This window comes from Salvia hispanica, chromosome 3, assembly GCF_029641045.1.
Source record: "Salvia hispanica isolate PSC_SH4W2 chromosome 3, Shi_PSC_v1, whole genome shotgun sequence".
Lineage (NCBI taxonomy): Eukaryota > Viridiplantae > Streptophyta > Magnoliopsida > Lamiales > Lamiaceae > Salvia > Salvia hispanica.
In genome coordinates this window covers 23,818,281-23,890,369 of record NC_142694.1, presented here as the reverse complement: position 1 = coordinate 23,890,369, position 72,089 = coordinate 23,818,281, and the positions used below count along the sequence as shown (strand labels likewise).

Below are 72,089 nucleotides of genomic sequence, written 5' to 3'. Positions count from 1 at the left end.
TGTCGAATTTTAGATATGATGATTGTGAAAAAAATGTAGAAATGACATCTCCACTTTGAGAATTATACAGTATTTTAGTATTTTGCATGCTAATACTGTGATATTCTTCATGATCCAAATTTTATGGTATTTTTTCATGATCACAATTTGATCATTGTTATAAAAATAACTAAATCATACTGCATAGCCAAATAATGAAATATGGAGTTAGTTTTTAAATACCAATTGAGTTTTTTTCAAATTGATTTGTTCATAACACGGAAGTTATATTTAGATCGTTTTAGTTATATCCTTCGTGTAAACTAAAAACATTTTCTAAATGACTTCACGTGGACTAAAACAATTAACGTTTCTACTCACATTCTTATATTATTTTATTATTTTTGAAAACTCGAACTGTATTAAATTAAATCAATTATTTGCGGACGAAAAAAAATACTAATACACGATGTTTTTAATTTTGCTTGCTCCGTTTGGACTTTGGACTACACATCCTCGACCTTTACAAATGTGGCGTTTGGTTGAAAATATTTATATATTTCTTCATTATGAAATTATGATCTATCTACTCAAATAAATTTGACACTAAACTAACAAAAATCATTTACTATACAATTTTAAAAGTACGCAGCTCCGATATCTGCCCAGGACTTTATAAGATTAATATATGAAGTATTAGTGTACACTAATTGTTTTCTAACCAAAATTATCTTTTGGGGCGAACAAATTGATAAATTTTAAACTTTCTGAAATTTGGCTCGAATATAAATTCTGACCACATTTAATCTTATGCCAGATTGTAAGTATGGCCGAAATTTAAACTTATGCCAGATAAAGAAAAAAGAATAGATGTATAAGTTTGCATATTTTTAGTCCAAAAATAATTTAATTAAAAATGAAAATTGTTATAAACTTACATATAGTTAAACCTTATAAATAAGACGCTGTACAAACAAGTACTTAATTATATGTCATATCAGCTACATTAATTTACGTTGCATTCCATTTATCAATTATATATACCAAAAGTTGCGACATCGAAATATCACCGATCGCATAAGTTCATATAATCAAACCAATGAATAAATGCTCTCATATCTGTATATTTTAATATCCATTTTTATCAATCAAAGCTAATTAATTAGTTATCTTTATTATCATCACTTCAATTTTATATAGGTGATCAATTATCACAGTTAGATTTCTGAATTTCCGATGAGTCACTAATTTTCGTCATTAATCTGCGTTTTTTTTTGTAGTGCATCTAGATCTCAAATTTTATCACTTTTACAGATTTAAATGAATACTATATAAAACATACAGATAAAATTACTAAAAAAACTCTAATAAAATGAAACACACAAAACTACTGAATTGAAGAGATCGATTCCAAATTTATCATAAAGCGATATTTGATCTCCCCATTGCTTGAAGAAGATGACAAGAATTTACACTTTTTAACTTTTGTTGTTTTTCTACCAGTGAAAGCTTGTCACACACACAGAGAATAATTAGTTAGATAAATATATTAATATAATTAATGAGAAAGGGTTGTTGATCTATCTATTTCGTTTGTTGATTTTGAAGCCTAATTAAAAGCTGATCAATTCTTCTTTACAAACGCACTTAAAAATTCTAACTCACAAACTCCAATGCTTCCCCACAATAGTATATTTAATCTCTATATATCTAATAGTACTCGAAATTAAACATTTATATAAATTAAGATGTTTAGAAAATTTGCATGCTATAAACTCCCTTGATATTTTTGCAGTCAAATTCTATTTGAATTAAAATTCTCCTTTTCTATTAAATCAACGAATGCATGCATTGGTAAATTAAAACATTATTGTTGTAAGTGATTGCAACATAGGTTATTATATAATTGGTTAGATGCACAACATGTAGACTAAAATTAAGTTGGTTAGCAATTATCTGTATATAGGTTTCAACAACGTATATGGTTATTCAATTATTTGACTGGATATTACAAATTTAACACCTTTCACTTAATGAGAACATCTATAGCAAACAAATTTAATGAGAACATCTATAACAAATTTTGAGGATGACTAACCATCTTTTCGTTGGCCATTAAGACTCCTGGCTATCATTCAATTTTGATATTGCACAAAAGAAAATGCTTACTTGTTGAAAATTATTATATATAGTGGGCTCTCTCGATATATAGAAAAATGCGATGACATTCTCCAAAATTAGATTCTCAATTGAGAATTTAGTAATGGAACACTTGTTTTAATATAAAATTAATTTAATAATAACGATATAAATAGGAAAAATGATTATAGTATTATTAGTAGAGAGAATCTTATACAAAAAGGTGATAAATTTTTGTGGACAATTCAAAATATCACCATCGTCCATTAACAATAGTCATGTTTTTTAATTTGAAACATTTACAAAAATTAATCACCTTTTATCTTGCAGTAAATTCATCTTTCTAATGAAATGGATCACATTATTCACTTACAATATTCACCATAATTTTCTTGCAAACATTCCTTCTACTTTAACAATTTTATATTAAAACTCACCACGTCTACTCTCAATACTAATAGTAGTGCATGAAGATACTAGAAAATTAAGACCATTAATTATGAGCAAATATTTGTTAATTACTTTCTCTATTCCATAAAAATATATATTTTTAAAATTACATAAGTTTTATATACACCATTGATAAAGTAGGATAGCGGAAATATGATTAGAATATTATTAATGAAGAATAAGTAAAAGTAATTTGCTAAAAATAAAAGTAGACTATTTATGTGGGACGATGGAAAGGGTGTTAATTTTTATGTGACATGGAGTATAAATTTAATCCCATCATAAAGTTAAATATCAATTTATGCTTTAGAATAAATTATTGAGTCCTTTGATGTGTAAAACAAATACTAGTATCTTTGAGTTTGATGGATTATATATTTTCCTCCAAAAAGAAAAATATTCTAACATCTATTTTTAATACCGATATTAGCTATTTACAGCTACCAAATTCACCAAACACCAAAATACTCAAGTTTATGTTAGCAATATTTTAATCAATTATGGATTAAACTTAATATTTAATCACTTTGTTCAACAAACAACTACCCCCACTATTGAATTCGGAGTTGTACTTTTTCAACGATATAAAAATGACATGAGCCTAACTAATGAACCATCATTTTTATCTAGGAAAAACTATTTCAACGACGTCGGCCCAGTTATAATAGTAATAATTTGGTGGCAATTTTATTTTGTCGCTTCGAAATTAAGGGAAAAAATAAAAAGAAATAAAATAAGAGCTGTGAGATTAGAATGTTACAAATGGCTGTAGCGGTTGTTTGTTGTTAAATAAAAAAATGGTCCGAATTAAGCCGGACATTTATTTGTCTAATTTGATAGATATGATAGATTGTTAATTGAATCTTATGAGCAAAGTCGGCCAATTGCTGTAAAGGCATGCAATATTTATTCACCAAGTATCATAGTTTTCAATATAGATCATAGTAAAAAAAAAAAATATGTAAAATTGAGGATTTTGGATAAATGTGAAATTTCAAACATAGAAGATATAATAGGTGTGTATTCATGAATCATTAGTTATATTAGGGTAACTATGGATAGGAAATTTATAGGATTTCATCCTAAAACTAACGGGTAATAAAAGGGATAACTCGTGAGATCTATATAGTGATTTCAATTCTTTTTTTTTTTTTTATCAGTGCAAGATATTGTTATATTTATCATAATTTTATTTGCCAACATCATCCCTCAAAAATCCTTCAGAGTGAACTTCAGAGGGATTGGAAAATTTTTTATTGGATTGAACCAACCTCTATCAAAGTGGCCAAGAGTTAAAGGCTCATATATAATGATGAGTCAATTACTTTTTAGTTTTAGTTCATATATATTGTTAGAGGGAAGTATTTAAATGCAAACTGTAAATATTGTACAAACTCCAAACTATAACATGAATAGTTAGAAAATGTTAACTGATGACAAAATAGTAGCAATAAAAAATGTGAATATAGTGTTAACGGTTGATACTATATTGACATTGAGTTGACATTTTTTATTATTGTTATTTGTCATCTGTTGATATTTTCTATGATCCATATTATATTTTGAAATTTGTATAATATTTAGAGTTTTCATTTTATCACTATCCTATTATTACATCAGTCAAACTCAGCCAATAATTAGCAACCCACTTTGATACTACCATGATACAAATAATGTAGGTCCATCCAAAACTAATTGGTTACAGAAAAAATGACCCAATATAATATAATGATTTAGAATATCATTATAGTTATATTTATAATAGTTTCATTTATGATAAGTGTTTCATGGATATGATACTTATTAGTTATTAATTTATTAAACCCCCATCCCTTATCCTTTCGTTCATATTTAGTTGGGTAGTGGGCTATCTTCTTTTGAATGACGAAAATCCCTTTTGGGCTCCTGATTTGGACCGAGCCATAAAAGATTGATATTTATGTTTAATTTGATAATTATTTTTGCCTTGTAATTCAGCTCTAAAATATTACTACTACTAATTGAAATACTGTTCAAGTAGATTTAGATAGAGCAACTCCATTAAATTTACTGCTCCTCATTTATCACTAATACTTTTCTTGCTTACATTGTTCACTTGTACTACTTACCATAATTTCTACACGCAATTACGTGCATCTAAATAAACACAAAATCATCTCAACCACCGTCGCAGATCGATGGTCGATTACAGCGATATATCGCCGCCTCTGTATAGTTTGAATAATTAGATTGTTTGCCTATCCAACGTATTCAGCCTGGACGCTCTTGAAGCTCTAAACTTCTTAGATCCTAGCCAAAATTATTGCATCCAAATATGAAAGTCCGTAATAAAGTTTTGGTATAGGCAGGTCTTTCTTGTCCGTCGAACCGTCACACTATTGTTCTGGCGTCGGCAACCACTTTTTCGTGGCGAGAGATTTCAGAAAAATATTCTCAATTTGCTACCTTTCAAACTTCGGGATTAAATTCACTAACCGAAATCCGAATTTATTTGAATAAAGAAATTTTGTTTTTATTTTTTTATTTTTTCTATCTACTTTTTTCTTATTATTTCGCTTTTTATATTTATCAATTGACCAAAATACTGAAACAATTGAAACAACCGCCTCCACTCCCTTTCGCCTTCACCGTATCTTTCCCCTGCTCCAAATTCTGAAAGCTCTTACCTTTTTCAAATTGTATTCTCCATCAAGAAAGCTCTCAACTTTTTCTTATGAGAATAACCCCATAGTCATGTACTCCTCTGCCCTCCTTTATGTATATCAGTTTTTCATTTTGGTCAGTCTCATATTGATCGTCCCACTTCAATTTTATCACTTTTGATGGTAGACATCACATTTCACTAACTCATTTTCACTCATATTTTATTATAAAAGTATGACTCACAATCCACTAATTTTTTCAACACACTTTCTATAACATTTCTTAAAACTCGTGGAACACATATTGGGGGCGGAGGGAGTTTCATTTTCATCATTGAAGATCAGATTGAGTAGCACCTCTACGAGACAAAAGATGATTCACAGCCCTACGTTCCGTATGCAAAGAACTCCTCCATTATGTTCGGTTTCTTCCAAGGCTTCTGTTAAGAGAATTCCTCTCAACGTAGGTCGGAAAAGAGAAGAAGTCACGGGAGGCTTATTCCTGACGACCGCTTAGGGTTGAAGAAAACAGAGAAATAAGAGAAGAGAAAGTAGGCGAATTTCGATGATCTTTATTGATGAATTTAGCGCCTATTTATATTCTAAGGACCCTAGGGTTGGTTCGACTTTACGGCCCGAGAAAGAACCAACAAAGAAAACCTGGAACGAAGCTTATAATTCGCTCGACCAAATTATTCAAAAATAATAATAAAAATAACCAAAGCAAAAAATAAATTATAACTGAAATAGTAAAAAACTCCCCACGCCTTATTTGGAGACGAAGTCGCCAAATCTAACTGGTGGTCTTGTTCTCCTTCTCGGCTTCTTGTTCGTCTCTCTCGGCGAAGGCCTTCCGCGTTCCACCGTCTCACAACTCAGCTCCGGTCCCGGCAACTACTCAACCTCTGTATCTTCAATGGTCTCACGCCGCTGCTCCGCTTGGACTAAAGGGGCACTCGTATCAACCCCCCCCCCTCCGGTTAGCAAGATCCTTGTCCTCAAGGATCAGGTCCGGAAAACGTCGACGAACCGCCGCCAGTTGTTCCCACGTCGGATTCGCACCACCATCGTCTTCCCATTCAATCAAGGCCTCCTCCAAAGGCACCCCATCTCGCCGCACCGTGCGGCCAACTACCCATTTCCGCGGCCTCGAAACAGGACGACCCCGAGCAAACAGAGGGGGTAGCACCAATGCCTCCGGTGACACTACTTGCACAAACGGGTGAAGGAAACTGACATGGAACACGTTATGGACCCTACTACCCTCCGGCAACCGCATGCGATATGCCACCTGCCCAATGCGCTCCAGAACCTCAAACCGCCCGTATAACCTGCGCGCCAGTTTTGAAGACAACGGCTTGGCTACTGAGTACTGTTGATACTGCTGCAGCTTCAACAAGACCATATCCCCTACCTCAAACTCCACATGTCTGCGATGCTTGTTCGCTGCCGCCCGCATGCGCTGCTGTGCTCCAAGTTGCCGCGCAAGGCGACGACCAACTCACCTCGCTGATGAATTCTACGTCTGAGGGTGTCGAACTCGACGGCTCTACCGCCACCAATGGAGGAGGATCACGCCCATATAGCGCCTTGAATGGTGAAGTACCTTCGTGGAAGAAGAATTCAAGGATAACTCCGCCCATGGCAAAAAAATCATCCACTTGTTCGGCTTGTCTGCCACAAACGTCCGTAAGTACTGTTCCAGCCCGCGGTTTCGCACCTCTGTCTGGCCGTTAGATTGAGGATGATAAGCGGTAGTGAAATACAATTTAGTACCACTCAAACACAACATCTCTTCCCATACATCATTCAAGAAAACCAAATCTCTGTATGAGACCAATGTCTTTAGGAACCCATGATGCTTAACCACGGTCTCAATAAATAAATTCGTTACCCGCAGGGCGTTGAAATGCGGTGGCAGCGGAGCGAAGTGCGCATACTTGGTCAATCGATCGACCACAACCATAATGGTAGTGAAACCCCAGGATTGAGGAAGGCTCGTTTCAAAATCCATAGACACATCATCCCACACCTGCGAAGGAATAGACAAAGGTTGCAATAGCCCAGCCGGCTTCTGCGTCGAATACTTAGTAGTCTGGTATTCCAAGCAAGCCTCCACAAATTTCTTAACTTCCCTCCGCATATTCTTCCAATAGAACTGCTCCGCAATCCGGCGAAAAGTTCTGTCCACTCCTAGGTGGCCAGCTTGCGGCGATGAATGGTGATCATGAAGCAGCGGTAATTTTTCCGCTGACAACTCGCCCATGTAGATACGGCGACCACTATAAATCAGTCCGCCTACCAATGTCAACTCCGAGCCCGCCGTGCCATCCTCAATGTGTGCACGAATCCGCAGCAGCTCAACCAGCGATTCTGCTTCGGCGCGGAGAGTCTCCAAAATGTCCGGCACTGGATGTGCCACTAGCGCGAGCAGCGCCGACTCCATTTGCTCGCGGTCCTCCGTGCCATCATCGGGCACCATGTCCCTCCTGGACAAAGCGTCTGCCACTTTATTGGAATCCCCGGTCTTATATTCAATGTGGAACTTGTACCCCATTATCTTCCTCGCATAAAATTGTTGATCCAGAGTTTGGATAATTTGCTGCAACAGTTCCTTCAAACTTTTCTGATCACTTCGGATCACGAATTCTCGCCCTAATAAGTACTGACGCCATTTCTCTACAGTTTCCACGATCGCATACAACTCTTTATGATAAGTGGAAGACACCTTCCTCCGAGGACCTTGTTTTTTGCTAAAGTAAGCCAAGGGATGGCCATCCTGCAGGAGCACAGCTCCGACACCGAAGGCCGAAGCGTTGGCCTCGATATAAAATGTTTTTGAAAAATCCGGCAAACACAGTACCGGCGCCGACGTCATTGTGGCCTTCAGGGCCTGAAAGCTTTCCTCCGCGGCGGAAGACCAAACAAACGTTGCATAATTCGCCACAAACCGGCGATAATAGCCAGTAAGGCCCAAGAATCCCCGCAACTGCTTTACTGACGTCGGGACAAGCCATGCGACCATAGCCGCAATTTTCTCCGAATCGGCCTTCAGCTGGCCCCCCGAGATGAGATGCCCTAAATATTCAACTATCGTTCTGCAAAAAACACACTTGGACATCTTGACAAAAAACGATTAGCCTTCAGTATTGTAAGTACCTCATGCAAGTGGCGAACGTGGGACTCCAGGGTGGGGCTGTAGAACAAAATATCATAAAAAAAGACGATAACAAAGAGGCGCAGCAACCTGAAATGTAGACGGAGCATTAGTCAAGCCGGACGACATGACAAGAAACTCAAAATGGCCGTCGTGAGTCCGGAAGGCTGTTTTGAAGACGTCATCTGCGTGCATCCGAATCTGGTGGTAACCGGATCGTAAATCGAGCTTGGTGAAAAAACGTGCTGACCCTAATTCGTCAAACAATTCATCCGACGTAGGAATCGGGAAGAGAACTCAAGGGTCTTCACTTCGGCGTGAGCCATGGGTTGATTGGGGCCCAAGGATGAAAGAGAAGACAAGCCAATGGTCCAACAAAGCTAGAGGGCCTCCCGACGAGGCAATGAATAGAGACGGCTCGGATTTGAGGACAAATCCTTTCCAAGAAGGGGAGGATGATAAGATCATGGAAGCCGTGCGTCAAAGATTTCAACTACAGCTGGATTCAACCGACAACCGTCCTATCGAGATGACATCCGAAAGCTATGAAACTACCACCATTGTCTTCTTCTTGGAATCAGCTTCGCGTGGGTATCTTGCACATCCCAATCGGAGTCTTAATGAGGGAGTTATGGCGGTTATTTACATAAGTCGCGCAGAAAAGGCCGGGAGCTTCAGGTAGAACGCCCGACCGAGCGTTTTTGCCTATGGAAAACGCCCGACCCGGGCGGAATGGCGAAACCCCCCCGGATGAAGAACGCCCGGACCGGGCGTTTCGCTTGTGAAAATCACCCGGGGACAGCACAAACGCCCGGGCCGGGCATTTTGACCTGTATAAAACGCCCGGGCTGGGGGAATAAGCCGAGATTTAGATTTTGTGGGCCAATTTTCTATTTTTGGACCCTTAGTATAAATACCTTCTGGTTGTCATTTCATTTGCTAGATTTTGCTGAATTAAAGTTTCTACCCTAAGTTTCCTCTTTGAGGATTATATCCAATTCCTTCCCTGAAGGTTGCTTGTTTTCATCATTGATTGATTCAAGTAGAGGTATGCATCAATGGGGTGTATCCATTGAGTAGTGGAGCTAAGGGGTGATAGAGCTATTGAAAGTTGCCTAGGGTTGTTTCCAATTTTTTTGTCAAGGTCCTATAGTCATAACTCTTTTAGCTCATCATTATACACATGCTTTCCATTCCTAATCTTCCATCCATTCTTGTTTAGATTTAATTTTTGTGGTTGGATCTCTTTATATCTTTGTTGTTTTTGTTAAATAGAAAATCAATCTCATAAAAATACCTAGATCAAGCATCATCAATGGGTAAATCCTTGTGAAATGGATCATAAAATACATGGATCCTTCACTCTGGCTCGGCCTGATCACCCCCGACGCTAGCATCTCCTTGACCTGCTTCTCAATTTCGTTCTTCTGGAAGTAAGGGTATCTATATGGTCGCACATTGACTGGTTTGGCATTCGGGAGCAAATGAATGCGGTGATCAGATGGGCGGGGAAGCAGCACACCACTCGGAGTACTGAACACAACTTCGTACGAACGCAGAACCGCTAACACCATGGGATCTAGATTATCGGGAAAGTGAGGTGATTCGGTCGTGGCACTTTGGTCATCATCTTTAGACACCGAGACCAGTTCGTATAACTCCACCGAACCTTGCAGGGACAACAGATTTGCCACAGTCTTGAGGGAGGCTGGTCTTGCTGCCAGAGTGGACACCTTCAAACGAAATGGAGACCTGTTGCGCAAAATTCCAACGTCCCGTCCACAAAATCACTCGTCACATGTCGCAATGATTTAAGCCAAGCCAATCTGAGGATCACGTCCGGCGCATGAACAGGTAGAATGTGTAAATCAATCAGGAACACCTGAGATTGAATCACTACCCGAGTCTGCAGGCCAGCGTGGGAACATGCCAACGAAGCGCCGTTACCTACATACACCCGGAACGGCTTAACCGCCGTTAGTGGAAGCGACAGTTTCTATGCCACTGTCGGATGCAAAAAATCATGGGGGCTGCCCGTATCCACCAAAATAACCACCGGATCGGCACCAATCGTGCCCCTGAATTCCATCACCTCCGGCCGCTGACGGCCGTCCATCGCATAAATGTGCGAAAGATTAGCCGTGATGACCTCAGGCTCCTGCTGATCCGACGGCGGTTCTATCTCCTCCACTTCCTCAATGTCCTCACCACCCATATAGGGTAGAAAGGGTCGCTTGCAGGCATAACCTTGCACCCACTTCTCCTTACAATACACACACAAACCCCGGCGTGTACGGTCCGCCCGTTCTGCCGCCGTTAGGTGGATCACCGAAAGCTTAGAATAATCTGGACCTCGTGCATAAACAGGTTTGGTCGCCCCTTGGGAGCGTTGTTGCTGCTGAGGCGCCATCGCAGGTGGGCCCTTTTGGTCTCTGGGTGTCCAATTGCGGCGTTGGGAGCCCTGCTGGGCTGCTGACTTGTCCGTGCTGGCATCGAACTCAATAGCAAGTGCCATTGTCGCCGCCACTGATCTCGAATGGTGATGTTTTACCTGACTTCGGACCGGCTGCTGGACGCCTGCAATGTAAATAGGCAAAAAGGTAGATTCTGGAATGTTCGGGATTCGATTCCGCACTGACTCAAAAGTAGCGTTGTAGTCTGCCAAAGACCCTGTCTGCACCAATTTAGCTATTAGTCCCAAATAATCTTCGAAACTCTGCGGGTCAAAGCGTCGCCGCACGTCCTCCAAGAAGTCGTTCCAAAGCACCACCGGGTTGCTGGCCTGATAATTAAACACCCATTCGGCCGCTTGCTGCTCGAAAAGCATTACCGCATAGTGGAGGCGATATGCCTCGGGCATCATTATGTGATCAAAATAATACTGGACACGAGCAATCGAATTCACAGCATCTGTACCGTTGAAGGGTGGAGGTTTCATCTTGACATCCCTCGGTTGCTCCCATTGACGCTGACCCCCTGATTGTGCCACATCGGATTATCCCAAGAAGTCGGTGCACGTCCCGACGGTAACCCCATCCCCTGCGTGATTCCAGGAGGCTCCCACGACGGCAGTGCCCCCGAGCCAGAATGCGAACCCATACCAAAACTCCCCAGTATACTTGGCATAGAAGAAGGTTGCGCTGCCGAGCTGTTGGCGTGAATTCCCACGGTCATCCCAGACCCTGACCATGGTCGTTCCCACGAAGAACGGGGATGATGCGGTATACTCGTCACTACCGATTGTGTAGGGATTGAAAGTGGTGCCGTTTTCGGCAGAGAATCAGCAAACCAGTGAGACGGAAGACCTAAGCTGTGAGCCGCTTCCGATCTCGGCGGAACTAACCGTCGATCAAAGTCATCCATACACGTCTCGAACCGCGCTAACGAAGCCAGAATGTGCTCGAACATCGTTGACACAGGGTTCGGTTCCTGAGTACCCGATCCGGAAGAGACCCCCACCGTGATTGGCGTCGCCGTGGACTGAACCATCGCAAAACCAGTCGTTCGTCTGACCTTCGGAAATTTATCGTCCATGAGTTCAGTGAAAACACCAGTTTGTTAAGAGAATTCCTCTCAATGTAGGTCGGAAAAGAGATAGAAGAAGTCACGGGAGGCTTATCCCGACGACCGCTTAGGATTGAAGAAAACAGATAAATAAGAGAAGGGAAACTAGGCGAATTTCGATGATCTTTATTGATGAATATAGCGCCTATTTATATTCTAAGGACCCTAGGGTTGGTTCGACTTTAAGGCCCGGGAAAGAACCAACAAAGAAAACCCGGAACGGAGCTTATAATTCGCTCGACTCAATTGTTCAAAATTAATAATAAAAATAACCAAAGCAAAACATAAATTATAACTGAAATAATAAAAAAACTCCCCACGCCTTATTTGGAGACGAAGTTGCCAAATCTAACTGGTGGTCTTGTTCTCCTTCTCGACTTCTTGTTCGTCTCTCTCGGCGAAGGCCTTCCACGTTCCACCCTCTCACAACTCAACTCCGGTCCCGGCAACTCCTCAACCTCTGTATCTTTAATGGTCTCACGCCGCTGCTCCGCCGGGACTAAAGGGGCACTCGTATCAGCTGCCTACCACTGTCCAGATGCGATGAGCTGAATTCGTCAATGAATCAGGGTACAAAGATCATGTACTATTTTCCTAATAATATTCAAATCTAGAAAGCATATGATGGCTAATCAATGGATTAAAAAAAATGGCAGTTTACTAAAAAAAAAACAATTCAATTATACTTGCATGTGAGATACTACAATTCGAGTTGACTATCAGCGCTCCTTTTCCATTTCTTCTTGCGAAGAATGATTTACAGCTTATCATAGCTAATTTGGAAATGGTTTTGAGCTTATAGAGCTTTTAACTATTTTACTGTGTTTGTGGTGTGGTGATTTGTACATTTAATTTATAAATGTTGTGTATTGTGAAACAGATCTGTACAGTATTTGACTATCAATTCCTTATAAAATAGTACTCCCTCTGTTCCATAGTAGAGATGTTACACTTGGGAGATGACACGAGATTTTAAGAGATGTTATTTTGTGTGTTAAGTGGTGAGAGATCATATAATTTTATAATTTATGTGAGAAGGAACTTTTTCCAAAAGAGGAAATGTGACATCTTTTATGGGACAAACTAAAAAGGAAAGTGTGTCATCTGCTATGGGATGGAGGGTAATGTGAATCTTCTAGATTGAAGACTCATGAACTTGCCCCGGACTTGTTCTTGTAAATAAACCCAACGAACAAACAAGATAAACCAAGAAATGGAACAAGAAAAAATGGATAAAAGGAGAGAGGATGGATTAGTGTTATGATTTAAGTGAAGAACAAGAAAGAAATCCCAAAGACACTTTCACATACAAACACCTAATGGCTCCACAAACTAGCAACACAAGAACTAGCAAGCATACCTTTACAATCAACCTTAGCCCGGCAAAAGATCGAATGCAACCCGAAGGAATTTGATAAGTCTTCAAAAGATGAAGAAGGTGAGCTCTCAAATATGGAGAAATAGTCTCTTACAAATATTCAAAAGCTAATGACAAAAACCCTAGACATGGGTATTTATACTAGAGGTTAAAAGTGCAAAACAAAAGAGGAAAAATGAGCAAAATTCGAAAATCGCACAAAAACGCCCGGGCCGGGCGTTTTTCTTCTCCAGGCCGGGCAAATTCTCTGTGGTCGGGCGTTTTGCTTGTTGGACTGCGCGGCTTTTGTAAAACGACCATAACTTCCTCGTCCGGGCTCCGATTGAGGCGTGTAAGGTACTCACGCGAAGCTATTTTGACGATGAAGACAATGGTGGTCTTAGAAGAGAATTTGGACACCATCTTAATAGGCAAATTCTGATTTGAGTCAGACCTCCGCATCCGGCTTGGCTCCTTGCCATATCTCCACCTTCTTTTCGGACCCCAATCAACCCATGGCCCTCGATGCCGTTGCATCCTATGATTGTGAATATACGGATTCACATCATCCTCTCCTTCTTTGTGAAAGGATTTGTCCTCAAATCCGGTTCTTTGATTATTCTCTAGGACACCCGGATTCACATCATCCCCTCCTTCTTTTGAAGGATTTGTCCTCAAATCCCGATCAAGTACACCTTGGATAAGGAGCGGTGCAACTTGGCCTTGTTCACATGAGTTCATTACCGGTAAGAAGTTACTCGGTGCCTCCTCAACTCGGGGTTCACATTCCAAACCTTTCAATTTCTGCATCACAAAGTCATTAAAGATGAAAGACAAATCGAAAGAGTTAGTGAAATAAGTGTCGCTCTTCTCACCAAGGGCAAAAAGGATAGGGTGATTTAGAGCCCTCCCATGGGTGATCTTAGAATCTAACAAGCAACCTTTTTTTCTCACATGCTTGTGGTTTTTCTCTCTTAAAAGCTTTGATTCACACTCACCCCCACCACTCTCTCTTGGCTTTTGCATCTCACTTTTTAGCCTTTTTTCACACTCTATATTTTCTTCTCTCTCTTGCTCATTCCTCAAGTACTCATTTACTTTAGCAATCTCATTTGGCTTCGTTTCAATGCTCAATACTTGAAGGGCTTTTAATGGCTCACACTCGTCCTCGGCTTCCACCATGCTAGACACACCATCATTGAAAGTTGGGCGTGCATCTTCCTCATGTAAGGCCATGGACTCTTTTTCATCCTCACATTTCTCTTCATCATCATCGGCAACAAAATCCATCATATGCTTTATACGCTCTTTAACAATGTAGTTAACATTGTCACACTCACTTTGAGTCAAGCTTTTTGAATGAGGGAAATTGGATGACAACCACGACGAAACTTTCATGTGATAGCTAGGATGAGATCGGTCCACCTTCTTTGGTGGGATGCTTCTTCGGCTTATGTCATCACCATAATTTCGAGGGCTTGAGCTCTCCCTTGATTTACTTGAGACTTCATCCCCCATTAACCACTCATGCACTTTATGATGACCATGATCCCTCATCCTCCGAGAGTGAGACTCTCCATGGAACTTTGGTACTCGCTCCCTTCTACTCCCTCTATCAAGTCCATCATCGTGATACCTTGACTTGTAGTCACTCCTATCATGTCTCTCTCGGTCACTAGGTGCAATGGAATAGTTATGTCTAACTCGATCTCTTATGAGGGATATATTCTCATGGTATGCCGTAAATCCCTCTTGCATAGAATTCATGATTCCCCGCGCATCGCGCATCTCCTTCATGATTGACGAAAACATCTCTTTGAGAGTGTCATCGGATGTGGACGCGATATCGTCCCCATCCTCCATTCTAGGAGAATTGTGCTTAGAAATCCTAGTACGTGGTGGCATTTTCGGTACCTACAAAGAAGATAAAGAGGACTAGGGACACATCCCTTTTGTTAATAACACAAACAACGTACACACCCAAGAATGGAGACTTTAGTGAGGAGCTCACTTCCCAACCCACAAAGTATGTCCCCAATTCCCCAAACTCACACCCAATGTCTCTCGGAAGGTTTAGAGATTTAGTGGCTAGATACTCTCCCTCACTTGCTCTCGATGATGTAATCCCAAGGGTTGCACAAATAGCACAAACAAGATACACAACTAGGCAAGTGAAAACTAGTCCAAGAAGCCACAAGATTAGTGAAAGTAGGGAGCTAAGCCAATGGGACAAATTAACAAACACTTTGTGTGCACAATTTCACCCAACAACAATATACCCAACAATTGATGTAATTTCGGCCTACAACTTTGTAACATTCACATAAACGTACCCAACAATACATATGCAAGTTTATAGCTAATGCCCATGGATAGATTTGGAGATATCTCTTTTTTTTTTTTGACAATTTTCTAACAATTTCACTCTTTTTTTTTTTTTTTTTTTTTTTCCTTACAAGAACAAGAACCAATGGCTCTTGATACCAAATAATGTGAATCTTCTAGATTGAAGACTCATGAATTTGCCCCGGACTTGCTTTTGTAAATAAACCCAACAAATAAACAAGATAAGCCAAGAAATGGAACAAGAAAAATGGGAAAAAGGATAGAAGATGGATTAGTGTTATGATTTAGGTGAAGAACAAGAAAGAAATCCCAAAGACACTTTCACATACAAACACCTAATGGCTCCACAAACTAGCAACACAAGAACTAGCAAGCATACCTTTACAATCAACCTTAGCCCGGCAAAAGATCGAATGCAACCCGAAGGAATTTGATAAGTCTTCAAAAGATGAAGAAGGTGAGCTCTCAAATATGGAGAAATAGTCTCTTACAAATATTCAAAAGCTAATGACAAAAACCCTAGACATGGGTATTTATACTAGAGGTTAAAAGTGCAAAACAAAAGAGGAAAAATGAGCAAAATTCGAAAATCGCACAAAACGCCCGGGCCAGGCGTTTTTCTTCTCCAGGCCGGGCAAATTCTCTGTGGTCGGGCGTTTTGCTTGTTGGACTGCGCGGCTTTTGTAAAACGACCATAACTTCCTCGTCCGGGCTCCGATTGAGGCGTGTAAGGTACTCACGCGAAGCTATTTTGACGATGAAGACAATGGTGGTCTTAGAAGAGAATTTGGACACCATCTTAATAGGCAAATTCTGATTTGAGTCAGACCTCCGCATCCGGCTTGGCTCCTTGCCATATCTCCACCTTCTTTTCAGACCCCAATCAACCCATGACCCTCGATGTCGTTGCATCCTATGATTGTGAATATACGGATTCACATCAGAGGGAGTATTTCATAGTCCTATGAAAGAAATTTCACAATGATAATTTTGGTTATCTAAGAGGAAAGAATGCAGTCTGTCTATATTTTCCTTACCTTGGCTAGTTAATAATACTAGTATGGTATAGCACTAAAACGATCTAACGATTCGATAAGTCTTTGTTGTTATTTACTGAAAGACAAAGATTCAATTATGTTATTTCTATGAAGACTCCTATAAGTTACCATGCTGATTTACCTTTTAAGTAGGTAGGTCAAATAGCAGTATAAAATTCTTAAGATTCTATGCTTAACAAATTTCAGGAATATGCATTATTAGTAGCTGCTACCAAATCCACAAAAAATTACACACTAATCAACCTAGACTGCCTCAAACAAAAAGGATAATTTAGAGTCAGCTGTATATACTACTCCATAAATAGCACCCTTGGATTAATTAAGTAAATACTCCATTAAGATGGCAAAAACAGAAACAGATTATTTGTGCAGAATATGGGGAAAAAAAGAGGAACATAGATGTGTTAACACTTAACACTAACAGTGAGTTGAAAATGCAATGGCGGAGCGACGACGCTGCTGCAGAAAAAGAAGGAGAAGCAAGGCAACGATCCCGAAAGAAAAGACGATATCCAAAGCTCTTGAGTAGAATCCAATTCCAATGTGTGGATTAGCATAATCAACTGTTTCTGTTTGTGTAAAGGTTGGATAATTTTGTGGGGGGTAGCTGTATAGATGAGGTGCCACCCTAACTGCACTCATCCCCACATAGAATGGCCAAATCAGTGCCTTGTCTGCACCACCCTTCCATGCATTGAGCACAACTTGTGGAACAAGGAATCCATCAACAATCAAACCACCATAACTCTCTAAACCTCTCCACACACTATGCTTGCTGAAATACTTGCTGCTGCTTCCTCTCCCATTCATCACAAAAGCAAGCAATCCACCAATAACATACAACGACAGCAATGCACAACCTGGCTTCCTCTCCCTATTCCCATTCGCTTCTCTCTCCCAAACTAACTGGACGAGGCGCAGTTGCACCAATAGCGCCATCAATGAGCTCAGCCTAACCATCTCTCCTTCCATGCTCAGTATCAGCCTCAGCCCCTGCCCCACCGACAATATCACAAGCATCAATAGCGAAATGGAGGATGCCACCTTAGGATATCTTTTCACATGATTAATCTGCAGAGCTACGAATATGCATATCAGAGTGTTGGATACCAACACCATCGCTGTCTCCAAGTCTATTCTCCATGTAGTGCGCGCACCCTCCTCCATGTAATAGAAAACGGACTGCATTGTCATGTCGTGGAAGTAGAGAGGGTCTGTTTTGGCTCGCGTACTCTTGATGCTTCCCTTGGCTTGAGAAAACTCGAGTGTCACGAGAATCTCACAGTCGCTGTTCCTGCAGCCCACCATGCAGAGGCAACCGGTTTCAGCATCGTACACTCCTTCAGCTGTGATCTCCACTTGATCATTTGCATTTATTGACCAATTGAGACTGGTAAACAGCGAGCCATACTTGAGTTCTGAAGAAGAGCTCAAGCTTATCATATAGCTCATATTTGAGTGGGATGTGTTGTGAGGTGAAACGATCGTTTTCTTGTTTTTGTACGCACCATTTTCGACCCAAAGTGGTGAAGCATACACCCATGCGATTTGTTGGCCTTTTAAATTATGCAGAGACAGATCGAGTTGCATTTTATCAGAATGCACATCAGGATATGTGTTCTTCCCACTCTTTTTCGCGGCACATGAGCTTCTTCTCACTTGACCTAATTTTGTGTACTCATATCTCACACCTGGGAGGGTGATGAGGCCAAATCCATCAGATTTTATAAGATTAATAGATCCAAAGTAGCTAGAGTCATGGATGTGCCTAGTGCTCCAATACCGGCCAACGAGTTTGGGCTCATTTTTGATGGTAAAGACTGAAGTGTAGCTGAGGCTCAACCTCATTCTACAGTTCGCTTTCTCATCAGCAGAGCGATTCAACGGATCTAGTAATCTGCACGCAACGCCTGAAAGCTCTCTCTTCTCATCGTCCCAAAACGCCTCCCCAATGACCGTGGAGTTGAGGCCGAAGCCTTGACCATACGTGGTATTCTGAAATGTGGCAATGTACCTCATCTTTCTCTGCGGTGGAGAGCACTGGATGGGAGTGAAGAGCAGAAAGGAACCATGCTCCACCTCCAAAACTATTTTTTCTCCCGTGAACACCCAACATCCAGCATCGGGGCCAGCAGAAAACATGTCAGCTTCATGATACACTTGAGAAAGAAGCGAATAGTTGTATGATGCAGCAAGCTGTGGAAAACTGAAAATAGATAACGGGTCGAAATAGGAAGGAGTGGCACAAACAGTGCTGCTCAGGCTCCCACTTATGTAGGAATTAAAAAGAGTTGGATTAGCCTTGGCAGTGTAGTTGAGATGAAGAACAGCATCAAGAATGGTGGGATTACCATCAACCACCCAAGAAGCAGATCCAACCATCATAAGATGCCTGCTCTTGTCAGACCACAAACCTTCCAGCCAGAATCTGATCATCCCTTGTGCCCTGCTTGAGGTTGCGTAGCTGTGATCCGTGCCATCGTACCAGTACGGGAACTGGATGAGCAAGTAGCCTCGGACTCGGTAGACACCAGAGTCATTGGTTTTGCGATGGTCTTGGATTTGTAATCTGGCGTATTTGCGAACAGAGTTGTAAAAACGAGTGTTGTTTGGTAACTTGCCAATGAGTGCTTCTTCACCTGTGTAGTAAGATGTGAAAAAAGAAAGCGTAGAGTATAATTCGTCAGCACTTGCAGTTGGGATGGATTCGGAATCTACCCAAGAAGAAGAAGAAGCAAACACAAACAAGCATACACTAATGAACAGCTGCATTATAGCAAGATGGTTGAATCAATGCTACAACAAGCTATGCAAGTGCAACAATACCCAAAATTATAAGTACTAGCAAGTAGTGCTAATAGTCAACTACAACTTCCTCGAATTTGCTGGCATGATAAATTTAATTAAACTAGTACTAGTATTTTATTTTTTTGGGCTAATGAATAATGCTTTCACCAAACTGGATTAAATTAATACTTTTAACACCAAATGAACAATTTGTTCTTAAGTTTAAAATATGATGGCTAATCAATGGATTAAATAAATGGCAGTCTACTAATATAAAAACAATTCAATTATACTTGCATGTGAGATACTACAATTTCGAGTTGACTATCAACGCTCCTTTTCCATTTCTTCTTGCGAAGAATGATTTACAACTTATCATAACTAATTTGGAAATGGTTTTGAGCTTATAGAGAGCTTTTAACTAGTATTTTACTGTGGTTGTGGTGTGGTGATTGTACATTTAATTTATAAATGTTGTGTATTTATATTTTGCAAAATAGACTTGTCGTGAGTACTTTATTTGATGCGATCAATTCCTTGCTTCTAGTAAAATAGTATTTCATAGTCCAATTATGAAAGAAATTTCACAACGATAAATTTTGATTATCTAACAGGAAAGAATCCAGTCTGTCTAACGATATGGTATAGCACTGAAAATCTTAAGATATGAGCAGTCTTTGTTGTTATTTACTGAAAAACAAGGATTTAATTATTGTTGTTTTTTAATCTTTGGAAATAACATAGAGCATGCATTAATTGATGCAATAGGTGTGGGTTTTTCGCAATCCAAATTAATTCTTATATCTTAGACAATACTAATGTATATTTGGCAGTGCTATTTTTGTTATTGCACTTAATCGTGTGATGAGAAACCGTTTCATTAATATTCCAAAAAGGTGAACTACATAAATAGTACTTGATCTTTCACTCTCGCACAAAAATGGTATCTGATATTTGTTTTATATCGTTTTTGGTACCTTGTGACAAAAACAACCCTAGGTACCAAACATGTGATTTTTATTCATAGATGGTATCTTTGGAAATTTCAATTAAATAGTACTCCCAAACATGTGATTTTTTCACCTTTCTTTCTTTCATTTTTCTTCTTAGTTTCTATTTTATCTTCTTTATTTTTTCTTTTTTTTCTTTCATTTTTTAGTATTTTATCCATACAGTCTACATACACCTAATTAACATTCATAATATAAATTAAAAATAAAATAGCTAATTAAATCAATTGTTTAAATTAATTGAATATTTTTAATTTAATTTTTTATACCATTTTAGTACTAAATAACCTAATTAAAATTATTCAAGTATTTTATATCGTTATAAATGTAATTCATAATTTTAAATTCTATAAGACTATATTGATTAGTTATGAATAAGATAAAACAATAATAATAATTATTATAATTTATTATTATATAATTTTAAATTAGTAGTATATTATAATTATTTATTAATTACAAGATATTAATATTATAATAATATAATAATGATTAAAACTATAACTATAATTAAGTACGATTCATAATATGAATTATACTCCCTTCATGTCATAAAAATATGGGCAATGGATGTGGCACATGAATTAAGACAAAATTGGTAAAGTAAGAGGGAAGGAGAATGGTATGGTAACGTAAGAGTGTCCACAATAAGCAGAACAACCACGCCACAACACAATAAAACTTTTCCGCCTAGTCATCACAGCCACAAAAAACTCTTTTGTCACATCATCACAGCCACAAAATAAAATCACATTATTTATCAACCGCCGCCTCCGCCACCACACCGCCGCATACGCAGCTCTTCCTCCACCGCCGCGGTACCCTCCACCCCTACAATAGACCGCCGCGGCGGCGGCCTTATTGTAGATACTCTAAGAGAGAGGAGGAGAATGATAGTTAAAGTAGTGTCAGTGGATAGTGGACCTACATTATTAAATTGATATAGATTTTCAAAAATTGAATGTACATAGTTTTGTAGGACGGATGAAAATGGAAAGTGATAAATTAAATATTAATTTATAGCCTCATAATAATATATTAGTAATAATTAAAAATAAGTATAGAAGAGAAAGATGGAGAAAATGTATATATACTCCCTCTGCCCACGAAAAATAGACCGTATTTGTCATTTTTGGTTGTCCACAAAAAATAGACCAAGTTTGAAAAATGACCCTACATTTGCTATCTAACACAATTAAACACTGCTAATAATATGAACCCCACATTCCATTAACACTACTTTTCCCTTACTTTTTTTCTCTTTTATCTTACTTTACTAATTTCACATTAAAACTCGTGTCATTCACAATATTGACTATTTTTTGTGGATGGAGGGAGTATCATTTTAGGTTCTCTTTTCATGTATACCCAAAAATACCCTCCAAGGCAAAAATGTGAAAATGTGATTTTTAAGGAATATTTTTGGTGAAAATTAGCATCAGAGATAAAACAAAGATCATGCACTATTTTTGCGGGAAAGTGAAAGATGACGTACTATGTAGTTCACTCAATTTTATTACATATAAACACTATCAAAATATATTTGTGTGTCTGCCCCTATTCGACTAGGGAATATAGATAATACTCCCTCCGTCCATAAAAAATAGAGCAATTTTTGTATGACACGGGTTTTAATGTAGAATTGGTAAAGTAAGAGAGAAAGAAAAAAAGTAAGAGAGAGGGAGAAAAAGTAGGTGAGAAGTAGTGTTAGTGGAATGATGTGTAGGGTTATAATTTGTTGAAACTTTTCATAAATGAATGTGCTCTATTTTTTATGGACGGCCAAAAATGATAATTATTCTCTATTTTTGATGGACGGATGAAGTATAGTCCAATTCAATTTATAAATCGATTAATCTCAAAGTAATATATAATGAGTTTGAATCTATCATAAAAAAATGAGGAACCATTTCTTGATCCTTTTTTCCTAATAAGATTCAAATATTACTTTGATTTTGTTCTGACTTTTTTTTTTTTTTTTCTAAGTAGAGAGAATAAAGTATAGATATATGGATCTCTTAATTGGTATAACTAAAAAAAAGTGGATCATCTTCGATAGGACAGAGGAATCCAGTCTTAAATACATTGATATTAATTAGTACATTTGTATTCTTTGTTAATATTAATTTATATGTCTATTTTTAACTATAAGAATTGTGTACCATTATATTTATTCTTTAATTTTATGTCACTGTTGATTGTTCTTAAAAGTCTATTTTAAATTTCAATTTTTTTGACTAAAAATTATTTACCCCATAATAGTCGTTATGGTTGTACAATCAGTGAATCACAAACATTTTTATGATCAGTGCTCAAAAAACAAAATGGCTCCTTACCTTTTCACAGCAATCCTCTGCTCTGTGCTTCTCAAATCAACGTGTGGAGTAAATCACTCACTTCTCCACAACCAAAAGATTGGTATTGGGGAGACTTTGGTTTCCGAAAGCCAAGTCTTTGAACTCGGATTTTTCCAACCTGGAAAGTCAAACAATGTATTTGTAGGAATTTGGTACAAATTCACACCTGATGTGGTTGTGTGGGTTGCTAACAGAAACCACCCCATCACTCACTCACAGGGAGTTATCTTCGGCATCTCTCTCAATGGAAGTCTTTGTATTAGCAGCAGAGATGGAGCTGTTATCTGGTCAACGAGTCCACCAACGGCGGCGTCGCGCCCATCTCTACGCCTCCTTGATACCGGAAACCTGGTTGTCTCGACGGAGGAAGGCCAATGTTTATGGCAAAGCTTCGATTTCCCAACTGACACGGGACTACCAGGTATTGTGAGGGCACCTGAACTCACACTTTAGTATGATATTGTCTGCCTTGAACAACAAGTTGCATATTACTTGCACAGTGGTGTGTTAAAATCAACACATTCTTATATGCAAAACGTCAAACAACGTACACTTTATGCATATAATGTTAATTGTATATACATAAAGTGTACATTGTACTTAGAGTTTGAATTTGATTACATCAGGTATGAAGCTCAATCTCATCACGAATTTGACATCGTGGAGAGATTGGGACGATCCTTCGCCAGGAGATTTCGTGATGAAGATAGACAACCAAGGCTTGCCTGAGATAGTCACTTTGGAAGGCACGAGGAAACGATTTCGATGTGGAAAGTGGAATGGCCTCTATTTCAACGGCATCCCTCGCTTCTACGGTGCTTTCCCAAGTGCTGAATACGTTTTCGAACAAGGGAGGCTGGTGTCTATGTGGAGGCCTTATCACAGCTCCGTGATGATGAGAACCTCAATAGACGCCTCTGGCGCCATCCAACAGTACATGATGAGTCCCAGAAAGGATAAGTGGAAGCTCATGTTCACGTTCCCCCGAGACCAGTGCGATGAGTATGGGAGCTGCGGCCCCAATGGCATCTGCACGGTTGAGAAGGCGCAAAGGTGCGAGTGTTTCGCAGGATTTGCCCCCAAGTTTCCCGACGAATGGGATCTTCAAGATTGGTCTGGTGGATGTGCTAGAATTAGGTCGTTGAATTGCGAGAGTGGAGATGGTTTTGTAGAGGTTAAAGGAGTGAAGCACCCTGATATGTTGGCATACTGGTTGAATACTAGCATGAGCCTTGATGACTGCAAAGCCGAGTGCTTGAGGAACTGTAAGTGCTCTGCTTGCGCCAATCCCTACATAACTAATGGAGGCACTGTGTGTTTGATGTGGTTCGGGGATCTTCTTGATACCAGAGAGCTTCCTGCGACTCATAGCACGCAGAACATCTATATCCGCGTCCCACTTTCACAATTAGGTTGGTGGTCACCCTTCTCTACAGATTGATGTAAGGTCCTTTCCTCATATTTTGAAGCTATTTGTCCGATGTTTCTTGGTAATTTTTCCTATAGTAATTAGCTCCAATCCGGAGGAGGAGGAGAAGAAGGAGCCAATGAATCTAGTACTAATATCTATTGCTACTGGGGTCATCGTCTCGAGTTTCATCAATGGAAGTATAGTTTTACTGACAAAATGGAAAAGGAGAGGTAAAAGTTATAACCTTTGGTATAATGTGCATAACACGAATGCATTGAATTCTTTTGTTTTTTGATGCTCAACGGCAGTAAAGAGGTGTAACGAGGATATAGAATTGCCATCGATTAAACTGGCAACTATTCGCGAAGCAACAAACAGTTTCTCCCGACACAATATGATTGGAGAAGGCGGTTTTGGTCCTGTTTATAAGGTAACTATCCTTCACTTCACATATTGCATTACCTCTTCTTTATCAGACATACTTATTCCCTTGATATTATGCATAAGTAGGGTAGTCTGTCAACAGGACAAGAAATCGCAGTTAAGAGACTGTCGAAATCTTCTGGACAAGGTCTTGAAGAGTTCAAGAACGAGGTCCTCTTGATCACAAAACTTCAACACAGAAACCTCGTCAAACTCCTCGGTTGTTGCATTGAAGGAGAGGAAATGGTGCTAATATATGAATACCTACAAAATAAGAGCTTGGATACTTTTGTTTTTGGTGCTGGCCTAATATATCACTCATCCCTTTGTTTGTTTATATTTAATAAACATTGTTTGTTTTTGATAAAGTATTGGATCATGTGCAGATCGCGATCGAAGGACAATTCTGAAGTGGCCTACACGCTTCGACATTATCATGGGAGTCGCAAAGGGGCTGCTTTATCTCCACCATGATTCCAGGTTTAAGATTATCCATCGGGATCTAAAAACAAGTAACATATTGCTAGATGCAAGTCTTAATCCGAAAATATCAGACTTTGGCTTAGCAAGAACTTTTGAAGAGGATCAGTCTCTATCTAGAACTAAGAGAGTTGTTGGAACATAGTAAGCTTTTTTGTATCTCATCAAACCAGACTGCAATTTTTCATGGTGGCCTAATTAATGAGTCCTACAATTTTTGTTCAGTGGCTACATGGCTCCGGAATATGCATTTCATGGCAACTTCTCAGTGAAGTCTGATGTCTATAGTTTTGGAGTAGTGCTGCTAGAGATAATAAGTGGGAAAAGGAACAGAGAATTTGAGCACAATGACCATTGTCATAGCCTCCTAGGCCATGTACACCTCCTCTTTCCACATGTGTATGAAACAAGTGTTTTTCAGGATAAACTGAGAAATGTGTGTTTGTTACAGGCATGGTTGCGGTGGAAAGAGAAAAGGATAATGGAAGTGATGGACGAATGTTTGAAGGAAACATTTGTTGAATCGGGAGTGAAGAGATGCATACATGTGGGGTTGTTATGCGTTCAGAAATTAGCAGACGATAGACCTATCATGCCATCGGTGGTTTTAATGTTAGCAACCGAGGGAGCAACCCTGCCTGAACCTAATGAGCCTGGATATTTCATTGAAGGAAGTTGTATTAAGTCGCCTAGTATTAAGTCTGAGAATGGAACGGTTACCATTACGGATTTGGAGGGCAGATAAGGAGATCGTTGCTCGCGACAAATGCATCTTTTTGTCAATTGAAAATGGAACTCTCTCCGTCCACGATTAAGTGCCTCATTTACTCTTTGTATAATAATTATTGTCTTAATAAGTATTATCTTCGTCCTAAGGTAGTTGAGTTGTTTCTTTTTTACACTCGTTTTGCAAAAATAAAAATAAATATTCCTTCTAGTTAAAGTAGAGAGATGGTTATCTATATTATTTTCTCTCTTAGTCTAACACCACTTTAACTATTTATTATCATTTTCTCAAAACGAGTGTTAAAAAAAACTCTTTAGAGAGATGGTTATCTATATTATTTTCTCTCTTAGTCTAACACCACTTTAACTATTTATTATTATTTTCTCAAAACGAGTGTTAAAAAAAACTCAATTACCCTATGAGAATTGATAGTAATAAACAAATAATGAATAATACTCCATTATAGTAATATTTGTTGTTATAGTATCACTATGGAAATTATAGTACTTAGATAAGGAATGATGGACAGATCTAACATTTAGTTATAATTTATAAGTGAATGAATTTTGTTTGACATTGAAAGAAGGAACAAAGTATTCAAGAATGTATAGCTATTGAAGAGAATCATCCAATCCAATATCTAATGTTGGCATTATAAAATTCAAAAGGTCTAATTTTAAGTATGACCAATTCATTTTTATAACTAAAAATTGATTTGAAAAATCAATTTTTAGTTAAAAATATTTTCTTTTAAGAAACCATTTTAGATCGAAACCACCAAAAATTCGGAAAATAAATAGTGAACCAATTGCAGAACTGTTGAGAAACAATTTTGAATCAAAACCACCAAAAAGTCGGCAAAAACCAGTGAACCAAAAACGAAAAGGCTGGTTGCGGGCCCAAAATTGGAACCAGCCTTTTCAGGCCGGTTACGATTTCAACCCCCACCCATTCCCGGAACCATCCCACCATACCCTGGCAGTGTGGTGTCGCGAATCATCCCGCATCACCAGCCCTACACGCCCTCTACTCCTTGAAACAGAGCCGCACCCTGTTGCTAGGTTGCGGGTGGTGCACCCACCGGCCCGTTACCGATGTCCTAAGTTTCAAAATCAAATAACTTGAATTGATTCGAACCAATCCATAAAGTTGGGACTGAATTAATACTCCCTTCATTCCGCGGTGTGGAGGCGTTTTATTTCGACACGCGATTTAAGAATATTGTGTTAAGTGAGTTTAGTAAAGGAAGAATAGAGTAGGAAATGAAAAAGGTAAAGAGATGAAAAGATAATAAAGTAAGAGAGAATAATGTAAGAGAGAAGAAATGTGTTGACTTTTGCTAGCAAATGAAATGACTATACTACTCCCTCCGTTTCACAGTAATAAAGACATTTGATTTTCTGCACTCATTTTGAAAAAATGATATTAAATAGTTAAAGCGGAAAGAGAGTAAAGTAAGAGAGAGAATAATGTAGAGAAAGTCTTATCTACAATATTCTTTTTCTTACTTTACTTTTTCTCTATTTTAACTATTTATAATTATTTTTTCAAAATAAATGCGCAAAATGAAATGCCTTTATTACTTGGAACGAAGCGAGTATTATAGAATGTATTCCCTCCGTCCCAAGATATTAGAGCCCTTTCTTTTGGACACAAGACTTTAGGAGATAGTTGTTTAGTGATGTAAGGGGAGTTGATAGTAGAGTAAATTTTTTTACCATAAATAAAAATGGTTCAAGTGTATTGGGACATCCCAAAGTAGAATATGGGTCTAATATCTTGTGACGGAGGGAGTACAAAAATGACAAAAGACCTCGCTACTTCGGAACCGAGAGATTATGTCCTAACAGAATAAACTAGTAGGAGTTTTTTTTTTTAAATATACTGCTACTACTACATTCTAATAATGTCCTCTTATATATAAGTTTTCAAATTATGAGAAAGGCATTATTATTATATTAATATAAACATACGCATACATATGAAATTTAATCGATCACGCATTGAATTTGAAACCCGCTAGGAAATATGATAAGGTGGCTGCAGAGTCTAAAAACAGCAAATTAAATCAACAAAAATTTGTACACCAGAAACTCACAAACAAGAAAAAACACCAAAATTTTGTCAGATTTGGTCTGACGCCTTTCGACGCTATCCTTCTTCTTCTTCTTCTTTTCTTGAACAAGTCAAAACAATTCGTAAATGTTAATGTTTCAATCCCATCTGGTGGATCATCACACAAGCCCCACACCTCACCAAAATTCCTTCTTCGATTCACCTAGAAGGGATTCAAGATTGTTGATCATATCATCTTTTATGCATAATTTTGGGGGAATTGCTAAGGTGTTGAGCCTACATTCTTGGTGAAAAGGATTAAAAATTCGATCTTTGAAGGAGGGGAGATGAATTTGGTGTAATGCAATGAGAAGCATTTTGCTAAATAGGGAAAATGAGGTTTCAAATGATAATTATAAGAGGAGGTTTTACATATATGGCGTTTGTGTTCGTTCTTTCGTTTACCGCGGTGATGGGTGTGGAGAGCATAAGGGAGAGGGAGGATCAAGAATCCTTACTTGCTTATTTGATGGATGCAGGAGAGATCAATCAGGAGATGGTAATAACCCTTCTTCACTTCACCTTTTATGTCACAGAGATTCATTTTGCTTTCTTGTTGATAATTTGTTATGTTAGTGGTTGTTATTCATCAGCTTTCATTTGTTTAAGTATGTTTTAGCATTCACAAACTTGCTGTTTATATCGTTTTATTGCAATACTGTATCTCATTTTGTAGTTTTATGCTTCAAGAACCCATTGAATAATACTATGTTGTGTTGTTTTATGAATTCTTTGCTGCTTCTAGAGTGTATGTTTCAAGTATCATGTTTTTTTTGTATCGAAGTTTGCTTTGTCGAAATTTATTGTTGATTTTTTTCCTTCCCGAATGCCCCTTCACATGAACGTTGTCTATGAATGAATACTTTAACGATTAATGGATGAGATTGTTTGTTCTCTGTTTACTTCTGAAACGAAGGTTTTCAAGCTATATCTCCTCCTGCTGTGTAATTTGTAAATCTTGTCCTATTTCAACCAGCTATGTATGTAGATGCACTCATTCTCGTTATAAGCTCAAGGATGGCGCCTTTTCAACTTTTACTTGATATTGAATGGAAGTTAATTATAGTTTTCCACATTTTTTGGACAATATTGATAGTTGTTTGATCTTTGTAACAATAGCATAATATGAAGGATTCTTGCTGTAGGCTGAATCACTACGGACGGACTGTGGTAACGAGCTATCGAATGCCAAGAAAACATTGCAGGATTTTGAGTCATGTATGATGAAGGAGAGGTCAGTTAGCCGTGAAGAACTTTATGGTGGATCATCCAGAATGAAGACGCAGGATGCTCGCAATGTCATGTGCTCTCAGATTAAGAAAATCCTCGTAGATTGCTTACGGGATAAAAACCTCGTGCTTCCTGTCACTGGTGTGGATACAAAGTACTTGGGATCTTTACCGTCTTCTACCAGAAGGCGTGAGTTGGCAGAGAAATCCGGAGAGCAAGCTGATCCATTCCCAACCATCATGCTTGCTATCGGGGTAACTGCAGCCCTGACCATTATCGTTTGTATCCTGCTGTATTATATCTGCTACGCGAGTAGCTTTGCAGCAGGGCGGAACGATGTGAAACCTCTCCTCAGCTTGACCTTAAGTGACAATTCCTCCGGTAGATACCGTCTTTTTTCTTGTCCAACTCATCTTTACTGCTTGCCTTCTCATTCATGCTTGTTTCCTCAATTCTTTAGCCTCTTCGCGGAAGTCATTGACTCTAGGAACGTCAACAAACGAAGAAAAGCTTGGCAACAGCCTCGGGCATACCAAGAGTAGCGGCAACTTACACTTGGAATCGCGGTCTATGGGAAGTTTGAGCCATAGCAGAAGTAGTGGAACCTTATTTATGCAGTCGAATGGTGTGAACGAAGAACGTTCGCTCAACAGCTCACATTCTCTGAATGATGCACTTACACTGGCTAACTCAAGCATTTCCAAAAAAGAGAAGCCTCTTGGAACTTCTGCTGATGGCGCTGCCAACTCCACTGAAGGGGCGACACCTATATTTCCGCCTCTAAAGCCGCCTCCTGGGAGGAAAATGCCTGCCAGCCTAGTTAGCTCAGGGTCTCCCCTGCCCCCGGCTTCAACACCTCCACCACTTTCCGCAGCAGCTCTCAGTACACCGAGGCCACCAGGAGCAATGGCACCAGCACCCCTGCCTCCTGGAGCACCGCCACCCCCTAGAGCTCCTGGTGGTCCACGTCCTCCGGGACCACCTCCACCCAGGGGAGGACCTCCACCGCCTCCTGGTGTAGGTGGTCCTCCACGGGCTCCTGGGGTGAGACCTCCTAGGGGTGCACATCATGGACCCAGCTCATCCGAGGGAGATCTTGACATAGGCGAGTCTAAGACGAAGCTGAAGCCTTTCTTCTGGGACAAGGTGAATGCTAGTGCTGATGATTCAATGGTTTGGAGTCAGATCAAAGAAGGATCATTCCAGTAAGTTGTTGATGGTTTTTCAGTTATTCAAATGGCGTTTTATGTGAAGTTGTTTGACACATAATGATTCTGTCAACAGGTTCAATGAAGAGATGATCGAAACCCTATTCGGATACGCCCCTGCAGGTAAAAACAAGCTTGGGATGAAGAAAGACGCTTCCCAAGAGGCTCCTAAGTACATTCAAATAATTGAAGCCAAGAAGGCTCAGAATCTGTCAATTCTGATCAAAGCATTAGGCGTGACTACAGAAGAAGTCCGTGATGCCCTTGAAGAAGGTTGTTTTTCCACCCTTGTTTCTGTTCATTTGCACAAGGGATTTCAGTGAAGGATATAGAACATTTTTCACGTATTGGCAGTTTCTTTGTTGTGGTAAACTATCTAGAGATTTTATATCCTTCTTGTTTCGAGTTTGTAGGTAATGAGCTTCCTGTAGAACTTATTCAGACGTTGTTAAAGATGGCGCCTACTTCTGAAGAAGAACTAAAACTGCGACTTTTCACGGGTGACCCGATGCAGCTAGGCCCTGCCGAACGCTTTCTAAAGGTCATGGTTGATATTCCATTCGCGTTTAAGAGGCTAGAATGTCTTTCTTTCATGAGTGTCCTTGAGGAGGAATCAGCGTCACTAAAAGACTCTTTCGTCGTCTTGGAGGTAAGCTACTGATCTGTCATTGCTCATCAACTATGAATGCATTGTACATCTGGATGTACATCAGTGTTATAGTATCCAAAATCGTATAACTTCTCCGAATGTTGCAGGCTGCTAGCACAGAACTGCAGAAAAACAGACTCTTTCTCAAACTTCTTGAGGCAGTTCTTAAAACAGGAAATCGCATGAACAGTGGCACGTTTCGCGGTGGTGCCCAAGCGTTTAAGCTTGACACGCTTCTAAAGTTAGCGGATGTGAAAGGATTAGACGGAAAAACCACATTGCTGCATTTTGTCGTCCAAGAAATAATCCGAGGGGAAGGCATAAGAGCTGCTCGAGCAGAAAGAGAGGCGCGAAGCATGTCCAGCATCGTGTCTGAAGATTTTGACATTGGTTCTGACATAGACACGGATGAGAATTTAAGGAGCCTCGGTCTTCAGGCCGTGTCACGTCTTGGGAATGATCTTGAGAGTGTGAAGAGAGCTGCAGTTTTAGATATTAATAACATAACCGGGACAGTTGGAAGGCTCGGCTATGCACTTGTTAAAGCACGCGATTTCCTCAACACGGAGATGAAGACCATAGAGGAAGAAGACAAGGGGTTTCAAGAGACGTTGAGGTCTTTTGTGGAGAATTCTGAGGCTAATGTCAAGTGGTTGCTAGAGGAAGAGAAACGAATAACCGCCCTCATCAAGAGCACTGCAGATTACTTTCATGGAGGTTCAGGGAAGGTGGATGAAGGGTTGCGATTATTCTCAGTCGTTCGCGATTTTCTTGTGATACTAGATAAGGTTTGCCTTGAAGTTAAAGCCACACCAGCAAAGCCAAAGGTAGAGAAGCCTAAAGCGGAGGCAAAGCCTAAAGCGGAAGAGAAGCCTAAAGAGGAGGCGAAGCCTAAAGAGGAGCAAAAGCCTAAAGAGGATAGTTCTGATGATTCAGATGAGTCGGACGATTCAAGTTCAGAGGAGGATACATCAACTTCCAAAGATCATCAAGTTGCTGCAGCTCAAAAACAATCTCCTGCAGTCGCAACCGTGCCTAATACGCGTCCTGATAGTTCAGATGATTCGAGTTCGGAAGAAAAGGACAAGCCAGACACATCAACTTGGAAAGTAGAGAATCCTACTAGTGCATCAACAGTGAACGAGGATCTAATTGATAGCCTAATTCCTAGTAGACAACCGGATAGTTGAGACGAAGACGAGGAGGATAAGGACTGATGGTAGTAAAATCAGGAAAAAAATAAATAAAAAAATCAAGTGTAAGTAAGCCTCATCTTAGTTTAATGCAACCCTATACATTGGCCTCAAGCAAGCAGGGGTCTAAGTGAATATAGTAGCATCTCTTCTTTGATTAGGGCATAGATGATTTTTGAAAAGTGTAGGAAAATTATGTATTATCTTCCCTTGTAACTTTCTGTGTTGTAATTCTTGTTGTGCTTCTATTAGATTACTAGACATAGTCACAGGTAGCTCCTTTGTTCATACACATATATGATTCCAATTTCAAATCATCACTGATTGTCTTGTTATTCTATGTATTCCTTTTCCTAATCTTCTTCTTCTTTGCAAGTACAAGTGAGCGTTTAAGACTTAACATAAAACTACAAAATCAAGATTTGTCATAGACCAAGATTTCATAAGTTATTTGTAGCAAAAATTTATTTATTACTAGTATGTATTCATTCGAATATAGATACTTAATGGAAAATGTAACAAGATTGTTTTATTAAGATGCAAAATTTTAAAATTTAATCTCTTTACTTTATACCTTTAATGGTGGGCGGATGGAGTAGTGTCTCCAAATTTTCTCTTGGTGAATAATTAATCCTAAGGCCAAAAATCTCATGTTCGAGTCCACTAAGACCATCATGCCAAGAGGCCTGAGATTAACACATTTTTCCATCTTGACAAGGTGATGTATGTGTATCCAAGAAATTCAAATAAATTGTGCGAATTATGTAGGCTTCAGTTATTGTTTATTGTACATCATAAAGTAATTTGATTATAATTCAATTCATGACAATTGCAGACATACATTTACAACCTAATCGGTCATATAACCTCTCTTATGAAACGTATGATCTATTAATCAACACTAAGTCACCCCATTTTTTTTATTAAACCAAGGTGATGTTATTAATTACTCCCTCCGTCCCGCTTTAGCAGTCTCATTGACTTTTCTGCCTTCTTTTTATAAAAATGATAAAAAATAGTTAAAGAGGTGAAATGGTAAATTAAGAGAGAGAATAATATAGAGAAGAGTCTTATCTATATTATTGTGTCTCTTACATTATCATTTCTCCACTTTAACTATTTTTTATTATTTTTACAAAAAGATGGCAGAAAAGTCAATGGGACTGCTAAAGCGGGACGGAGAGAGTATTAGGGTATATACTATAAAAGTATGATTAGAGCACCTTGTAAAAATCTTATATTCCCATTTTAATGAGAAAAAGCTATTCGTTACATGAGTTTGTTTTTATACTCCTATTTGTATGCTGCTTGAGCAAGAACATCTTTTATATTTTTTCCATCATACATATATAGTTTATCTAAATTATACATTAATCTCAATTTTATCAATAATTTATACTAGTACGAATAATAATATCAATATCGGTTTTTAAAAAAATATATTTTACAAACTCCAAACTATGATCTGAACCATTAAAAAATATCAACAGATGATAAAATAGTAGCAATAGAAAATATCAACACAGCATCAATCATTGACACTGTGTTGACATTTTCTGTTGCTATTATTTTGTCATCTGTTGACATTTTCTAACGGTCCAGATCATAGTTTGTACAATATTTAGAGTTTGCATTTGATTATATAGGAATGTGATCAAATGAAAACTCTAAATATGGTAGAAACTTCAAACTATGATATGAATCGTTAGAGAATGTCAACAGATGACAAAATTATATCAACAGAAAATGTCAACACAATGTCAATGGTTGATGCTGTGTTAAAAATGTGTTGAAACTGTGTTGACATTTTCTATTGATGTATTTTAACCATCTGGTGATATTTTCTAACGGTATAAATCATAGTTTGGAGTTTGTACAATATATAGGTTTGCATTTTGTCACTACACATACACGGAGTATACATATGATGCATAGGATGTCACGACCGCACTTTGCTAAGGATAGCAAACGCGGTTTATCGTGACTAGGGGAGGATTAAGGAAGCGGGGAAGAAAGGGGAATCTCGACAAAACTGGAATGAACGAAATTAAATTGGAATAACTGGAAAAATATATCAGAGTGTGTAATACAAAAGAATATAAGCTCATTATTTACATTGCAACGGAAGAGTCAAGAGAGAATGACATCGTGTATGGTGACACGATGCATCCAAGCATTTATCAAACTGAAACACATTCGCCATCCGGCTCAACATCGCCCCTCGTCGTCACCGATTAACCTGCATATTTAGAAATATATGCAGGGCTGAGTACAAAAGTACTCAGTGAACACATTGCCGAAAAATACACATATACATTTGAAAATATTGTCAAGCCATCATCACAGTAACACTCAGGGGTTTTATTGAAAGATACTAAAATACTCACATTGGTACCATTTTTTTGTACTTAGCCATATCTGATCATCTTGTGCCGCTGAGATGGTATTCTCATACGGTCACCTTCTCTGCCCAACAGGTCAGAGGTATCCCTGTGCCGCTGAGATGGTGTTCTCATACGGTCACCTTCTCTGCCCAACATGTCAGAGGTATCCTTGTGATAGGAAGGTGGCCACCTTCCACGGTCACCTTCTCTGTCGTCCGTTCACAGTCAGAGGTATCCCGTGTACACTAGTCCGAGTGGGGACACCACCCTCACTGGGACCCGAATTCGACTTATATATCAACATTCATAATTCACTTGGCCTTAGCCAACAGATAGACATCATACACAAAACATTTATGTCAAGACAACATCTTTAAAAGTCACGAACATGTGTTCGAGTTTTCATAAAATATAATTTGTATTTTTAGTATAAGAAAGCTCACCTCGTTAGTTTAATTTCCTTAATTAATAGGAATGCATGCCTCCTAATTAATTCTCTTTTCTTATCTTATCCTTAAGAAATTTCTAAAACTCATATATTATTTGACATTTCTTCTTCTATTATTTTCGGGCTTCGGCTAAAATTGATACCCCATACATTACTACAAATTTATGTAAAACTCTAACAACTCGGATCTCAACTAATTATCTTGCCTAACCTTTTAATTCTTAGGCCCAAAGTCCCTTAGAAATTAATTCCAGCCGATCAACAAGTCTTTTTGTTCTCGTAAGAGTCTTGGCCTAGTAATTAATTAATTATAGCCTACTGTAAATTCCATGGAGCTAACCCACAAGCCCCAAATTTTGACCCAATTCTCATTAAATCAGTTGCCCAACTATTAAGAAAAGAGCCTCAATCCTAGGATTAAATCATCCCACATATCCCTCTCTCCCAACTGTTGAATCTAAAGGATGAACTCGAACGAAGACTAAGCTGGGAATTTTAGGGGTTGAAGAAGGTTTTTCACACACAAGATACCGAGAGTAAAAGAGAGTTTATTGATTGGTAATGATGAATTCTTGTTACAACTGAACACACTCTAGAATAGCTACACATTTATATTCCTCTATACAAAGTGAATGATCGTTCACTCCTTCAGTTATAACTGTAAAGAACTAGACCACAAACGGCTAGTTCTCCTAACTAACTCTCTGATACACATTATTTGTTGCATGCTCCCTTACCCTATGTTGCATGGACCTCCGGTGCTAAGCTCGGCCACAAATCACAACAATCTCCACCTTGGCTGAGACGTGGCAACGGTCAGAAATTGATCGCAAGCAAATTCACAAGCCTGCAGCAGTATTCAAATTTTTCTTTGCTCAATGGTTTGGTGAGCATATCTGCGGGATTGTGCGCGGTGTCTATCTTCACAAACTTAACTCTGCCATTCTCCACCTCATCCCTAATGAAGTGTAGACGCACGTCAATGTGCTTGCTCCTCTCGTGAAACATCTGATGTCTAGCTAAACACAAAGCCCCACTGCAGTGCCTTTTGCTCAATCTCAAACTCTGATATTAATCCAAGCAGCCATTTACTCTCCTTAACTACTGAAGTCAGTGCCATATACTCTGCCTCAGTTGTTGATAGAGCAACTACATTTTGCAAACTAGACTTCCAGCACACAGCAGAACCAAACAAGGTAAAGATGTATCCAGTCTGTGATCTCTTTGTATCAAGGTTTGCTGCATAGTCGGAGTCACAAAATCCAACTAATGGCTCCTCATCTGCTTCACCTTCATTTGCAAAGAGTATAGCCAACTTTCCAGCTCCTTTAAGATATCTCAATGTCCATTTCAAAGCGTTCCAATGCTGTCTGCCAAACTTAGCCATGTATCTACTTGTTGTGCTGAGAGCATGGCTATGTCTGGCCCTATGCATATCATCATGTACATCAGGCTGCCAACAATATTGGAGTAAGGAACCAGCTCCATCTCTCTCCTTTCTGCAACACTTTCCTCCTCTTGAATCCTTTTTAGCTTGAAATGACTTGCTAATGGAGTTGATGTAGCTCTCATATTCTCAACCTTGAACCTCCTTAGGGTCTTCTCAATGTAGTCAGTTTGGAATAGCCATAACTTCTTATTGCTCCTGTCCCTGACTATATCCATCCCAAGGATTCTTTTGGCAATGCCCAGATCTTTCATTTCAAAATCTGATTTCAAATGAGCCTTCACCATCTTAATCTCTTCTGCATCAGCTCCAGAGATTAACATATCGTCCACATAGAGCAGTAGATAGTACATAGGTAGGGGCCTTGCCTTTCTGATTCTTCACCAAAACACAGTTGTCATATAGTGATCTTTTAAACCCCAGCTTTGCAAGACTTTCTCCAAACTTGAGATACCACTGCTTGCTGCTCTGCTTTAGGCCATATATATTTTTTTTCAGCATACACACCTTATGCTCACTTCCAGGAACCTCAAAGCCCTCAGGCTGTGCCATATAAATGGTCTCCTCTAGATCTCCGTTTAGGAATGCTGTTTTAACATCTAGCTGCTCTAGTTCCCAATCTTTCTTAGCTGCAATTGCCAATAATACTCAGATGGAATTATGCTTCACAACTGGTGAGTAGACTTCATTAAAATCCACCCCCCTCTTCTTGATTAAAACCCTTTGCTGCTAGCCTTGCCTTGTATCTGACTTTCTGTGTTTGTCCAACCTCATACTTCTTCTTGAACACCCACTTGCAGCCAATAACCTTTCTGAACTTAGCCTTTGTTACTATGATCCAGGTCTTATTGCTAAGCAAAGAGTCAATCTCATCTCTCATAGCCTTAATCCATTGCTCCTTCTCTGTATAAGAACTTGGCTCTGCAAGCTCTATTTGCTCAGCAACATGAAGAGCATAGAACATCATCTCATAGTCATTGAACCTTGAAGGTGGCTTAACATTGGTTCTTCTGGGCCTATCCCTGCCAATCTGGTAGTCTTGTGGTGGATGTTGATGCTGCTGAGTTTCATCATTCTCCCTCAAGCCAGCATCTACACTCTCAGCAGGCTCCTGACCTTGAATGAGACTCACCTCAGTATCCAGCTGAAACCAAGTTGGGTGCAAGCTGCTGGAGTATCTCTATCCTCTGCAGATTTCCTCAGAAGAAGAGGCATTTTGTCCTCAATAAAGACTACATCCCTGCTTATCAAAACCCTTTCCTTCCCAGGCTCAATGTACCACAATCTATAGCCTTTCACACCCTTTGGATACCCAAGTGATGCACTTTTTATTAGCACTAAATAAACCTGCAAGTATACAGAGTATATATAGTATAGCTAAAGGTTAGTACCAGATATCAAACACGGGGAAGACTAACACAAAGTGTCTATCATATACTAAGACTCAAATACTATCTGGAAAAACAATTGGGTTTTGAAAACTTTTGAAAAACTAAAAACAATAGAAAGCATAGACCAACTAAAAAGCGAATAAAACACAGAGAAAGACGATAGAGATAAGGGAATCCTAGGGATGTGTGTTCACAGTTATGGTTATACAAAATTCCAACTACAATACCCTAGCACAGTTTATACTTTGAAAGGACGAGTCACCTTGCTTATGCTCATGCGATACAAATGTTGATTACAAGATTAGGGTTGTCAATCCTAACACGTAACTCCAAAAAGCTCCTAAGACCCTTGAAAAGTCCTCACTCTCAATTAACAGTGCCGTTTTAAGGGAAGCTAACTGTAGTGTCTACTAAGTGAATCTAACTCGCAAAAACTCTGTCACAGTTATGAAGCAAGTTATATTAAATCATACACGATTGTGTCACTCAATCATGTAGCATCAGAACTACTTAGGGAGGAAACAAAGTAAAAACAAAACGGATATTAGATAGAAAAAGGAATTTGTATACCCAAAGTCGTTACTAACACATCCCTAGAATCCTATGAGTTTAGTTACACATAATTGAATAAGCTAAAAACATAGATTGAAGGGAAGACAATTTGAACATAAAACTAAAGCAAATAAAACCCGTGGGTTGAATCCTTGTCGTTCTTGATGTTCTTGAAATCCTTCTCCAACTCCTTGCACCAATGAAGTACTTTAGGTCTTGATCTCTATGAAGTATTTTGCAAGTAGAAGTTCTCTCTTTTTGATGAAGCTTGAGGCCTTATTTATAGGGAAAAGCCATGCCTTGTTGTAGAAGGAAAAAAATCTCCAAAATATGGTAAAACTGGGCGCAAATCTAGGGCTTCTCGGATTCGCCGCTTTTCTCCGGCGGGCCGCCGCACTTTGGCCGGCGGTCGCCGCGTTGGAGTCCAGAGAGTCTGTTCCCTCGGCGGCGGACCGCCACACATCTTCCGGCGGTCGCCAGACGAGACTTCTCTTCCAAGCACATTTTTCCGAGGCGGACCGCTGCATTGATCTGCCCGCCGGGCGCCGGCGGTCGCCGCACACATCCGCGGCGGTCGCCGGTCGCCGTCTGACTCCAGATTCCCAAACTTGGCATTTTGGCTCCCTTTTTCGGCTCATTTATGCACATTTCTCACAAAACACGTCAAAATACCAAAATAGACAAAATATGCAAATAATGGACGTGTAGAGTGACTTTGACATAAAAAACGGACCAAATAATAGCCTTAAAATAGTGCAAAATCTGAGCGTATGACCAAGCATGATTCACTGAACAGCTTTGGGATTGAGCTTCCCTTGTTTCTAATGAGCAAAAACTTTACACCCAAAAGGCTTCAGCCTTGAGTAGTCTGGTATTGTTCCATGCCACCTTTCATCTTGTATGCAACCACCAATCCCAGAAGATGGCCATTTATTTAGGAGATAGGCTGCTGTACTGACAACCTCTGCCTAAAATTTTTTACCAACTCCAGAAGAAGATAGCAGGCATCTGACCCTCTCAAGCAATGTCTTGTTCATCATCTCTGCTACCCCGTTTTGATGGGGGTTAGCTGGTACAATCTTGTGTCGTTTGATATCTTTCTCAGCAAAAAAACCATCCAACTCTTTAGACAAATACTCCAGACCATGGTCTGTTCTTAGCACTTTCGGATTCTTACCTTTCTCAGTCTCCATCTCCTTACACCATACTTTGAAAACATTAAAGGCCTCTGACTTTTCTTTTAAGACATATACCCACACCTTCCTAGAAAAGTCATCAATTATAGACATGTAGTACCTTCCTCCACCCAAACTCTTCACTTGTGCAGGTCCCCACAAGTCTGAATGAATGTAATCAAGTGGAGAGGTTGAGGTATGTTTACCTGATGGGAAGGGTAGTTTCCTTGCTTTTCCCAGCAGGAAATCCTCACATGGATCCATTTTCTCACACTACTGACACTGATCAGTCCCCTTTTGATGAGAGCCTTCATAGTTCCCTCTGCTGGATGTCCCAGCTTCAGATGCCAGCTTCTGGAGTCCACCTTTTCCACAGCATGAACTTCCCCAGCAATGGCAGTAGCCTGCAAGTAGTAGAGACTCCTCATCCTCTTGGCCAACATCTTCACCTCCTGGCCTTTACAAACTCTCATCTCTCCACCTTCTGAGATAAACAAATAGCCTTTCCTTTCAAGAGTTCCTAGGGAGATGTGGTTTCTCTTCACCTCTGGAATGAGCCTAGCATCACTGAGAATTCTAATCGAGCCATCATGCATTCTGAGCTTGATTCTCCCAATTCCCTTGATGCTACAAGTGTTGTTATTCCCCAAACTGACCCCTCACACTCCACAATGTCCAAGAACCAATCCCTATTGGGACACATATGAAAAGAACATCCTGAATCCATGATCCAAGAATTTCTATCACTTCTATCCATAACATTCATTATCTCAGCTGCTTCATCACCATCACTACTGATCACATTACTATGGGATTGTGTTTCAGAGGCATGCTTTCTCTTCCAAGCATAACAATCCCTCTTTAAATGCTCCGGCTTCTTGCACCAATGGCAAAAACGGGTTTCCTTCACTCCAGATACATCAGGCTTCGAATCCTCTGCCTTCTTCTTAAACTTCTTCTTATGGAACTTCTTGATGTTAAGAGACTCCGGTTGTGGATCCGAGCGTTTCATGGACCCCTTTTGAAGCTCCTTTGCCATGAGAGCTGAATGAACTTTGGCCAATGTAATAGGCTTATCACGGCCATAAAGAATCGCGTCCCTCATTTGATCATATGAGCTCGGCAAAGCATTTAGCACCAAGATCGCCTTATCTTCATCGCTGATCTTGACATCGACGGATTCAAGATTATCAATAGATTTTCCGAAGTCCTCCAACTGCTCAACGATGGACTTATCTTCGGCGAAGCTATAGGAATAGAGCCTCCTTTTCATATAGAGACGGTTGGCCAGAGATTTTGCCATGTAGACTTCATCTAACTTCTTCAAGATTGCAGCCGCTGTGGTCTCGGCTTGCACCTCACGTAAAACCTTGTCGCCAAGACATAGAATTACGGCACTGTGAGCCTTCAGCTGCATCTCCTCAAGCTTCGATTGAGCCTTTTCATCGAGCACCTGCGCCTTTCCTTTCTCCTCTGCCTCCGCCGTAGTAAGACCGCTGCAAGACCTTGTTGTATCAAGATTGCCCTCATCTTCATTTTCCATAAGCCATAATCATTCTTCCCCGTGAATTTTTCTGCTTCAAGTCGAGCTGCCATCGTTGCGAATCGTTGATTTATTTATTTCCCACCGGACGGCGCCAATTGTTGAATCTAAAGGATGAACTCGAACGAAGACTAAGCTGGGAATTTTAGGGGTTGAAGAAGGTTTTTCACACACAAGATACCGAGAGTAAAAGAGAGTTTATTGATTGGTGATGATGAAATCTTGTTACAACTGAACACACTCTAGAATAGCTACACATTTATATTCCTCTATACAAAGTGAATGATCGTTCACTCCTTCAGTTATAACCGTAAAGAACTAGACCACAAACGGCTAGCTCTCCTAACTAACTCGTTGATACACATTATCTGCTGCATGCTCCCTTACCCTACGTTGCATGGACCTCCGGTGCTAAGCTCAGCCACAAATCACAACACCAACACTTATCGTCTCTCTATCTCCCTCTCACTAAATCACTATTCACCTTCTTCCCCAAATGCACAAAATAGGGAACCTCTTCTCTAAATTAGAGTTTCAGCTCCCTCCCTTCCATCATCTTCTCCTTTCCTCTTCTTTCTTCCTCTCTCCTTCTCTCTTTTCTTTCTCCCTCTCGGCCCTACGCCACCGCCACAGCTGCAGTGAGCGCGGCGGCGCACCGCCGTCATGCACCACCGATCTCCCTTCTCTCTCGCTCGGTCCGCCGCTGCCCTCTCTCCCTTTCTTTCTCTCTCGCGGCGCTGCCTCCTCGCCCAACACCACTACCGCCGCCTCGCCGTTCTCCGTGAGGTAAGGTAGGCCAATTTTTATCACTTTTCTTCTTTGTTTTATTTATAAAGATTTAATCTTGGATATAAAAGCTTTGTTGCTTCAACTTGTAGATTTGTAAAGGGTGAAATCAGTGATGGGTTTGGAGTGTGGGGCTGTCCTCGTCGGCGACGGGTTCCGGGCCCACTTCCGGAGGTGACAGGTGTCTCCGGCATATTCATAGTTCTAATCTAAGATAAGTCCTAGTATCTTGTGAAGAAGTTGTTATCTCATGTTTTTGGATAGTTATGTGTACTATATTAATCGAGAAGAGGCTTGTTCTACATGCCTATATGCATATGTTGCAAGATGTGAAATAAAAGTGAGGTATTTTATGGTACTCACCTTTGGGATGTGAAAAAGATTTGCGGCCTTTGTCTCTTTTTCATAAAGGGTCTCGTTGGATTGCCTCTTAGGGCATCTCCAACCTATACTGCATAACGAAAATTTTGTAGGAAAACATGTAGCATGTGGGAAATTCCTAAAGGCTAGGCCTTTGGCCTTTCATATGGTGTAACCTCCAAAATGTTTATGGAGTGCCTTAATACCAAGACCTTTCATGTAGGCTCCCCTATCCTATAAATAGGTGTGGTTTTGAGAGATGAGAACACACCAACAATCATTCTCTCTTCTCTCTAACCTCAAGCATTCTAGTTCGCATCTTAGGAGCACTACATTGCTCGGTTCTCGCCTCCAATTCAAGTTCGCCGGAGCCTACGAGTTTGAGGTGCTTCTACTCGGTAGGAGGAAAGTCGTTTCATCTTTGGGGACGTTGCGCCAATCCGTGAGCACTAGCCGGGGCGTATCTCGTCTTGCGGAGAGAGGGTTACCTCGACTCGACTTGAAGAAGACAATAGTTTGCATCTTGTTCTTTTATTGTATTTCTTTTGTTTTATTTACCTCTAGTTTTTGGTTCTTTTGTAATAGCAAGAGTTGCCCGTGTAAAGGCTACACTATTTCCAACAATCGCAAGACGAGATAGTGTACTCTTGCCATCATCATGTCGACCGAAGCTGGAGGGAACGGAAACAACATCTTTGGATCATCTTCTGCTGCAGCTGGCTCCTCAACAATGGCACCTGTTTCGACCTCAAGGGTCATGGCTCAAGCTGATAAGCCTGAAAAATTCAAGGGCTTGGATTTCAAGCGTTGGCAACAAAAGATGTTGTTTTACCTAACTACGTTGTGTGTTGCTAATTTCCTCAAGGAGGATGCTCCAACTGTACCGGAGGAGGAGACGGACATTAATGTCCGGGCTACCTATGATGTTTGGCATCAAGGAGATTTCTTGTGCAAGAACTATATCTTGAACGGCTTGGGGGATAGTCTCTATTCCATCTTTGCCGGGGCTAAGACCTCCAAAGCTTTGTGGGAGGCTCTTGACAAGAAGTATCGCGTCGAGGACGCCGGTACAAAGAAATTTGTAGTCGCAAAATTTCTGGACTACATGATGGTGGACTCTCGCTCTGTGGTAGAGCAAGCTGAAGAATTGCAAATCATTATCCATGATGTCCATGCTGAAAGGATGGCCTTGCCAGACCAGTTTGTTGTTGCATCAATGATCGAGAAGCTTCCTCCGTGCTGGACAGATTTCAAGAACTATCTAAAGCACAAGAGAAAGGAGATGAAGCCAGAAGACCTGATTGTCCGTCTTCGTGTAGAAGAGGATAATAGGCGGTACCATCAGAAGTCAGGAGGGCCTGAACATGCCAAGGCAAATCTGATGGAGAAGGGAGGATCTTCTAAGCGTCCCCGCCCAAGGGAAAATGACAAGGGCAAGGGGAAGGTAGCTGCTGTCCGAAAGTTTGAAGGCAACTGCTTCAACTGTGATAAGCCCGGGCCACATGGCGAAGGACTGCCGAAAGCCTAAAAGGATGAAATTCAAGAAGAGTGCTAACATGGTCGAGAGAGACTTCAACGATGATGACTTGGCTGCTGTGGTTTCTGAAGTGAACCATGTTGACAATCCGAAGGCTTGGTTTGTTGACACCGGAGCTACTGTGCATGTGTGCTCTGATCGTAGCCAATTTTCGACCTACAAGCAAGTAGAATGGAAGAAGCTCCACATGCGAAACCAAGACTCGTCTGAAGTCGTTGGGATGGGAGAAGTGAAGCTCTTAATGACATCTGGTCGTGAGCTAAAGCTGAAGGATGTGCTGCATGTCCCAGACATCCGCAAAAATCTTGTTTCTGGTAGTTTGCTTGTTAGTCATGGCTTTAAGCTAGTGTTTGATTCTGACAAGTTTATGTTATCCAAGTTTGGTACTTTCCTTGGAAAAGGTTATCTTTCCAATGGCTTGTTCAAACTTAATGTAATGGCCACTGGCCGTGTACCGAATCAAGTGAATGATAATAAGAATGCTTCTTCGTCTTACTTGCTTGAGTGCGTCGATTTATGGCATTGTAGATTAGGACATGTGAATCTAAATGCTATAAAAAGATTAGTAAATCTTGATTTACTAAAAGTTGATGAATTTAATTCACAAAAGAAATGTGAAGTTTGTGTTGAAGCAAAAATGACCAAGCTGCCGTTACACTCGGTAGAACGGAGCACCAAACCTCTAGAGTTGATCCATACAGATATATGTGATTTAAAATTTGTGCAAACTAGAGGTGGTAAAAAGTATTTCATCACATTCATTGATGATTGCACAAGGTATTGTTATATTTACTTATTAAGAAGTAAAGATAAGGCAATTGAAGCGTTTAAAGACTTCAAAAATGAAGCCGAAAATCAACTTAATTGTCGAATTAAGTGTGTTCGAAGTGATAGAGGTGGTAAATATGTGGCACCGTTTGCAGAATTATGTCATGCCAGTGGTATAATTCACCAAACCACGGCTCCATATTCTCCTCAGTCGAATGGTGTTGCTGAACGCAAAAATCGAACACTGAAAGAGATGATGAATGCTCTGTTGATTAATTCAGGTTTACCCCAGAACATGTGGGGGGAAGCTTTGCTAACCGCAAATTACATCTTCAACAAGATTCCACTCAAAAATAGGGACGTGACTCCTTATGAATTGTGGAAGGGAAAGAAACCTTCATATACATACCTCAAATTGTGGGGGTGTTTAGCAAAGGTACAAGTGCCGCCTCCAAAACAAGTTGCGATTGGCCCTAAAACAGTCGATTGTATCTTTATTGGATATGCATTGAACAGTAGCGCATGTCGCTTCTTAGTTCATAAGTCAGCTATACCTGATGTAGCTGAAGGGAAAATAATTGAGTCAAGGAATGCTGTATTCTTTGAGAATGTGTTTCCTTGCAAGAAACAAGATGATCATTCTAGTGAAAGAATGATGGATGAAACCACTAGTTCTAATTCTCCAAAAGTGACGAGGACAAGTCCCGAGGATGTAGAACCAAGACGTGGTAAAAGAGTTAGAGTTCCTAAGAATTTTGGTCCAGACTTCATAACTTTTATGTTGGATGGTGAACCAAAGTCACTATCAGAAGCACTGTCTGGCCTAGACGCAGTGTGGTGGCTAGAAGCTATCAACAGTGAAATGGAATCCATCATGCTAAATAACACATGGGTGTTAGTAGACTTGCCGGAAGGTTGTAAGGCCTTAGGATGCAAGTGGATTCTGAAAAAGAAATATAAACCAGATGGTACTGTAGATAAGTACAAAGCTCGCCTAGTGGTGAAAGGCTTCAAGCAGAAAGAAGGGCATGACTTCTTTGATACTTACTCACCTGTTACGAGAATAGCTTCCATCCGGGTGCTTCTTGCGATTGCTGCGTTGCACAATCTTGAGATTCACCAAATGGATGTGAAAACTGCATTCCTGAATGGTGATTTGGAAGAAGAGATATACATGGAGCAACCTGAAGGGTTTGTTGTGCCCGGGCAAGAACGCAAGGTATGCAAATTGGTAAAGTCTCTTTATGGATTGAAGCAAGCGCCGTTGCAATGGCACTTGAAGTTCGACAATGTGATGTTGTCAAATGGATTCACTATCAACGAGTGTGATAATGGGCAGCAATAGTGCCATTATTAACGAGACAAAAAACATGTTGAAAAGAAATTTCGATATGAAAGATATGGGTCTAGCTGATGTGATTCTCGGAATCAAAATTTTGAGGACTAATGAGGGAATTGCCTTAACGCAATCTCATTATGTTGAGAAAATGCTTAAGAAATTCAACTCGTTTAATTGTAAGCCAGCAAAGACTCCCTTGGAGCTCAATGTCCATCTAAGCAAGAATATGGGTGAGCCTGTTGCTCAAGAAGAGTATGCAAAGGTCATAGGAAGTCTGATGTTTATCACGAACTGTACTAGACCAGATCTTGCCTGTACGGTGAACAAGTTGAGCCGATTCACGAGCAATCCAAGCAAGGAACATTGGAAAGCTCTGTGCAGAGTTTTGAGATACTTGAAGTACACTATTGACTTTGGACTGCACTACACAAGATATCCCCAAGTACTTGAAGGGTATTGTGACGCAAATTGGATCTCTGATTCTAAAGACTCATTTTCAACGAGTGGGTATGTGTTCACTGTGGGGGGTGGTGTTGTTTCGTGGAAGTCAACGAAACAGACGTGTATTGCTCGCTCCACCATGGAATCCGAGTTTATCGCATTGGATAAAGCAGGGGAAGAAGCCGAGTGGCTCAGAAATTTCCTAGAATGTATTCCATGTTGGAAGAAGCCAGTGCCCACAGTAGTGATACACTGTGATAGCAAAGCAGCTATAGGTAGAGCACAAAGTGGCTTCTATAATGGTAAGTCTCGACCATTCGTCGTAGACATAATACCGTAAGGCAGTTGATCACAAGTGGTGTTATCGCAGTTGACTATGTTAAGTCAGTGGATAACATAGCGGATCCATTAACAAAAGGTTTAAACCGTGATCAAATGCATAAACTGCTAAAAGGAATGGGACTGAAAACCACATCTTAAAAGATGAGTATAGTGGTAACCCAACCATACGATTGGAGATCCCATTGAATTGGTTCAATGGGAAACAAAGCTATACAAATCTAGTTGTAACACTCAGAAGATTTTAATCTTCGCCAATTCTTCAGAAAGCATTGAGTGTTGTAACCTGCACGTGATAAGAGGTTAAGTCTTTTGACTTTTAATGATTCTTGAAATCTCAGGGAGATGAAGTATGGCAGGATACTCATGAAAGAATCACCTATGTAAGTGAGAAGTGGGGCCGCTTCGCGTGTGTGAGTCACTTATGAATTCCAAAGAGGTGTTCCACGGCCAAAACGGACACAAACGTGAGAACTGATGGAGTTGAAACAATATTGTGTTGATGCTATTGACTAGGCATACACCAAGGAGGAATAGTTCAAGGCATCGCGTCCACTAGCCCGCCGGTATGTCCGATAGTGTTGACTATGGAAGGTTCAAAACCACAAGTTACCTTTCCAAAGACAGTATCGTTTCTCGAGAACTGAGCAAAGAGTCTGCTTACATGCATTTGTGTCTGGTGTTGGTTTGAGCTTGCGGCGCTCTAACCAATGTGGGGGATTGTAGGAAAACATGTAACATGTGGGAAATTCCTAAAGGCTAGGCCTTTGGCCTTTCATATGGTGTAACCTCCAAAATGTTTATGGAGTGCCTTAATACCAAGACCTTTCATGTAGGCTCCCCTATCCTATAAATAGGTGTGGTTTTGAGAGATGAGAACACACCAACAATCATTCTCTCTTCTCTCTAAGCTCAAGCATTCTAGTTCGCATCTTAGGAGCACTACATTGCTCGGTTCTCGCCTCCAATTCAAGTTCGCCGGAGCCTACGAGTTTGAGGTGCTTCAACTCGATAGGAGGAAAGTCATTTCATCTTTGGGGACGTTGCACCAATCCGTGAGCACTAGCCGGGGCGTATCTCGTCTTGCGGAGAGAGGGTTACCTCGACTCGACTTGAAGAAGACAATAGTTTGCATCTTGTTCTTTTATTGTATTTCTTTTGTTTTATTTACCTCTAGTTTTTGGTTCTTTTGTAATAGCAAGAGTTGCCCGTGTAAAGGCTACACTATTTCCAACAAATTTGAGGGAAGAATCACCTCCAACCCAGCACCGAAACGCATCGCATATCCTCCAAATTTTGCGTTTCTCAACAGTGATACACCAAAGATGCAGTAGCAGTAGCTACTGCATTTCACTTTTTAAACTTCCTAAAAATTGCACTTGGCTCTTCTCATCTTTTGTATTTTCGAATTAAAGCAAAGAGGATTCATGATTGAAACACTTGAGAATAAAATTTGGAGATGCTGATACAGAGAAAACCAAAAGAAGGAGAAGGGGAAGAAGACTGCGTTGAAGAGAGAATTAGGTTTAAATTTGTTAATGGGCTGGGCTAATTAAATCTGTTTTTATTATGTGGAGTATTATTTAGACGGTGGAGTATTTATTTGTTTAGATTTGAGGTATGCTAATTAATTAATGTATCTATATTCATGTTATCAGATGTACTCCTAGTATTTATTTGTGCTAGGAGATGCACGGTTACTATTTAGTTAAAAAGTTAATTAATATTTATCTTATTTTATATAAATTATTAGTAGTATTAATTATTTATTTTGTATGATTTTTGGTATTATATTTAATATAATATTTAATATTATAATACAATAAATTCAATAATAATACAATATTTAGTAATAAAAACATAACACAAGTGGTCCTACAAATGAAAATTACGTTACAATGAAATTAAAAAAACATAAACAACAAATTACAATAACAAAATGAAAAACATAATCTAATAATCCGGTAAACCCGAACCGGATCCTCCTATATCATTGAAATACGAAGAATATGTTCCAGTGGCATAGTCATTTGGTTGTTCTTGTTGTTGAGCTCTTTTTTGTAAAATGCGTCTTTTCTCGGCTTGAAAATAAGCACGACTATCAAGATCGACTATGATGCTCAAGTCCATAGCCATGATTTTATTTTCTTCCCTCGTAGTTTTGAGATCATTGTTGTTCTTTTGTTGTTTCAAAAAGAGAGCCATATTTTCGTGTGCTTGTTTCATGCCCGCAGCATATTGCTCATTTTGTTTTTCTAGAGTAGGGATAATTGATTCTGAGTTATCAGACTGCTTTTTCTTAAGTTTAGCCTTCTTCACGGCCTTGATGAAGAAGAACCACCAAGGATTTGTTCCTCGCCATCATTACAGCTCATAGGAAATGAAGACAAAGTTTGTGAGCCATGCAAAGTATGAGCCTGACTTTCTGAATCAGATTTTTGAATGTTATTAATGTATCTTAAATTTCAAGTTAGTGTATTTTTTATTGAATATATAATATATTTAAATATATATATATATATATATATATATACAAAATTGTATTAAATTATTTAATTATATTTGTGAAATTATTAACAAAGTGTTGTGGGGTTAATGTGTAATTTAAAAAAATATGTAGGTAAGATTGAAAAAGTAAAAAAGTAGGTGAATATGGAATATTCTTTTGGGTTTGGGTTTGGGTTTGGTGTAAATTGGTTTGAGTAGAATTAATGTTTGATGTGACAGAACTAGAAAAATGAATTTGGGTTTGGTGTAAATGGGTTGGAGATGGGCTTACTCCTGCTTCATTGGGTGAATTTTGTGGAGATAATTGTTGGTATGAGATGGGCATGAAAATGATTATTGGTATATATATGTGTAAAGATGCAAGTGGCCTGACATTTATCCTTCCAAATATTCTTGTGTCAGAGAAAAGTCTGCTGAAAATCTGCAGCGGATCGAATTTGTCTAGAATTTTTTTTTTATTTGTATTATTTGGGATATTTATTTACTCATTGGTTTAATTTGGTGTAGGAAAACCTCGGTTCGAGCTCGTAGCTTTTCTCGAGGATGTACCAGCATTCTTGGAACATTCGATGTATAAATTGGATATTTGTTCGATTTTTGCTGGATATACCGGACATTATAAATTTTTATTTTAGATTTCTCTTTTAGTTATGCCTGAAAGCAATTATTATTTATCATTCCAAGATCGATTATTCTAATCATGAAGGGTAGGTTTCGAATGCTGCAGCGATCCTTATTATTTATCTTTAGGCTAATAATAATAATAATAAGGTACGAAAGTTCGGATTGTTGCATAGGAGCTACACTATATAAGTAAATACCACTCCCTCCGTCACATATGACGCGTAGGAGCTACTCTACATAAGTCATTTAATAAGTACTACTCCCTCCGTCATATTTTAAGTGACACATTTTTCTTTTTGTGATATGTCACTCTAAATAACATGTTTTTAAATATATATATATATATATATATATATATAAACATCACGGGGAGTGATCAATTGCTCACTCATCATTTAATTGCTAACTACAACTAATTTAAGACCATAGAATTTTAGAAAACTTGTGGTCTACAATTTGCAACACGTAATTTTTATTTTTATTAATTAAATCGAAAAAGATAAAAAAAAACAACCAAATTAGGATTTTTGGATGAAAATGTCAATATAGTGTTTCGAAAATATCAACATAATGCTTTGAGAATGTCAACACAATGCTTTGAGAATGTTAACACATTGTTTATATTGACATTCTACATGTATTATATTCACATATTTTATATATTATGTTGGCACTTGTGCTATACGAAAAAATTAAAAAATAAAATAAATTTTTTTCAAATTTTGACGTCGGAACATATGCAAGTGAGATTTAGTTAGAATTCTAATGAAATTATCTTTAATTTGATATATGATGTGCGAAAAAATAATTTAAATCGAGAAAGTTATATGCATTTTAAAGTTATGTGATATTTTTTAAAAGTTAGTTACAACTAATTTATTGTAAATTGACCTTAATATCTTTATTGACATTTTTTGTTGATTTGTATTGACATTTTAGGGTTGATCTAGATTCATAAAGTAATAGAGAGTACCGTATGAGTAAGTAAAAAAAAGATGTTGAGTTTTACCAAAAATGAAAATAACTTTACCACTGTGGAACGTATCAAAATTGTAAAATAACTCCAATAATATGAAATGAAAGAAGTACGAAGTAGTAATTTTCATTTAACTAATGACGGGCAATGATAAAAAATAAAACAAGAGCTAAATTGTACCCTACTTAATATTATTACACAAGTCATTTTATGTTCTTATAGAAATAGTGTGTAACGTGTAGTTATACTATCTCTGTCCCATTTGAAAAAACGTTTTTCTTTTTGGGTTGTCCTATTTTAAATGAAATATTTTCTAAAATAAAAATAATTCTATCTCTACTTTTTTATCTTTCTTACTTTACTCTCTCTCTTCATTAACTTATAAAATAATACTACATAAAATCTCGTGCTGATTCCTAAATGTTTTATTTTAAGTCGGAGGGAGGTACAATATAGGAGGTCAAATAAATTGGGTAATTCGAATATACTATTGTCCTTGAAAATTTATCACATATTTTCATTTTTATCTATTTCATAAATTTTGTCACATTTCATTTTTCACCATTTTTAGTAGTAGACCTCACATTCTACTAAAAAAAATTAAACAATTTGACATATAGAATTATATAGTACTAAGTGATTCATGTACAAAAGAAAAAGAAAGTACAATCTTATACAATTCCCACATTTTACCATTTTTTATAATGGACCTCACATTTTAACAAAAGAAATAAAATAATTTTACATACGCAATTACTATATACAAGTGATTCATGTACAAAAAGAAAGTACAATCCTCTGTAATGGACCTCATATTACATTAAATAAATTGCTAATATTTTTTATTAATATTTCCCCCTTTTGAAAATACAATCCTCTATAATTAGGCATGCATTAACTGAACCGTATCAGCGGTTAACCGTCGGTTCGGAACCCGGAACCAGATGTGGCGGTTCAAATCGTGGGACGGCTTGGTGGTTCGGACGGTTCGGTTCAGGTTTAAGAAATTGTGAAACTGGAACCGCCGGTTCAACAGTCAAAAAGTAGGATTTCGGCCTATACTATAGGCTTTTCTAGGGGTGGCGCGGTACGGTATACTGCACCAAGAATGTCATACCGCATATCGTACTGCAAATTGCGGTATAAGAAAATGTCATATCTATACCTTACCGAATTCGGTATGATAATTTCTGATACCATTACCATACCGTTTATGCGGTATATCATACCGTATTTCGGTATTACCGAAATGATGTATGGCATACCGAGTACGATGTACCAAAATAAGGTACTCCCTCCGTCCCATTCAAGATGGTCACCTTTCCTTTTTTGTTTGTCCCAATCAAGATGATTACTTGCCAATTTTGAAAATAACATCCTCTCTCCTCGCTCCTCATTAAAATATTCAACTATCTTTTTCCCCTCTAATTAACTCCGCCTAACAACACCTCTTAAAATCTCGTGCCACTCAAGAATGTAGTCATCTTGTGAGGAAAGGAGGGAGTATGACATACCGTTATACCTGTGTTTCATACCAAAAAAATCCTACTCCCTTCGTCCCCATAATTTGTCACCATTTGACCTGACATGGGTTTGAAGAAATGTAATAGAAAGTGAGTTGAAAAAGTTAGTGGCATGCGGGTCATACTTTTATATATTAGTTTTATAATTAAATGTGAATGAGAATGAGTTAGTAGAATATGGGGTCCACTACTAAAAATGGTAAAAGTGAAAGGTGACAATTTTTTAGGGACGGACGAAAATCGAAATAAATGTCAAATTTTCAGGGACGGAGGGGAGTACTCTTTTATAACCAAATATATAAAATAAAATATCACCTATTTAAATAATGTTCAAAACATTAAAATTATACCATAATCAAATCTTATTCAAAAAATTCAAATCAACAAAACTTCAACAATCAAATTATAGTTGACTGGATTTACATCTCTGCTTGAGTGTGTTTGGGTTGGGGGCATGGGAACTAAAATGTGAAAGTAGAGTTAGGGATTTTAACTTTTCAACAATTTTTATATAATTTATAAAAACAATATATACCAAAATTTTTGGCAAATACTCCTTCCGTCCCACATTTGGAGTCACTTATTGTTATGGCTCGGATTTTAAGAAAAAGTTGAAGTGTGTAATAAATGAAGTGAGATGGTGTAGTGTGTAATAAATGAAGTGAGATGGTAGAGTATAATAAATGAAGTGAGATAGTGGAGTTTGTTGAAGGTGGGTCCCTTTTGACTTTTGATTTTTGTTTTAGATTTATTTTAATGTAAATAATGGCAATTTTTTATGTAAATTTGAAGAAGAATGGGGTAAAATTGTATGACCAAATATGAAAAATTCTAAAATTGACTCTTAAATTGGGACGAACTTTTATAACAAAAAGTGACTCTTAATCTGGGACGGAGGGAGTACTATATATGCAGTATACTACGGTATATGAAAATCTATACCATTACCGTAGCGAAATATATCGGTAAGGTATCATACCATACCGCAAAATCGGTATTTTCGATATGGTAAGTGCAGTATTTCGGTATATTTAGCCAGTCCTAGGGTTTTCAGATTTGCAGGTTTAGGTGTGCAGAAAACTAGCGGTTTTCATTAGAAACTGCCGGTTTCTGGCTGGTTTCCGACGGTTGCGGCAGCTTTTCTAGTGGTAGGCGTAGCCCTGCAAAACAGGTCAAAACCCGCCGGTTTTGGGGGCAAAAACAGTGGACTAAACCAGCAGTTCAGGCGGTAAACCAACCCGAATACGAAATTTCATGTTTAAATTTTTATTTATTTTCTTATTTTACATGTTAATTCTTCCATACTATAATCCCATATGCCAACACGATTTTATTATTATTTCCCCTTTTTGAAATAAAAGAAATACTTTTTTGATTATACATTAAATAAATCGCCAAAATTTCAAACTAATGTAAGTTTCGGATTTTAGACTTCTCTCATTTAATGTTTGAGTTAAAATAAATTAAATAGTGGCAGTTGCAGTATAAAATGGAAGCTTTCTAAAAAGAGAAGGTTTGATTTCTTCAATTTAGCTGTAGAACATTTTCACCCAATTCATCCCTAGTTATGCACAAATCTTCCCATCCTAACTACAAACACAATCAAATAAAGTAATTCTAAAATACTCAAGGCCTGAAAATCAAAATCCAACAGCTTAATCATCATCATCAGCGGTGGGCTTTGATGATCCACCCGCCTTCTTCGGTAGAAGGAGGTTGTGGATATTGGGCATCACACCGCCGTTCGCAATCGTCACATCACCAAGTAATTTGCTCAACTCCTCATCATTTCTCACCGCCAATTGAATGTGCCGCGGAACAATTCTCGTCTTTTTGTTGTCTCTCGCCGCATTTCCAGCCAATTCCAACACCTGCAATTAATTAAAAAAAATCCCCAAATTGAACTTTTCCAATCGAAACCCTAAATTTATGAAATCAAACGATTGAATGGAAACAATACTCACCTCAGCAGCCAAGTATTCGAGAACCGCAGCGAGGTAAACGGGAGCGCCGGCGCCGACACGCTCGGCGTATTTGCCGGCCTTGAGGAATCTGGCAATTCTGCCAACGGGGAATTGGAGGCCGGCCTTGCTGCTACGCGATTGGGCTTTCTTGGCCGCTCCGGATCCAAGAGTCTTACCACGCCCAGCCATTTTAAATCAGCAGAAAGCCAGAAACTTGAGAGGTGATGGAATGAATGCTCAGAGTTGGGGAAATTGAAAAGCATTAGGTGTTTATATAGTAGACAAGTATGGGATTTAAAGACGGGGATCGTAGTTACAGCCGTTGATAAGATGATCAGTGGACGGTCTGGATCGGAGACCAGATTGCGAGCTGGCTATTAAATTATGTTATGTAATTGTAAATCTTGAAATTTTATCAATTTTTAGATTTTAAGTGACTTTTATGTTTATCACATTATTTATACGTTTAACTTTTATATATACATATTCAATCGAATAATGATCTACTCCCATAATAATGAAAATTAGTCGTAAAAATCATGAAATCTGGAGATAAAATGTTTATTACAGTTGATTTTCAAAATTATGGGACAAATAAAATAGGACTGACCCAAAATTAGAATTTAAATACTCAATAAAATTCCATACTGATTAGTCCCTAATTTAAATAGTATTAACCATTAATTCGATGAACTAACACTATTAGACTATCTGCATTTATGTCTCTTATCCGTCTCATCTCTTCATTATTCATGGGTCTCACTGTACTTTTTACTTCATCTCTTAACTAAGATACAGCACCTGCATCCCTTCTTCTCTTAAACATCTCATCCTTTAACTATTCATTCAATTTCATTTTTTATTTTTAATTTCAACAAATTCAATTAATAAAAACACACTTCATTAAATAAAATAAAAATTACAATTTAAAGGTCTAAAAAATTAAAAAATACATAATTAAAATCCTAAAAAAAATTAAAATTACATAATAAAAATCATAAAAAAAAAGACACCATTAAAAAAATTTGAGTGTGAATAGAGAGTTTTTTTTATGGTGGATAATTTGTGGGAATGATTTGGTATATGTAGAAGTGATTGGAGGCTTTAAAAAAATTGAAAAAAAATTACAAATTTGAAAAAAACGGCTATAAACTGCTAGTATAATTTTTGGAATTTTTTTTATATTTATTTTTTAAATTTTTGAGATAAATACAAGTGTTATACGTATAAATACAAGTGTTGGGTGAATTTACATTGGCCCGTATCATCCTTAGTCCATCTTACGATATATCTACTTGGATTTTTGATCAATGTCGATTGTCGAACTAATTTTAAAAACAGAACTAAAGACCAAATTATGGCTATTAGATCTAGGTTTTTGATGAGATGCGCTGATGTGTCGGTCTTCATTACAACACATGCTTCTAGTAGGTTTACTACTTCATTCCGGTACGTAATACCTTGAAACTATAGTATTTTTTACTTACTTCCCGCATATTTTGAAATGATTCAACACATGCTTCATTCGAATTCATTGAACTGAGTTTTTACTTTATTCACTTTTAAAAACCCAATTCATTCTAGTAAGTTTATTACTACATTAAAAAAGGTTATTTCTTCATTAGACAGTTTTTACTTCATTCCAGTAGAATTTCAGATGTTTTTGCATATGCTTCATTCAAATAGTTTATTATATCATTCCATGTGCTTATTACATCATTCAATTAGGATATTCTACAGGAATGAAGTAATAACCTACTGTAATGAAATAATATATTCTGAAATGAAGTTAACTCCTCCTAATATGTTATGACTTATTTGCCCTTAAAATAGGCTTGTGATGAAGGCGGAAATAATTTATACATTTGTGCATCTCATCCATTAAAAACTAGATCTAAAAACCCTAATTTAGTTTAGTTCTGCGGTTCTGCAATAAGGAGTGAATTTGCATATAATGGACTCTTCACTTCTCGACTTTATTACCATTATCATCTCTATAACTTTTCACTTTCATTTTCTCTAATTATTACCAATATTAAAAGAATTTTAAATTTCTTTAACTTTATTTTAGTGGTATTTTTCTAAATATTTCCAAAACTCCTCTTTTAATATGTATAGATATAAATGTGGGAGTGAGATAATAATTTAATCCCTTCGTCAGCAAAAATAGTCTCGTCTTTTTAATTTCATTGGTCTATGAGGCTCGTTTCATGCATTGGTTATTGGGTGAATTTACATACTTTAAAGGAGATAATGTGCAAAATTTGAGTTTAGGTGTGCATGTAGCTGCTGGGCCGATTAGAGCATACAAACTGACCATGTAGATGCAGATTGAGTAGAAATGGATAAAAATTGCTGAAAGCCGCCATATTAACCAAGGAGAATTTTTAGAAGAAGCAGTAAGAGCGATAAGTAGGACAAAAGAAAGGAACTCGAAGACACTTATTTTAAGGGCACAAATGTCAAATCATGGAAGGCATATCCTAGGGATTTGGGCCTCAAGCCTACCTATAATAAAGGGACCAATATTAAAGAATAAAGCAGCTTTTTTTAGCTCACATGCTCTTCTATCTCACTACTTAGAGTATGCAGCCAAAATCCACCGCAACTCCAGTTTCAAGCTATCTGCCTCCTGATGTGAATCAAATTGTAGTCCTTTATTGTATTGTTTTAACACACATATTTTGGTGAAAAATGGACTCATTTTGATATATTGTAAGACAAAAGACCAATCCATAAGAGAGAGAGGAGGAAGAAAACAAAGGTCCGAATTGGATCAGTAATCAGCCCTTCAAGATTAATTTAAAATGCTTATAAAAGTCCACCATTGCATTCACCTTTGAAAGAGCTTCGCGTGGATACCTCGCATGCCTCAATCGGAGCCCGTTAAAAGAAGATACGACTGTTTTACGAAGACTGTGCAATACAGTGCAAAACGCGCGAACGGTGCAAAACACGTGACCGGACGTTTAAACGCGTGACAGTGTCGAGAATCAAACAAAACGCGCGACCGGGCGTTTTCACTGCGCAGATCACCCAATCGGGCGTTTGTTACTGCCTGTTTTTTCAGCCCTGGCTATTTAAATAGCTAGGGCACGAATTCCAAGAGATCTTTTGGCGGCTGGAGGCGATTTTTAGAGAGATAAAGAGGCTTGGAGTCCATTTTTGGGAGGAAGAAGAAGAAGAAGCTTGAGGCTAATTCTTCCCTAATCTTGCCCATATGTTAGCATTTACTTGTTTTCTTGTATTGTTGCCCACTATGAGTGACTAGATTTTAAGGATTACTCCTAGTTAGTTAGGGAAGCTTGTAAATATGAATCCATGATTGTGTTTTGATTGATTTCCATGTTTTGGTTCTTGTTTATGTGCTTATTTTCAATCCGTGTTGGGTTTTTCTAGGAAACTTAATCCAGTAATGGCCTTAACTTCAAATGTCTCTTTCACTTAGAGTAGGGAGATAATATAGATAAGGAACGCTACGCTAAAATTGATCAAGGGATAGTCCGGGGTGGATCTTGTGTGTTGAACGTTCTTAGAAGCCAATCCCGTGCTTACTATGGGACTGTAGGAGTGAGGGGTTGGTGAGTATAGCCTAGGAGACGTGATCAGCTTTCCTAGGTGTAAAATTCTACAATCAGTGATCAGCTGCGTGGGAGCGTTAAATCAACACGATCCCGATAAATAATGGGAAGTAATTAGACTTTAAGATTCATGTGAACAAACAACTGATACGCTTGGATTTTGCACTGTTTTAAGACCATTATTTGGTCCGTTTTTCATGTCAAAATCGCTCTGCACGTCCATTATTTGCATATTTTGTCTATTTTGGTATTTTGACGTGTTTTGTGAGAAATGTGCATAATTGAGCCGAAAAAGGGAGCCAAAACAAAAAGTCTGGAAATCTGGAGTCAGACGGCAACCGGAGACCGCCGCGGTTGTGTGCGGCGACCGCCGGCGCCCGGCGGGCAGATCAATGCAGCGGTCCGCCTCGGAAAAATGCGCTTGGAAGAGAAGTCTCGTCCGGCGACCGCCGGAAGTCGTGCGGCGGTCCGCCGCCGAGGAAACAGACTCTCTGGACTCCAACGCGGCGACCGCCGGCCAAGGTGCGGCAGCCCACCGGAGAAAGACGGCGAATCAAAGAAGCCCTAGATTTGCGCTCAGATTTACCATATTTTGGAGATCTTTTCCTTCTACAACAAGGATTGGTTTTTCCCTATAAATAAGACCTCAAGCTTCATAAAAAAGAAAGAACTTCTACTGGCAAAATACTTCATAGAGATCAAGACCCAGAGTACTTCAATTGTGTAAGGAGTTGGAGAATGATTTCAAGAACATCAAGAACAACAAGGATTCAACCTACGGATTTTATTTACTTTATTTTTATGTTCAAATTGTCTTACCTTCAATCTATGTTTTTAGCTTATTCAATTATATGTAACTAAACTCATAGGATTCTAGGGATGTGTTAGTAACGACTTTGGTTATACAAATTCATTTTTCTATTTAATATCCGTTTTGTTTTTACATTGTTTCTTCCCTAAGTATTCTTGATGCTGCATGATTGAGTAACACAATCTTGTATGATTTAATATAACTTGCTTCATAACTGTGACAGAGTTCTAGCGAGTTAGATTCACTTAGTAGACACTACAGTTAACTTTTTGGAGTTACGTGTTAGGATTGACAACCCTAACTTTGTAATCAACGTTTGTATCGCATGAGCATAAGCTAGGTGACTCGTCCTTTCAAAGTAAAAATTGTGCTAGGGTATTGTAGTTGGAATTTTGTATAACCATAACTGTGAACACACATCCCTAGGATTCCCTTATCTCTATTGTCTTTCTCCTTGTTTTATTTGCTTTTAGTTGATCTATGCTTTTTATTGTTTTTAGTTTTCCAAAAGTTTTCAAAACCTACTTGTTTTTCCAGATAGTAATTGAGTCTTAGTAAAGGATAGACACTTTGTGTTTGCCTTCCCCGTGTTCGATATCCGGTACTAACCTTTAGCTATACTATATATACTCTGTATACTTGCAGGTTTATTTAGTGCAAATAAAAAGTGCATCAACAACCCGAAACAAGCTAGGAGTAGTCTTCCCTCTTTATCGTGATTCCCTTGTATTTTACCTTCTCGTGTTGTCCTTCACTTGCCTCTTGATCAAAAAACCCAAAATTAAACTATTTTACTACTTTTTAGTTAGGTTTACTAGTTTTAGCAATTAATCTCCTCCATGTGGGTTCGACACCTTTCATACTACATTGCACGTCTGTATACTTGCAGAGGTAGTATTTTTAGGGATTTCTTATTTGTTTTTTGTACTAAAATTGCACCCTAAAAATCACAACACCTCCACACTTGGAGGGGGAAATCCTAGTTCCGGTTTTTCTAATTTTTAATCGTGGTTTCACTGCTCTGAGGAGCGAAATACAATCTTTACATTCCTATTTCGCATCATTTAGTTTCGTTTCTTAAGTATTTATGTAGTTTGAACATATTAGCTTAAAGATCTTTTGGTATTTCGTCGTTCAGTTTGAGTATTGACCATGGATTTTGTTGGATCTGATCTTATTTCTGAAGTTATGGAAGTTTACGTTTGAGTTCTTGTTGGATTTAGTGATGTTGAGCTTTATTTTTGTTTTGTTGGATGCTTTTCGCAATTGCTAGTAGTTAGGATGCTTAGATCAACGTCTGATTTCGTAGATCCATGTTAGCTCGTGTTTCGATTTCGTAGATCTGGTGTTCTTTGTTTCAGATCTGCATGATCATGGTTTGCTTCTATTCGTTCGTCGTCTGATTGACCAAGTAGCGTAGATCTGGTAGTTTTTAGTATAAATTTCTCATTCGCAACTTTTTTTTTCCATTCGCAACTTATTTTGAAGCATGCTTTGTTTCTTTTCGTTGAAGTTGTTTATTACTCCCCCAGTCCGTGAATGTTGTCCATTTTTTTCCATTTTGGTCAATCCGTGAAAAGTTATCCACTTTGCTTTTTTCTATTTTTGGTAAATGTACTTGATACGCTCGGATTTTGCACTGTTTTAAGGCTCTTATTTGGTCTGTTTTTAATGTCTAAGTCACAATTCATGTCAGTGTTTTACATGTTTTCTCTATTTTGGTATTTTGACATGTTTTGTGAGAATTGTGCATATTTGAGCTTAAAAGGATAGGAAAAAGTCGTAGAAGGAATTCGAGAGTGATCAAGACGCCCGCTGCGTATGTCGCAGCGACCGCTGGGCCACAGCGACCGCTACGCCTGAAGCGGTTCGCTCCGGAAAAGTTGTGCTGAAAAATCTGAAGACACCCAGCGACCGCTGGGGAAGGTGCAGCGACCGCTCGAGAAGATCCCATAGTCACTGGACTAATTGCAGCGACCGCCGCAGAAGATGCAGCGACCGCTACCCAAACTTGCAGAGGCTTCGGACAACGTGCAGCGGTCCGCTGCGTAAAGGCGGTGCACGAATTGACTTAGATTTTATCCAGATTTTACCTAAATTATCCAACATTTTCCATCCATCCTTAGGATTCGACCTACTCCCTATATGTACCCTCTTAAACCTCTTCATACAGACACAAACTTTTACACACTCTTTGCCTCGCAATTCTAGAGCAAAATATTTGAGTGTTCTTCGTTGTGCAAGAGGTTGAAGACAAGTCAAGTGAAGATCAAGGCTACAGGATTCTACCTTTGTGTTCTATCACTTTACTTCTTATTTTTACATTGTTTTCCTTTCAAACTATGTTTTTAGATTATTCTATCATGTGTAACTAAATTCATAGGATTCTAGGGATGTGTTAGTAACTCTTTTTGGGTTATACAAATTCCGTTTTCTATTTAATATCTGTTTTGTTTATACTTCGTTTCTTCTTTAAGTTGTTCGGTAATAGTGCATGCTTGAGTGACACATTTGATGCTGATTTAATATAACTTGCTACATAATCGTGAGAGGAGGTTGGCGAGTTAGATCCACTTAATAGACACTACAATTAACTTCCCTTAAAACGACACTGTTAATTGAGAGTGAAGACTTTTCAAGGTTCTTAGGAGCTTTTAGGAGTTACGAATCTAGGATTGACAACCCTAGTGTTAGTAATCTACGCTTGTACCGCATGGGCATAATTTGTGTGACTCGTTCTATCGAAGTATAAACTGTGCTAGGGTATTGTAGTTGGAATTTGTATAACCATAATTGTGAACGTAAATCCCTGGAATTCTCTTATCTCATTTGTTTGACCTTTAAATTGTGTTACAATCATCCATTTACTACTTTTAGCTTATTTGTTTTCAAAAAGTTTTCCAAAACCCTTCGTTTTTCTAAATAGTAGAAAAGGCTTAGTAGGAGGTAGCCAGTCGGTGATCTTATTCCCCGTGTTCGACAACCCGGTATTGACCTTTAGCTATACTAGATCCCCCCTGTATACTTGCAGGTATATTTAGTACTAATAAATAGTGCATCAGTATCTCACTTTACACCAACTCTTTACATTTACATTCTATTATAAAATATAAATATGAGACCCTCATTCCACTATCTTATTCAACTCACTTTTTTTCACATTTCTTAAACCCGTGCCGAGTCAAACTTGGACAATATATCATGGGCGGAGGGAGTACTCTGTTTTTGCTTTGTACTTACTTGGTCATTAGAAGAAGGTGAAGTAGGTGGTAGTTAGAATCCAAATATGATCTTGCTTTATGCTTTTTACTTTAATAGCTTTTATGCCAAACCAGTTAGTTTAGGAAATATGGTCCCCACTTTACTTTTACACTTTGTCTTCCTATTTTAGGAAAGTTCCAGGATCTTGTAGTTGCAAGTGTTCTTGTTTGTTTAATCTTAGATTTAAATGTTTGTTTCGAGTTTAGTCGTTCATGCATGTTGCTGTACGTAGCGTGTCTAGTTGATCCGTTAGGTAGAGTTCCTTATTTTATCCGCCAAGTCAAGTAGATTCTTAACCTATTTAGTTCACGTGGCAGTAGCCAAAAACCTCCCAAAATGTCCCGAACGCATGCTCAACACCTCCATCCTTGTGGGATTCGATCCTTACTTCTCTATACTAATTAATACTCTCTCCGTCCGCGAATAGGAGTCCCGTTTTTTCATTTTAGTCCGTCCGCGAATAGGAGTCCCGTTTTTTCATTTTAGTCTGTCCGCGAATAGGAGTCTCGGCTCACTTTTACCATAATGGTAATAGGATCCCACCTTCCACTAACACACTCCCATTTTATTTAAAACTAATACATACAAGTGAGACTCCTATTCCACTAACTTTTTCCTAGGGATGTCAATAAGATCGGCCCGTCGGATTTCGGACCAACCCTATTCGGATTATGGGTCAATCGGGTGCTGGCTAATCGGGTTATATTTTTTTCGGGTTATAAAAGTTCAACACTAACCCTAAAAGCTCGGGTTAATTGGGTTGCTACCGATAAGATTAACATGCCATAAATCCAACAAATAATGATGAAAATTAGTTATATTCATAAAATGTAAATATTTAATTATGATAAATTTGAGATATATACTTAACTCAATATATAAACATGATCAAATACTAATATTTGAGATATTTTGTGAAATTTTAATGCATATTTTAGAAATTTAAATATTATTTTAGTGAATTTGAAGTTGAAAATTTATTTTTCAATTATTATATCTATAAAAATTCAATATGTAAAAAAATATTTTTTTAGTTATCTATATTATAAAATTACTCAATAAAGTGTCGAATTAAGAGTAAAAAAAATAAAATAATAGAAATTTTATTGGGTTTCGGGCCAGCCCATTGGGTTTTTGAGTCTAGCCCTAATGCGTTGTGGATTAATCGGGTGCGGGCTAATCAGGTTTTAATTTTATCGGGTTAGAAATTTTCAGCCCTAACCCTATAAATTAGGCAGGCTATTCGGGCTAGCCTACGGGTTGTGGGCTACACTGACATCCCTACTTTTTTCCACCCACTTTTCTTAACATTTCTTAAAACTCGTTGACTCAACTTATTTTTAACAAAAGTATACCCGCAAGTGTACGGGGCTAATGTAGCAAATAGTAAGTAAAGAGTATCGTATCCACAGAGACAATCAGTGTCAACCTAATTACCACGAACCAACCTCAACTACTATCTAGATGAATCGGAAAGTTTGGGTTTTCTAAATCTATTTAAAAGCAAGGTAAAAACAATTAAAAACAACTAGAGAACTAAAAGCAAATAAGAGAATACGGATGTAGATCAAGGATGAGGAGAGTAGAATCCTACGGGATCGATAACAACTATCCTATGCTCAACTAACTTCCTAACTATGCCAACAAAGGGTCTCAAGGGTTATTAAGCTATCACTAAGGTAAAACTATATCTTTTCTCAAAGCATATAATTTGTAGATTGCTACCTAAAACCGAAGTCTCCTTCCTAGAACTAAGGCAACAACTCCTAATAGCTCCTAAGATACTTAGCTTCATTCAAAGGCTCAAATCTCTCGATTATATTGGCAAAGACGTCAAATTCTTCTCTTTCAAATTAAACTACTCACTTCTCAGTTCTTGTAGTAAAATCCACATGCATTTATAAGGTGATCAGTCAAATAAATGTATAAGCACAGAAGAAATCAAAATAACCACATGAGCTAAGGCATAGAAAAAGGAAATCTAAACATAAGAATCATTGTATCTCCCCCGTAGAACTCTACGAAGGATTTAGCTACTCATGTTCAACACAAAAGTCAAAGAAATATTCAAAGAAATATTCAAAACATTGTTTGAACAAGAATAAAACTAAAAGTAGAAACTCCTAGAATTGGATTAGACGGATTGGAGGTCTCGTCTTCAATCTTGCGATGAATACTCATCCTCTGCTCGTTCTTCTCTTCTTCCTAGGTGAAAAATTAGTATTTTTGGGGTTGAAGGCGTGTAAGTTGTGTTTAGAGGCGTTTCCTAGGCATATATATACCTAGGGTTGACTTTGGGCCCGAAATAAACTGTTGGACGAAGCTGGCGGGTCGCCAGGTTGGGTGTGCGTCGAAGCTGGCGAGTCGCCAGCTGCTTACGGCGTTTTTTTCGCGTTTTGCTGGCGGGTCGCCAGGTTCGTTTGCATGCGAACCTGGCGGGTCGCCAGCTATGTCACTGCTCTGGGCAGTCTTGGTAAAACGGTCATAACTTCTTCTACCGAACTCCGATTGAGACGTTTAAGATATCCACGTGAAGCTCTTTCGAAGACGAAGAGAATGGTATGCATTACATGCGAATCGGACTTCAAAATCTCTAGAAAAGCTGTCTCGAACATTGAGCAGTTGCACATCCATATATTTTGTACATTTTTCTACACATTCTTCACAGAATGGTCAAAATACCAACATAATAGAGAAGTAGCTATAATCATGTCTCAAAGTACACAATATATGATCAAAACCAAGTAAAACTACCCTCTAAATTCATGTAAAATCCAAGTGAATCAACTCCCCCAAACTTAAACAATTGCTAGTCCTCGAGCAATGAAGAAAAAGAACTAGAAGAAACTTGGATTCAAAAGAGTTTTAGACATCATCATCGTCTCAATTAATACGTAATAAAGGAGCATATCACAATACAAATTCCATCAAGTTAAGCCGTCGAATGCACTTTTACTACTAACTCGTATGTCACCTTGGATTCATGCTTCACTCGGGATGTATATATGTGTGTATATTCACCTCACTCAAAGTGTATAAGATATCAAGTAACACTCAAATCAATCAAAAATGCATGGTTTACCATAGGCTTGCTCAATGTCTAACCTCTCCTATACTTCGTGTGACAATAAATCTAGAGTCCGAAAGGTCTTTTGTTTAGGTTATAATGTAGGCTCTTTGGTAAGGTAGGGTATATTTGGCTAAAGTGACTAAATTCCCAAAAAGATAAAATCCCAATAAATTGCACAATCCACTTTCAACTTCAACCATTCGCCAAAACACTTTTCCACAATAACTAGACTTTGTCTAATTTCTTCCCAACTTCTGAAGGCCTTGAATTATTCTCTATATACTATTTTTTTTTTCTTTTTCTTTTCCATTTTTTTTCTTTTCTTCTTTCTTTTCTTTTCTCTTTTTTTTTTCTTTCTAAGTACAACCAATTTCCAACTTGATAAGCTAAACACGACCAATTTCTTTCAACAACTAAACTCTCCAAATTCTTCTTTTCACAACTCAACAATTCTAGGATTCCCAACCCACTTGATTAGCTTGACAAAAGAAAAGGCAATAGGCTCAAACTTGGCTATCAAGGGTATTATTATATAGCAAGGTTAGTGTTTAGGTAAAAATAAGGCTAACAACAATGGCCTAACATCTTCCCCTATCTCTAAGGTCACTATGTAGACTCAAGAAGACAAGGAGCAAGTTCTAGAAACACATACACAATTGATGATAAATCACACATGAAAGAATTAAAAGCTCAAGTCTCACTGGGCAAATAGCATGAATCAAGGCAAACAAGCAATTCGTTACTTATGCATCCTATTACTCAAACTCTCAAGTCAATGGTCAAGTGATAGCTCAAAGTGGAAGGTTCTTTTATCATAGACGACTAGTCTTCACCCAAATTACTACCAAGTTTTTCAATTCAATTTCAAATATTTTTTTTTTCAATCAATCCCAACCAATCAAAGCAAGCATTCAAGGAGTTCTAACAAAATAATTCTATCCTAAAACAAAATAAAGCAACAAAAGCAATAAGATACGTACCTCGTTAGTGTCCCTATCCACCATATCATCCCCCCAAACTTATTCAAAGCTAAGCAAAGAATAAGTTTGAAAAGTTGGTGGAGAAGGGAGACATACATGGTAAGCAAGAAACAAAAAAACACACCAAAAATAAAATGAAAATATAATTTTAAAAGTTACCTACTAGGGGTTACCTCCCCTACAGTGCCTTTGGTTATCGTCGTTGGCTCGACGTCCACCATGAGCTGCATCATGTCACGCCATAAATGGTGGTGTTGGATTTTCTATCAATCTTGGAAGCATATGATCTAGCCAATCTCTTCTTCCCACCAAGTAGTTTTCAAAGCTCCATCACAAATTTTGGTTTCCACTTTGGGTGAATTTTCAGCTTTTGTTTTCTTCTCCTTCACTTTAGGATTTGATGCAGTCTCTTCTTTAGAAATTGATCCACCACATGAACCAAACATCCACCGCGGCAATGAAAAATCCCCCAATATGGACTCAATTGCTTGTGTCTTTTGGACTTCTACAACATGCACCGCTTTGCACTCCATCTTCATAATAAGTTCCTCATCTTCACGAGTCTTCATAGCATTATAGATAGACAAAATGTGTCGTTTGTTGCCCATACGAAGAGTGAGCTCTCCCTTTGCTATATCTATCAATGCTTATCCCGTTGCTAGGAATGGGCGCCCTAGGATAAGCGGCACATTCATGTCTTCCTCCATATCCAACACTACAAAATCGACGGGAAATATGAAGTCATGTACCTTCACCAGAACATCCTCAACAATTCCTTTATGATAGGTGATTGATCTATCTGCCATCTGCCGTGTGATTGTAGTCGGCTTGAGAGTGCCGATCTTCATCTTTCTGAAAAATGATAATGGCATCAAATTTATGCTCGCCCCCAGATCACACAGTGCCTTTGTCTGTTTGTCATTTCCAATAACGCATGAGATATTGAAACTCCCAAGATCTTTAAGCTTGGCAGGTAGCTTCTTTTGAATTAACGCACTACAATTTTCAGATATGTTCACCGTCTCATAATCAATCCACTTCTTCTTCTTAGAGAGCACATCTTTTAGTAACTTTGCATACGTAGGCATCTCTTGTAGAGCTTCCACCAATGGTATATTAATGTGCACCTTCCTAAAAATATCGAGAAATTTGGAGAATTGATCATCCAACTTCTTCTTCTTCACCGCAAATGGGAAGGGCACTCTAACTGTCGTAGGAATGGAGGGAGGGGGCAGCTTTTCTGGCACTGCGTCTTTCTTGGTCTAAATTTCCACCTTATTCTTTCCCTTGGAATTCTCTTCTGCTCTGACATCTTCTTCTGGAGTACTCTTCTTTTCCTTTACAGGCATGGAAGGACCTTCATAGCTTTTACCACCTCTCAAGTGTATGGCCTTGCAGTCCGTGGGATTGTTTACTGTTTGTGCTGGAAATTGCCCTGGCTGATGTTGGACACCTACAGCTTGAGAAATTTGACTAATCTGAGTATCAATGCTCTTCATATGCGCATTCAAGCTTTGCACGTCGTTTTCAACCTTCCCCAACCTTTGACTAGTGCTCTCCATGTACTTGTCAGTTTTCTCCATGTACTTGGTAGTCTGAATCATGAATGCTCCCAAGATATCTTCTGTAGTAGGCTTCTTCTGCTCATTGACCATTCCATTAGCTACTGTGAATCCCGGTGGTGGTTGCAAAACATTGTTAGGATTCCCATAGGAGAGATTGGGATGCACCTTGTTACCATAGTGGTTATAGTTACCACCCCCTTGGTTGGGGCGATAGTTTTTGAAGTTCATGTTGTTCCCTCCTTGGTGCACATAGTTCACATCTTCAACTCTTCCCTGCATTTCTGGTCCAGGCTGCCTCATCTCCATGATCCCCATTTGAGTGGTCAACAGATCTAGCTGCTCGACATTTTGTCTATTCTATCATCTTCTATAACAGAGGCCACCCTGTATGACTTGTTTCTTTCATTATTCCATCCTTCATCAGTGGAAGCTACTCTTTCAATCACTTGCATGGCATCATTCTCTCCTAATTGAAGGATTGCTCCTCCTGCGCTCCAATTCAGCTCGCGCATTGCTTCTGGAGTACACCCCCTGTAAAAAGTTATGACTTGATGTCCCGGACATAGACCATGCTTAGGGCATCTCTTCAACAATGTCTTAAATCTGGACCATGCTTCTCGGATTGTCTCATGTGGCTTCATCTGAAACTGAATTATCTCTGCTTGCCTCTTTAGAACTTCGCTGGGTGGAAAGTACTTCTCCAAAAATAAGTTTACCATGGCATCCCACATTTTAATAGATCCTGCCCCCATGTTGTCGTACCAGTCTCTAGCATCATCTCTCAAGGAAAATGGGAATAGCCTTAATTTGATTTGTTCATCTCTCACCCCATTAAGCTTCACTGTGTTACTGATCTGAATAAACTTATTAAGATGCTTGTTGGGATCTTCATTGGCCTTCCCCGCAAAAGCATTAGCCTCAGCCATATTTAGCAATCCTGGCTTGAGCTCAAAATGATTGGCATCGATCCCATCGTTGCCAATTGGTGGGTCATCTACCTCTCTGTAAGCGTACATGTTTTGCACTGGCACCATGGCTTGTTGTTCATTTTTTTCTTTAACCTGTTTCACCAAATCTGCAAGTTGTAGTTGGAGTTGATGGACTACCGGATCTGGATGTGGTGCATTGTTCTCTCCGTTGTCCGCCATTGTTATTGCAACAGTAGTAGGCGGTTCTCTCTTAAGAGGCGAAAGTGATCGCCCTTGGTTGAGCCTTCTCTGAGCGTTTCTCCTTCGGTTGGATGCTTCGATCTCATGATCGAATAACTCTAATGGTTGCCCCTTAGAGCGAGTGAGCATACAACCTGAAAAGAAAAACACAAAAGTGAGAATAACTCAAAAAGGAAAAAAAAATAATAAATAAAGCAAGTAAAATCTAGATTAGTAATCTTAATTTTAATCATGATATTAGGCTATAGTAACACAAAATTGTCCCCGACAACGGCGCCAAAAACTTGACTCAACTTATTTTTAACAAAAGTATACCCGCAAGTGTACGGGGCTAATGTAGCAAATAGTAAGTAAAGAATATCGTATCCACAGAGACAATCAGTGTCAACCTAATTACCACGAACCAACCTCAACTACTATCTAGATGGATCGGAAAGTTTGGGTTTTCTAAATCTATTTAAAAGCAAGGTAAAAACAATTAAAAACAACTAGAGAACTAAAAGCAAATAAGAGAATACGGATGTAGATCAAGGATGAGGAGAGTAGAATCCTACGAGATCGATAACAACTATCCTATGCTCACTAACTTCCTAACTATGCCAACAAAGGGTCTCAAGGGTTATTAAGCTATCACTAAGGTAAAACTATATCTTTTCTCAAAGCATATAATTTGTAGATTGCTACCTAAAACCGAAGTCTCCTTCCTAGAACTAAGGCAACAACTCCTAATAGCTCCTAAGATACTTAGCTTCATTCAAAGGCTCAAATCTCTCGATTATATTGGCAAAGACGTCAAATTCTTCTCTTTCAAATTAAACTACTCACTTCTCAGTTCTTGTAGTAAAATCCACATGCATTTATAAGGTGATCAGTCAAATAAATGTATAAGCACAGAAGAAATCAAAATAACCACATGAGCCAAGGCATAGAAAAAGGAAATCAATTAAACATAAGAATCATTGTATCTCCCCCGTAGAACTCTACGAAGGATTTAGCTACTCATGTTCAACACAAAAGTCAAAGGAATTCAAAGAAATATTCAAAAACATTGTTTGAACAAGAATAAAACTAAAAGTAGAAACTCCTAGAATTGGATTGGGCGGATTGGAGGTCTCGTCTTCAATCTTGCGATGAATACTCGTCCTCTGCTCGTTCTTCTCTTCTTCCTAGGTGAAAAATTAGTATTTTTGGGGTTGAAGGCGTGTAAGTTGTGTTTGGAGGCGTTTCCTAGGCATATATATACCTAGGGTTGACTTTGGGTCCGAAATAAACTGTTGGACGAAGCTGGCGGGTCGCCAGGTTGGGTGTGCGTCGAAGCTGGCGAGTCGCCAGCTGCTTACGGCATTTTTTTCGTGTTTTGCTGGCGGGTCGCCAGGTTCGTTTGCATGCGAACCTGGCGGGTCGCCAGCTATGTCACTGCTCTGCGCAGTCTTGGTAAAACGGTCATAACTTCTTTTACCGAACTCCGATTGAGACGTTTAAGATATCCACGCGAAGCTCTTTCGAATACGAAGAGAATGGTATGCATTAAATGCTAATCGGACTTCAAAATCTCTAGAAAAGCTGTCTCGAACATTGAGCAGCTGCACATCCATATATTTTGTACATTTTTCTACACATTCTTCACAGAATGGTCAAAATACCAACATAATAGAGAAGTAGCTATAATCATGTCTCAAAGTACACAATATATGATCAAAACCAAGTAAAACTACCCTCTAAATTCATGTAAAATCCAAGTGAATCACTCGTGCCGCCAAGAAATGAGACTGCTAATGGCGGACGTAGGAGTAGTATTTGTGGGTTAAGGTTTTGAAAGTAGCTTTGGATTGAGCGTACGACGACACGTAATAGAGTTTGGTCCAGTTAGTCTGCTTGGTCAGTCTGCGATTATATTTTACTACTTCCTCCGTTCCATAGTAATAGAGTCATTTCCCTTTTTAATAAAAGTCAACATATTTTTCCACACCTACTTTACTCTCTCTTACTATTTTCTCTCTTCATCTCTCTACCTTTTTCATTTTCCACATTATTCTCCCTTTACTTAACTCACCTAACACAATTTTTCTTAATCTCCGTGCCGAAAAGAAACGTCTCCATTAATATGGAACGGAGGGAGTATATCTTATTTTCAGCACGCGTACTCTTGGCAGGTTTCAGTCTACTAAAGTTAGTCTCATACTAAAAATAGAAAATTACTTCTAATTTATTACTCACTTTTGTATATTTCTTTCTCCTACTATATTCACATTCTCTTTATATCTTTTCTATATTTTGCTCACTTTACCTATTTCTCTATCATAATTGACAAACACGGATTTTACATGTTTTTAAGGACTAAATTTGACTCATTTTAAATGTCAATTATGCAAATTATGTTTTAAATTGCATATTTTATAGTACATGTTAGTATTTTGACGTGTTTACTGAGAATAGATAGAAAAAGGAAGAAAATGTGCAAAAAGTCCAAGGTGCAGCAGCCTCAATTCAAGCTGAGTTTCCTGGCAGTGTTGAAGTCCAATAAGTGATTAATTCATACTCCCTCCGTCAACAAAAAATAGAGCACATTTACCATTTTTGGCCGTCCACAAAAAATAGAGCACATTCATTTTTGGAAAGTTTTCAACATTAAAACTCATGTCATACACCAATTGCACTATTTCTCCTTCCACTAACACTACTTCTCACTTACTTTTTCTCATTCTCTCTTACTTTCTTTCATTCTCTCTTATTTTACCAATTCTACATTAAAACCCATGTCATACACCAATTGCACTATTTTTTGTGGACGGAGGAAGTACCATTCTCTTCATATTCGAAAGATCTTCGCGTGGATACCTCGCACGTTTCAATCGGAGTTTTGTGGAGAAAGTTATGCCTATTCTACGAACATTGCGCCGTGCAGTAAAAGCTGACGAAAATTGGGCGGAAATTCAAGGAAGTGAGAAATTATTGCCCAAATCTCTCCTATTAATTGAAGGATTCGAAAATAATATCTTTTATATTACTTGGAGGACAATTTTTACCATGCCTAAACCTTTTTTCTTGCCTATAAATACCTCATAACCTAATTTATAATCTTAGTCTCAGAGCTTCCATTTCTCCCTCTCTAACCTTCTTTCATCTCATATTCCACACATAATTCATCCATCTTCCACTGGAGCGGAGCTCTACAGATCCAGGCAAGAGAGATAGAAGATTGAAGATCAACCTTGGTTTTATCAATTTCTTTCATGTCTAGTACTTTTATTATTGTTTTTACTAC

At 38.5% G+C, this 72,089-nt stretch overlaps 5 protein-coding genes and 2 pseudogenes across 6 annotated transcripts; 2 read left to right on the top strand and 5 right to left on the bottom strand.

Annotated features, from left to right (window-relative positions):
- Positions 1 to 6,171: 6,171 nt before the first annotated feature.
- LOC148930409 (uncharacterized) lies at positions 6,172 to 6,669 on the bottom strand. The gene has a single exon (XM_089066460.1). The coding sequence runs from the start codon at positions 6,667 to 6,669 to the stop codon at positions 6,172 to 6,174; it is 498 nt and encodes a 165-aa protein (XP_088922586.1).
- A 90-nt stretch (positions 6,670 to 6,759) lies between these two features.
- On the bottom strand, positions 6,760 to 11,305 carry LOC148930408 (uncharacterized; annotated as a pseudogene).
- Positions 11,306 to 17,109: 5,804 nt separating this feature from the next.
- Positions 17,110 to 19,464, bottom strand: LOC148930407 (uncharacterized). The gene has a single exon (XM_089066459.1). The coding sequence runs from the start codon at positions 19,462 to 19,464 to the stop codon at positions 17,110 to 17,112; it is 2,355 nt and encodes a 784-aa protein (XP_088922585.1).
- Positions 19,465 to 22,809: 3,345 nt separating this feature from the next.
- LOC148930406 (cysteine-rich receptor-like protein kinase 6) lies at positions 22,810 to 26,074 on the top strand. Of its 2 annotated transcripts, XM_089067019.1 has the most exons (8): positions 22,810 to 23,267; positions 23,473 to 24,258; positions 24,353 to 24,487; positions 24,566 to 24,687; positions 24,768 to 24,978; positions 25,067 to 25,304; positions 25,386 to 25,536; positions 25,612 to 26,074. In XM_089067019.1, the coding sequence occupies exons 1-8, from the start codon at positions 22,814 to 22,816 to the stop codon at positions 25,903 to 25,905; spliced, it is 2,391 nt and encodes a 796-aa protein (XP_088923145.1). In that variant the 5' UTR covers positions 22,810 to 22,813; the 3' UTR covers positions 25,906 to 26,074. The 2 variants fall into 2 exon arrangements, with proteins under 2 accessions (XP_088923145.1, XP_088923144.1); XM_089067018.1 differs by lacking the exons at positions 22,810 to 23,267; positions 23,473 to 24,258; positions 24,353 to 24,487; positions 24,566 to 24,687 and having other exon boundaries at positions 24,836 to 24,926.
- A 1,890-nt stretch (positions 26,075 to 27,964) lies between these two features.
- On the top strand, positions 27,965 to 32,557 carry LOC148930405 (uncharacterized). Its single transcript, XM_089066852.1, has 6 exons — positions 27,965 to 28,501; positions 29,148 to 29,613; positions 29,693 to 30,437; positions 30,517 to 30,713; positions 30,854 to 31,089; positions 31,197 to 32,557. Exons 1-6 carry the CDS (start codon positions 28,337 to 28,339, stop codon positions 32,277 to 32,279), a joined length of 2,892 nt encoding a protein of 963 aa, XP_088922978.1. The 5' UTR covers positions 27,965 to 28,336; the 3' UTR covers positions 32,280 to 32,557.
- A 16,188-nt stretch (positions 32,558 to 48,745) lies between these two features.
- LOC148930404 (uncharacterized) lies at positions 48,746 to 49,866 on the bottom strand (annotated as a pseudogene).
- Positions 49,867 to 53,920: 4,054 nt separating this feature from the next.
- Positions 53,921 to 54,644, bottom strand: LOC125211586 (putative histone H2A.3). Its single transcript, XM_048111448.2, has 2 exons — positions 54,388 to 54,644; positions 53,921 to 54,294 (listed from the first exon to the last, which is right to left on the bottom strand). The coding sequence occupies exons 1-2, from the start codon at positions 54,574 to 54,576 to the stop codon at positions 54,079 to 54,081; spliced, it is 405 nt and encodes a 134-aa protein (XP_047967405.1). The 5' UTR covers positions 54,577 to 54,644; the 3' UTR covers positions 53,921 to 54,078.
- Positions 54,645 to 72,089: the final 17,445 nt, after the last annotated feature.

Excerpts from the sequence above, each read along its gene's own strand:
- LOC148930409 (XM_089066460.1), bottom strand. The coding sequence starts at position 6,669 with ATGCGGGCGGCAGCGAACAAGCATCGCAGACATGTGGAGTTTGAGGTA.
- LOC148930407 (XM_089066459.1), bottom strand. The coding sequence starts at position 19,464 with ATGCAGCTGTTCATTAGTGTATGCTTGTTTGTGTTTGCTTCTTCTTCT.
- LOC148930406 (XM_089067019.1), top strand. The coding sequence starts at position 22,814 with ATGGCTCCTTACCTTTTCACAGCAATCCTCTGCTCTGTGCTTCTCAAA. Across the intron at positions 24,688-24,767 it reads GTTTTGGTCCTGTTTATAAG|GGTAGTCTGTCAACAGGACA; the intron begins GTAACTATCCTT and ends ATGCATAAGTAG. Across the intron at positions 25,305-25,385 it reads AAGAGAGTTGTTGGAACATA|TGGCTACATGGCTCCGGAAT; the intron begins GTAAGCTTTTTT and ends ATTTTTGTTCAG.
- LOC148930405 (XM_089066852.1), top strand. The coding sequence starts at position 28,337 with ATGAGGTTTCAAATGATAATTATAAGAGGAGGTTTTACATATATGGCG. Across the intron at positions 28,502-29,147 it reads GAGAGATCAATCAGGAGATG|GCTGAATCACTACGGACGGA; the intron begins GTAATAACCCTT and ends TTCTTGCTGTAG. Across the intron at positions 29,614-29,692 it reads CTTAAGTGACAATTCCTCCG|CCTCTTCGCGGAAGTCATTG; the intron begins GTAGATACCGTC and ends TCAATTCTTTAG.
- LOC125211586 (XM_048111448.2), bottom strand. The coding sequence starts at position 54,576 with ATGGCTGGGCGTGGTAAGACTCTTGGATCCGGAGCGGCCAAGAAAGCC. Across the intron at positions 54,295-54,387 it reads TCGAATACTTGGCTGCTGAG|GTGTTGGAATTGGCTGGAAA; the intron begins GTGAGTATTGTT and ends AATTAATTGCAG.